General features: G+C 38.8%; 2 protein-coding genes across 2 annotated transcripts in view; both read right to left on the minus strand.

The window, feature by feature from the left end:
* Nucleotides 1-5,860: 5,860 nt before the first annotated feature.
* LOC102287302 (testis-expressed protein 10) lies at nucleotides 5,861-15,965 on the minus strand. Its single transcript, XM_070366948.1, has 6 exons — nucleotides 15,654-15,965; nucleotides 14,811-14,946; nucleotides 13,243-13,418; nucleotides 11,736-11,913; nucleotides 7,493-7,599; nucleotides 5,861-6,205 (listed from the first exon to the last, which is right to left on the minus strand). The coding sequence occupies exons 1-6, from the start codon at nucleotides 15,820-15,822 to the stop codon at nucleotides 5,970-5,972; spliced, it is 1,002 nt and encodes a 333-aa protein (XP_070223049.1). The 5' UTR covers nucleotides 15,823-15,965; the 3' UTR covers nucleotides 5,861-5,969.
* Nucleotides 15,966-71,092: 55,127 nt separating this feature from the next.
* The window catches only part of LOC102278111 (putative serine protease 47), an 11,498-nt gene continuing 10,501 nt past the window's right edge, over nucleotides 71,093-72,089 (minus strand). The window contains exon 6 of the mRNA XM_070366947.1: nucleotides 71,093-71,437. Within this exon, the coding sequence (XP_070223048.1) occupies nucleotides 71,093-71,437 (345 nt within the window). The remainder of the gene's footprint in view (nucleotides 71,438-72,089) is intronic.

Consider the following 72,089-nt stretch of genomic DNA (forward strand, 5'->3'; position numbering starts at 1 on the left):
TGCATTCACAACTTGGCTACCAGCAGAGAGGTCTAGTTTTCAGCCTATCTTTGCTATCAACATGCTTTCCTCACTAAGCTAATAATCATTTCTAGCTTTTGATTTAAAGTAAGAGATACCCAACTCTTCGCTTCACTTGAACACCTGGTGGCTCAGATGGTAAAGAATCTACCTGCAATGCAGTAGGCTGGGGTTTGATCCCTGGGTCAGGAGGATCCCCCAGGGAGGGAAATGGCAACCCACTCCAGTATTCTTACCTGGAGAATTCCATGGACAGAGGAGCCTGGTGAGCCACAGTCTATAGCATCGCAAAGAGTTGGATACAACTGAGCAACACACACACTCACAGAGGCCTCCTAATTTCAGAATTGTTGAGTCTCAGGGAATAGGGAGACCTGAGAAGGGGAGAGATAGGGAACGGCTGGCTGGCGGGGCAGTCAGAACACATATTTCACTAAGTTCACTGCACTATCTCATGTGGGCAAGGTTCATGAGGACAATTATTTACAAAGCCCGAAACAATTACAACAGTATTATCAAAGATCACCAATCACAGCTCACTGTAAGAAATAACAATGAAAAAGTGTGAAATATTCCAAGAATTACCGAACTGTGACACAGAGACACGAAGTGTACCAGTGCTATTGAGATGACAGACAGCCTCAATGCAGCGCTGCCACAAAACTTCAGTTTGTAAAAACTGAATCTGCAAGTACAATAAAACACGGCCTGCTTGTGCTAAAGTAGGGACTATGGGCATTTTGTCAAATAGTTTAAGAAAACAGAAGTTCTTTCTACTGCAGTTGTAATTTTTCTCTAGGTCTGAAATTGTTTCAAAATAAAAGTAAACAAAAATACAAACACAGAGACACACAAACACACACATACATAGGCAATCTTCACTTTTGCAACTACAGTGTTAACCGAAACTTGCATACCTCCGATTCCTGACCTCACAGTACACAATTCAGAACAGGCACGGCAATGTGCTAGTGTGGAAATTAAGAGTTTTAAAAAATACAAAACTTTACTTTTCTTAAAAAGATTTTGTATGTTTAATTTCTACATTGAAGTATTTTCTACCTAATTTTATACAGAAATGTCATACACATAAAACTGTTAATAAAATCAGAGGTTTCAAAAAACAAAATCAGAGGTTTCAAAAAAATAAAAATGTCTATTTCTTAAACTACAGTAATGTTTTCTTATTATTCTTCCAAATTTAGTTAAAAAGTAGTCTTTTCAAACCATTCAAAATTTTATAATGACAATGAAAATTAACCATAAAACCTTCCACTGGCTCTGGAAAAGACAATTCCATTTGGGAATGATATCTCTGTCCAAAGATTCCTTTTCCATTTGTGATCTTTCCCTTTTAACTACTATTTCCATCATTAATGGCAAGATCATACAATTCTTCCTTCAGTGTTTGGAAGAAATGATCACAAAGACACCAAGTGAAAACTGCAAGGTCCAAATCAGAGTATGTTATTTGTATAAAAGGAGAAGCCAAAAGAATACATATAATCATTGTGAAGACACAAAAAGAATACATTTAGAAACTAAGGAAGGGAAGTGGATGGCTGGGAGACAGGGAATGGAAGAACACTTTTACTATTATCCTTCAGTTCTTCTAAATTGTACTTTGTGGGACTTTCCTTGTGGTCCAGTGGTTAAGAATCTGCCATCAATGTAGGGGACACAGGTTCAATTCCTGGTCTGGGAAGATTCCACAGGGCAACTAAGCCTGTGTGCCAGAACTAATGAAGCCCTAGAGCCCATGCTCTGCGACAAGAGAAGCCACCACAGTGGAGTGTGAAGCCTGCACTCCACAACTAAAGAGGAGCCCCAGAGAGTAATCCCCACTTGCTGCAACTGGAGAAAGCCTGTACATGGCAACAAAGACCTCATACTGCCATATGTAAATAAATAAATTCTTAAATGTATTAAGTAGATAAATAAATTATACCTTGTGAAGAAAATCTACTCAGAAAATAAAGGTCTGATTTAAATAAAAAACCACTTCAGACTAAGCAGATAAAACAACTAAGCAAACCCACTCCATGGACTACTAACTTTTTCAAATGAAATAATAATAAAAAATCAATTTTTACACTAAGGCTGTCAAAAACTACATATATTTCAAATAATTTCATATGAAAAGGCCAATTTAAAGGCAAATTTTATCCAAAATAGAACTGGAATTTTAACTTCAAAAATGAACAATGTAAACTTTCAGATTTTTCCTAATTTATGTCTTAACATTTCAAAGACAGCATCCTTGAAGTTTAATACATGTCCTTGCCAATGTACACTCAGAAATATAACCAATCACATTTTCCTGACATGTGTCTTTACACAGATGATGTGATTCTGAAAAATTAAAATTGTCAAAGAAAGATTATTGGAGTTGTCCAAGTTATTAAACTAGACACTTAACAAGTCTATATCTGGAATCTAGGGCTCACTGATCAATCCCCACACCATGCTTTCCCCAATCCATAATGATGTAGTTTAAAAACATTAGAAACATCTTACAAAACAACTACTAATACTAAACCCAATCCTTCCAATCGAGTAGTGTGCAAGGCCTCAATCTCTTCATGTACTATGGATTAAGATAAAATGCCAGACATTAAATATGCAGGTTGGTTACCTAACTCATTAGTTTTCACTGTTTAAAATCCACTGTTTTTTGAAAGCCAATATATAAACATAGTTAGGCACCGGGTAATAAAGAGAAGAAAGTATCCCTGGCATGACCTAAGTATTGTGATCAGAGTCAAAAAAACCATGAGAGAAATGTGTTCAATGTCTACAAAAGGTGTAGCCCTAAGATACAGGAAGAACGTAAAGATTATTCTGGAAAAGAATGAAAGTAGTAGTAAATAGATCAGCTGAATAAAATCAACTGGTATAGCAATAAAACAGATTTAGGTTCTAGAGACTACCCTGTTGAGAACAATGACAAACGTTGTTTTTTGTTTGAAAAGGCTATGGCCTAGCAATTATGAGTTACAAGAAAAGAATATACAGTCAATGCCTAACCAAAAACCTTATGAATCATTAAAAAAAAAAAAAAAAGTTAGCTAGCACAGAATACAACCTCAGAATTTGCAAGAAAGGTTCCAACCAACATTATTTGGGATGACACAACTGCAATCCTACTGGGCATTGAAGTACCTTTCAATGGAAGGGAAGATGATGCTTTTACATATTTATATATTTGTAACATAAAACAATTCTGACCATTAGCATAAAAGATCAGCCCTATAATTCCAATTTAAAACACTATTAACAGCTAACCTAGACTTGTAGTTTTAATTTTAATTTCACTATAAACAGTACTGAAACTTAAGATATTAAGATTCACCATGCTTGTAAGTTTATTAAATGTTTTAAGATTTACCATAAAAATTGTGAAGGTCTGTCTGAAAACTGAACTATTTACCAAATAGTGAATGTATTTATTTAAACTGTTTTTTAAAGCTTAAAATATATTTGCAAAAGGGATAAAATGTAATTAAAGTCTCCTTTTAAAATGATTGCCTAAACTTACTATATTTATCTAAAAAGATTTGTTAGGTTGAACTTTAAAATTCAAGGGAAATTTGGGGTTTAAAATGTAACTTTGATAAACTATATACTAATTCTTTAAAACCAAAGGAACTTCCAAATAATTTTTTCTGTTTAGAAAAACCCACCTTCAAGGATACAAAATCCTACTTAACTCTTACTCATCCTTCAATATCTGTGCAAAATTCTTCCTTTTCCTTTAAGCCTTTCCTCTTTTCGTTTGTTTTTATTTTTTAACTTTACAATATTGTATTGGTTTTGCCATGTATCAACATGAATCCGCCACAGGTATACACTTGTTCCCCATCCTGAACCCTCCTTCCTCCTGCCTCCCCGTACCATCCCTCTGGGTCATCCCAGTGCACCAGCCCCAAGCATCCAGTATCGTGCATCGAACCTGGACTGGTGACTCGTTTCATATATGATATTATACATGTTTCAATGCCATTCTCCCAAATCATCCCACCCTCGCCCTCTCCCACAGAGTCCAAAAGACTGTTCTATACATCAGTGTCTCTTTTGCTGTCTCGTATACAGGGGTATTGTTACCATCTTTCTAAATTCCATATATATGCGTTAGTATACTGTATTGGTGTTTTTCTTTCTGGCTTACCTCACTTTGTATAATAGGCTCCAGTTTCATCCACCTCATTAGAACTGATTCAAATGTATTCTTTTTAATGGCTGAGTAATACTCCATTGTGTATATGTACCACCGCTTTCTTATCCACTCGTCTGCTGATGGACATCTAGGTTGCTTCCATGTCCTGGCTATTATAGATAGTGCTGCGATGAACATTGGGGTACACGTGTGTCTTTCCCTTCTGGTTTCTTCAGTGTGTATGCCCAGCAGTGGGATTGCTGGGTCATAAGGCAGTTCTATTTCCAGTTTAAGGAATCTCCACACTGTTCTCCATAGTGGCTGTACTAGTTTGCATTTCCACCAACAGTGTAAGAGGGTTCCCTTTTCTCCACACCCTCTCCAGCATTTACTGCTTGTAGACTTTTGGATCTCAGCCATTCTGACTGGCGTGAAATGGCACCTCATAGTGGTTTTGATTTGCATTTCTCTGATAATGAGTGATGTTGAGCATCTTTTCATGTGTTTGTTAGCCATCTGTATGTCTTCTTTGGAGAAATGTCTGTTTAGTTCTTTGGCCCATTTTTTGATTGGGTCGTTTATTTTTCTGGAATTGAGCCATAGGAGTTACTTGTATATTTTTGAGATTAGTTGTTTGTCAGTTGCTTCATTTGCTATTATTTTCTCCCATTCTGAAGGCTGTCTTTTCACCTTACTTATAGTTTCCTTTGTTGTGCAGAAGCTTTTAAGTGTAATTAATTAATAAATTAATTATGTTTATTTTTGCTTTTATTTCCAATATTCTGGGAGGTGGGTCATAGAGGATCCTGCTGTGATGTATGTCGGAGAGTGTTTTGCCTATGTTCTCCTCTAGGAGTTTTATAGTTTCTGGTCTTACGTTTAGATCTTTAATCCATTTTGAGTTTATTTTTGTGTATGGTATTAGAAAGTATTCTAGTTTCATTCTTTTACAAGTGGTTGACCAGTTTTCCCAGCACCACTTGTTAAAGAGATTGTCTTTCATCCATTGTATATTCTTGCCTCCTTTGTCAAAGATAAGGTGTCCGTATGTGTGTGGATTTATCTCTGGGCTTTCTATTTTGTTCCATTGATCTATATTTCTGTCTTTGTGCCAGTACCATACTGTCTTGATGACTGTGGCTTTGTAGTAGAGCCTGAAGTCAGGTAGTTCCATTCCTCCAGTTCCATTCTTCTTTCTCAAGATTGCTTTGGCTATTTGAGGTTTTTTGTATTTCCACACAAATTGTGAAATTATTTGTTCTAGCTCTGTGAAGAATACCGTTGGTAGCTTGACAGGGATTGCACTGAATCTATAAATTTATCCTTTTACCCTATGGCATGCCACTCCAGTACTCTTGCCTAGAAAATCCCATGGACGAAGGAGCTTGGTAGGCTGCAGACCTGGTAGGTTGCTAAGAGTCGGACATGACAGCGACTTCACTTTCACTTTTCCCTTTCATGCATTGAGAAGGAAATGGCAACCCAGTCCAGTGTTCTTGCCTGGAGAATCCCAGGGACTGGGGAGCCTGGTGGGCTGCCGTCTATGGAGTTGCACAGAGTCGGACACAACTGAAGCGACTTAGCTGCAGCAGCAAAAAGAAAATAAATGTGTCTCTATCATTCAAACAGCTGATTTATTTTATTCTAGTGGCATAACTTTTATGAACAGTCTTCTTTAGGAATCTACATCACATATCCAAGGATCACATGCACTTTCAGAATAGGGACTGTATTTTATACTACTCTGCTGCTGCTGCTGCTAAGTCGCTTCAGTTTATACTACTCTAAATCTCTAAAAATATCTTACACAAGGCAATGCTAACACATAGTAACTATTGGTGGCTGATGAACTGAATTCTAACAATCTTGCATGCCTTTTCAAATGGACCATTACCTCTGTTACGTCCCAATGGTGTAAAAACTGATCCAAGTCAGTGAGGTAAAGTAGCACAGGGGAAAGCTGCGTCTGGATGACATGAGGCACTCCTCGAAGGCTCTGAAGCCAAGTCAGTTCTTCTTTTGAAAACCCTAATTTGAGTAAGAAAGCCAATTTAAAATAAATCACAAAGCATGTAACATTCTCAAATAATTTTTAAAAAATAAACATGTATCTTCAAGTTAAATTCTTCAAGCTGTTTTCCCTGAATTTCTTCATGTATTATTTTAAAAAATGAAATGCCAGCAATGTAATAAAATTCATATAATTATGTACACAAAGATGTGACCTGAATCAAATGTGTAACACATCAAGAAACAATATTATACCCCTTATACTGAGGACTTTCCACCTTTATACTGAAATAAATGTGAAAGACATAATCATTCTAATTAAATGTCAGGTTTAAAAAGCAAATGAACAAGAGTAACAACATGCTCCTTCATACATATACCAAACTCGTATTCTTACATAATAGCCTTTCAAATGTTTTAAAACTATTCCATCCCTCCTAAGTCTATTTCTTCAACAATTACTCTGTACTTTCTTCTACCTATCCTATATAGTAAGATTTCTGATTCTCTTACCACCTCTATTATACCTAATCTGACCTATACAAACAACGTGCCAAAGCCCCTCCTGAAAGACAGCTCTTAGAATGATCAGAATACCAGCACAATGTGTTCTGACCCTAGCTACCTGCTTTGATGTTTTCAGATCACTGCACTTCCACCAACATGCCCTAAAGAGTCATCATCTGGTTTGGAAGCCATATCACACTCCTGACTGAGTCCTAATGAGTTTCCTAAAACCACTAAACCCTCTGACAGGTACTACTAATTAAAACATAAAGCCCTCACATCCATCTCAAATGCATACATCCAAAACTATCAAACACACACATACAAGTCTACTTGTTTCTCTTATATAATATTTATCTTGCGACATTCAGCTCTTTATCAGACCCTTTCAAGCTATTTTGGGATTCTGACTTAACATATTAAATAAGTCTCTTAAGTTTAAGTCTTCAGAAAATTTCAAACACTGTCATCTTTATCATCCATTTACAAAACATTGAAGACAGTACAATCATTTAAAACAACAGTAATAATACTTACCAATCTAACACATCAAGACTCATGTTACTAATTTTTCTTTGAAACCAATGGAAAGCAAAATATGGCTAATTAAAATCTGATGTTTTTCCTAACACACTGAACATTTTAAACATGTTTAAAATGAATATTCTGTTCACCATCTTATTAAACTATGCAGTGAGGTTCAAAACTTGGACCCAAACAGCTAAGACAGTAAATCCCAGGAGAATTTTCATCCTAGGTTCTTTTCCTTTCCTTAACTTGGCAGCTCAGTGTAGTTACCTGTAAGTGTTGAAAATAAGAAGCTGAAATAGTCTGCATTACTGATGTTTAACTGAACACTTCCATTCTGTTCTTTCACTGAAGACTTCCATCCAGAAAATGACGATCTATAATAAATGGAGACCCAGTACTAGAAGTGACCAACTTGAAGACTCAGGAATAAAGCACAGAATATATGACTATTTTTCTTTATTGAAAACAAGTCTAATTTAAGAGCTCAGACAAAAATCCATGGTATGTATCATCTTTACATATAAGGGTTCAAGTACCATAATATGGAAAACATTTTTAGCATATATTTATGTAAAGTTTCCTTGAAAAGCATAACCAGTCCACATATATGGTACAACTCAAACAATTTCTCACAGCACTCAAAACTCAGATTCCAGGCCAAGATGAAGTTCCTGCTTTTCAGTAGCAGGTTCAGCTGCTCTGTGTTTACTCCCTCATCTTTATAAAAAGTCTTACCTGCTTATATAAACGAGCTAAGTTTAAACAAGCTCCTGCTTCCTACCTGAGCAAAAGCATCTTAACTAGGTAAAGAATACCTCAATTTAAAGCCACTCTGTGATAACTATGCATTCCTATACTTTGCAAAGCTTTATAAAGTCTACTTCACAATACTGCAGCTAAAGTATTGGTAGGGGACTTAAGGGAATAGCTAAACATAAAGCAGCTTCTCATTAAATGAAGATCATCTGGTTCCTGCTATGAGATCAGTTTCCAGTGATATCTTTAAAAACTCTCTTCAAGGTAAGACTAAGAAGGAATACAGCAAATGTCAACCATGGATACAGCAAAAAAAAGAAAAAGGAAAACTTGAGAATAATCAGATCCAAAAGCTAAGACTACTATTTTTATCACAGAAATCTGAATAAATGTCAAAACAAAATTAGGAGTTTCTAATTCAATGAGAAGAACTTAAACTTTTTTTACCACTGAAATAACTATTTATTAACATTCTTAAAAGTTGTGGAGTTAAAAATAATGGAAACATTCTTCTGAATCATTCCCACTTAAAGGACTTCTCTTTGCTTAAAGGGCTATGGAGGGAATATCACAAGCCAAGAGGTTATAAAAAGTCAGAGATGCTCAATGGAAATGAGTACAAAATGGTGATTAGAAAACAAACCAATATCCTCTTGAACCAGTGAAAACTGTGCCATCCAGTGGCTAAAAGGGGTAGCAAATCCATTTAAAAATCTAGTTTGGACAAAAGACAAGCAATGTATCACACTGTCCTTAAAACTACCATGACCATATATCCTGGACGCACCAGAACACTTCTGAGAATAGAAGGGACGCTTTCATCAATTATGCTTGGACAACAGAAGTAAACCAGACCTGCTCCTGGCAGCCCAGCTCGCATATTCACTCTGCTTCAAAACCGGGCTGAATTTCTCAGTAACTCCTCCCTTCTCTGATATTTTTATCTAACAGTGTAGATTACGTTTCCACATCCATGTCTTATGTTCCCCAAACCAGCTGTAAATTAACTAGGGGCAGAGAGGATAAGGAAGAGTAAAGGTCAGCAGAACAACACAGGTAGATGGAGGGGGAGAAAAAACTCAAACTCAAAAAAGCTCTAAGTGGATGGTAAAAAGGTAGGAACAGCAATTCTAAGTACAGTTTTTAAAAGATAAACTAAACACCAACAGTTTTAAGTTGATGGGTTTTTCACACATTCAACAAACTGAGATGATCTGCTCTTAGATAAAACTCCCTCTGCTAGAGACAACAGTGTCAGAACTATAATACCCAAAATGAACTAGATCGTAGAGCCCAATTAATATAACAGATGAAAATCAGAAATTATTAAAGGAATATTTCAGGAAAATTAACTGGCAACAGTGCATGAAATACATGGAGCTGAGAAGCAAGACCACTTACAGGTGGGAGATAATGAAAAAGCTGGCTGGTTTACAGTCATGATCAAGGACAGAAAGGGATATTTTGAAGAAAAAACCAAAGATATGAAATAACCCAGGTGACTTCTAAGGAACCAAACATTATTCTTCAATTATAAATCTAGAAAAAGTGATGCAATAATAATACCACTGGCCTGGGAAAGCTGAAAAGCCCCATTTTGTTTTAATTTTTAAAGAGATTAGTTTGAATAGGGACAATACATCCACAGAAAGAGAAGTCTACTAAGACTCTGTGCACATGCTAAAAGGCAAAATTTAACTTAGTAGACTTTTAACTACATGACAATTTGCTTTTGATGATTATAAACTTCTATTACCATTACTTGTAAATTAATATTTTCTCAGTACGTGCCACAAATAAAAAGGTAAAAAAAGACTTGTGAAAAAATCCTTGACAAAAGTTATTGAGCATAAGTCAATCATAACTGATGCCAATAAATACTAAATACAAGTTTTAAAGAGAATTAATTTTAAGAGGTGTTCCAAAGTTGCTTTTAAATGAATGTTAAAACAGATCCTCCACTAGTTCTATCATGGGAAAAGCGTGCCCTCTACTGGAAGTTAACAGACATGAACCCACTTAAGTTAAATTGTATTTCTTAAAGACCTGGCATTAAGTACCGAACTAGACAAAGAGGGGTTTCACATATAGGCAACACATTGCAAACAGCTCTCTTTTGCTAAAAGGAAAAAGTTATTATCAGTTATGAAGCACACTTTGGGTGACAACATTCAAACTTACATCCTATCCTGGTATGAAGAGACTGGCAAACAAAGCTAAAGAAAAACTACTAATAAAGTGAGCTGCTGCTGCTGCTGCTAAGTTTTCAGTCGTGGGACAGATGGCAGCCCACCAGGCTCCCCAGTCCCTGGGATTCTCCAAGCAAGAACACTGGAGTGGGTTGCCATTGCCTTCTCCAACGCATGAAAGTGAAAAGTGAAAGTGAAGTCGCTCAGTCGTGTCCGACCCTTAGTGACCGCATGGACTGCAGCCTACCAGGCTCCTCCGTCCATGGGATTTTCCAGGCAAGAGTACTGGAGTGGGGTTTTTCTGTTTAATTGGGACAGAGGATCTGTACAAGAAGCCAGCTACAGCCTAGATTCAATTCCTGCCTAAACCTATCAGACCCTGGCCTTGAGCCACAATCAGTAACAAACGACTGAATACAAAAGTACTATGCCTGATACAAACATTAAATTTTATAGGATACTTTGAATACTCGCAACATTAAACACTATTAGTTTTAAGACCTTTGAGGGTAAAACGGTACAGTCACACTCTGGAAAGTAGTTCCTCGAAAAATTAAACAGAAAATTAACATATGATCCAGCAATTCTACTTCTGGGTATACAGCCAAAAGAAATTAAAAGGATTCAAACAGGCATCTGCACACCAATGTTTACAGTGGCATTATTCATAATAGCCAAAAGGCAGAACAACCAAGTATCCATTGACAGATGAATATATCAAAATCACGAAGACAAAATAGTGGTAAACAAGGGCTGGGAGAAGGGGAAATAATCAGTACAGAGTTTCAGTCTGGAATGATGACAAGTACTGGAGATGAAGAGTGGTAGTAGCAGCTGTACAACAGTGTGAATGTACTTAATGCCCCCAAACAGTTCTAACTGTATACCTAAAACTGGTTAAGATGGTAAGTTTTATGTTATGTGTATTTTACCACACACACACCCACCCAAAGATATTTCAATGATTCCTTGTCTGAGTCTGCAAGCTTTTATTTCACCACCTATATTAAACTGAGCCCCTTTCCAAAAAGGAAGATCTGTATTACAATTTCATAACACCAAAAGTTTTAAAAGCACAGCACTCTCATCTGCCACTGAATCCTTACTATGGCTTACTCTGATCATTTTAACCCTTGTTTCAATCCACCTACACAAATCACATATGTTTCTACCTGATGGCTCAGCAGTAAAGAATCCACCTGGGGTGCAGGAGAACAACAGTTCAATCCCTGGGTCAGGAAGATCCCCTGGAAAAAGAAATGGCAACCCATTCCAGTATTCTTGCCTGGAAAATCCCACGGACAGAGGAACCTGGTGGGCTACAGCCCATGAACTTAGTGACTGAAACCATGACAATGCAAACCACTGAACAAACAACCCGGAGCAGTCTTCCTCCAGAGAACTTCCTCTATCAGTAATAACCAACAATTTTAACTGCTGTTTTAAGAGCAAACGAAGGGTGGGGCGGTCTTATTTTTAAAAGTCAGTTCATAAACTGCCAGTGACAGGGGAAGGGTGAGGGAGAAGATTATACACTTGAAATACAGCTCACTTCAGCATGCTACCTCATGTGCAGTATCCCGATAAGCATGGCAGCCAAATCTGCACTGAGTCTTCCCATAATACAGCAGCGACTTAACTGTGAAAGCAAGTCAGCAGGCAGACTGGGTAGAAAATACACAAGCTGGACCAAAAGCTGCTGAGACTCTGCTGGGAGAACCACCACAGTGCCTTCTTGTGGATCTAGTGAGGTAGGAAGACAAATTAAATTTTAAAAGATATACAAACAAGAATTAATAAGGCAGACTGATTGTTTTCACTGTGCTATGTTGAATTCTAACATATCAATTAATGGAAAAAAGTTTTATCAAAAAGCATATATGTGTGGCTTAAGGTACTGCCTAGAGTAAAAGACTAAATACAATCATTATTTAAAGATAACATTTAACACTCAATTTCATAACATTCAAATGTGTTTTTTGAAATAAAAACTGATGGAGTTAAAGGAATCAGAAACAAAGCAAAACAGTAAAAAAAAAAAAAAAAAAACAAGCACTTTTGCCAAACAGGGACAATTATAATATCAACCTAATTTAAAACCAAAGACTTATTTGAGTATACACACACGCCCCTACATATAAACAATACTAAAAAATACAGATTTTATAATACCACACACAAAAGGTAGACACAAACCTATGTTCGTCACCTAATAAATGGATAAATATAAAGTGGTGTATCTTCAACAATGGAATGTTACTCAGCATTAAAAAGAAATACAGTACTCATATATGCTACAACATGAATGAATCCTAAAAACAGTATGCTAAGTCAAAGAAACCAGACTGAAAAGATCCACATTATACAATTTCATCTATAAGAAATGACCAAAACAGGCAAATACAAAGAGACAGAAATGGTGAGCAGTGGTTGCCAGGAGCTGAGGAAGGAAGAAGTGAGGAAATAGGGACGGACGACTAATGGGAGAGTTTCTTTCTGAGGTGATAAAAATATTCTGGAGTAAGATAATAGTGACTATTGCACAATCTTGGGAATATGGTAAAAATTAATGAATTGCACAGTGTAAAATGGCCAATTTTATGGTGTATGAATTGTGTCCTGATAATAAATACTAATTATACATATGTATATATGTCAGTATGTTTTTATTGATATTTTTGCTTAAAGAATGAAAAGGTTTCAGGGGTGAATAAAAAATTAATATATGAAAGCCATACAAGATATCAATAATGATTAAATAAGTAAAAAGTGCCATCAAAGTTCCAAAAGAATTCTGTAAAAATACCTGATTAGTTTTGAATTTGTGAGTTTTGTGGCTTAAAAGACAATTTAAGATTTGAAGAAATATCTACAACCTTTTATTTTCTAAAACTATTGTATTAAGTAATGCTATTGAAAATGAATTTACTGTTTGATATTTTGTTCATTTTACCATGGTATAATTAATGTATAATTTGAAGGAAAAGTAAAACCTAAAGATCCCCCTTTGAAACATCGTTCCTAAGTTGGGGTAGGCAGATTACTACTTACATAGGTAAACAAAACTCTTACCATAGATTTGGAGAGCAGTAACTTTTAAACTTTTGAGCAGCTCTTTATTTGCTCGGGCTGCAGCAGTATGGATAATGTCAATAAGCTGTGTTGAAAGTTCAGGGTTTCGGGAGCTGAGATGAGCAAGCTGCAGTGGTAAACCAGCCAACCAACGTGATAACACTTTACTACGGTATCTAAGGCCATCAAAGACAAGGGAAATACACCACATTTATTTAAACATTTGAAAGCCTATAAGATGGCTGGCATCATTTATTCAGCTTAGCATTCTCTAAGTTTTACCCCCTGTATTTTAAAAGTTTATGTAATTTGGGGCACTATGTAAATTGTAATTTTATCTTAAAGGACACAGACTCTACTTAACTTCTTGCGAACTATTTATACTAATTTGTAATAATTATTTTACTATATTAAGTCACTGATGCACTCAGTATAGGGTGCCCCACATTAAGTGGCTTCAAACTTGTGTTATTTCAGTTCTTTCATATACTTGCTAACTCTCTAATGTCTCATCTCGGACACAGCAATCACTTTTGCCATCCCCCAAGAGTGATTTACACATGACCTTTGGAGTCTAACAGACCTGAACTTAAGTCTCAGTCTGGCTGCCCTTCAGCAGCATGACACTCACCAACTTATTTAACCTAAGCTTCCTTCTATAAGGCAGAAACCAACATACCTACATCAAAGTATGAGAATTACTGAAAAATTAAGAAAAGCACCTGACTCACAGTAAAGACTCGAATATGTCCTAATAACTACCTATGTATGCTGAGGTATCCCGAATCTCTTATCTTTCACCCAAACATCTCTTCCAGACTATCCCAAATAAACCTCAAACTCACCGTATCTAAAAACTGATTGCTTAGTTCTACTCTTTGTTTGTCTATGTCACCAGACAGCACCCAACTAAACCAGGAACTTTTTCACTTTAAAATACTCCCATTTTTAAAAAATTTATTGAAACATTTTTGACACACAGTATTATGTTAGTTTCATGTATATATCACATAATAATCTGAAAACTGTACACATTGCAAATGGTCACAAGTCTAGTAACCACCTGTCCTAATAAAAGTTACTGTAGTATTACTGGTCATATTCTTTATGCTGTATATTATATCCCCATGGCTTATTTACTTTATAACTTTAATTTTGTACCTTTTAATCTCCTTCACCTATTGTACACCTCTCCTCTTCTACTGCCCTCATTCTTATACCATATGTCCCAATAGTCACTAAGGGCCAGAGGTTAAACCTCCATAATTTTAATGGGAAGCAAAAGAAAAAGCTGAGGCAGCTACAGGTGATTCCAATTGTCCTTTAGCTGTTAAGCAGACAAGTGGAAATACATGCTCAAAGAGACTTGTATCTTCTCAGTTATGTGTATAAAGGTTACTGGAACTATTATGTATGCCTCTTTATAAAAAAAAAATTTTTTTTTAATGAAACCAAAAGGATAAAGAGAGAGAATTTCTCCAAAGATTTAATCACTCTATCATCTTATTATACAGATTACAAAGTAATCTGGTAAGAAAAAGAAAAGCAAAATAACAAAGGGAATGTACCGGATTCTGTAAGCTCTCAGTTCTTCTTTTTGATAGATTTTACTGAAAACCTTCAGTAACAAAGTCCGAACTGGAATGAGAAGGCCTCTCTGCTGATACAATGTATAAACTGCCTTTATGAGAGACTCTGTAGCCTCTAAAAACAAGAGAAAACAACTGCATGTGAGTCAAAATGTTTCTTCACCAGCACCATAATTCTTTCTAAAAAGCACAGAAGCACCTTGTTCCTATGACAAAGCAGATTTTAGCCACAAACTGACGACTACCATCAAAATCCTCCATCAATGGCCTAATACAAAAGTCAAACCAGCCAGCGATTGCAGTACAAATTTTCCTAAGAGACAACAAACCTAGGAAAGGACAACAAAAAACAGAATACTAGAAAGGTAGATAAGCCAGGAACCAACCAGGAAAGTTCTGTTATGAATGAAAAGAATTAGTAAATCACACTAAAAATTGACTTAATGCAACATAACTTCAAGTTACAAGAAAGGTAGAGAGATAAGGATCAATTTCTAGTCAAATTAGATCAGAAAAGAGTATTTCTTCATCCTTAGGCTCAGTGTCACTTCCTCTTAATAAAACTTGCCTCCTTTCCTCCAACTATGTAATCTAGTAGAAAACCTATCCATCTGGTTCAAAGTGGACCTACCCACTTAAAAAGGGGTCTTCTCAGCCATCAGGGTTCAAGGAGATATTCCTTCATGATTATGCTAGCTACCTTTTATGGCTTGAACGTAAATGACTATGTGAAATGTTTGACAGTTATGAACTCAAAGTTAGACTCTAAATATTAATAGCATGCATTAAGAGCTCCTCTCTGGACAAAGCATTAACACCTACCTCTGTTTGGCTGTATCTGCATTAACCTCCAGGAGACTCCAAGCAATCTGTTCAGCTGCTTACTATTTAGCCTAGAGCCATCTTCAAGGGTTTCTGTTACAAATTTCCTTATCCTTTCTATCCAACTGGAATCCTTCTGCAAAGTTGAGGCATTTGCCAGGGAGACCATGATATCAGACAGCGTTAAATTCAGTAAAAGATGATCTACATTATTCGAGAGAATCGTGCAATGCTTGATGCTAAAAACAAAGACACATAACTGTTACGTGTTGTATCTACCATGCCTGCTTCACTTAAATACTTAACTATTCCTCCCAGATTCCCTGGTAGCTCAAAGGGTAAAGAGTCTGCCTGCAATGCGGGAGACCCGGGTTCAATCCCTAGGTTAGGAAGATCCCCTGGAGAAGGAAATGGCAACCCACTCCAGTATTCTTATCTGGAAAATCCCATGGATGGAGGAGCCTGGCAGGTTACATACAGTCCATGGGGTCACAAAGAGTCGGACACCACTAAGTGACTTCACTTTCACTTCATTCCTCCCAGAATGAATTGCCAAGAAGGTAGGTATATAAAAGCGACTGTAAGTAAACCATTCATTACAGAATCAGAGTTGTTAAGGCATAAATTAAGAATGCATACTGCTCAGTTCATTACCCAAGTTGCTATTCACACAAAAAATACAGGCCCTTGAATTGGTAATCCTGTATGTAATATGGGGATAAGAACACTTGAAAACTTCAACACACTTGAAGATTTTAAGCAGATATTTATATTAGGATGAAACTCACAATAGACCTTGATTCTGCTTCTAACTAATTTTGACTTAACAGAATCACTAAATTTCTCCTGGCCACAATTTCCTTATGTGTGAAACAAGAGAATGGTTTAGATAAGCCCGATTCTGAAACAACTTAATTTTATGACTCGCATATTAAAATCACTTTTTCCTAGCCATATAAAACACATTTCTTTCAAAGCTTGAAAGAAATTTCAAAAAAAAGGTTCTAATAGATTATCTTAACAAAACAGAATTTGCAACTTAGGATATAAACCACTAGATACATAAACACTATATAAACACAGTGCAGATTCCAGGCTACACTGCATTCAACAGCAGAACCTATTTATTTCCATGTTCAGAAACACAAAAGTTGATTAAACTAAAAAAATATCTGAAACTAACTTATTTTAAAAGAAAAAGTTAACCCTGGATTAGGTATGAGAAAGGACACAGTAGTAACGCACCACAAATACAAGGGAAGGGACCTTTTTAATATTTGGTGTTATTGGGGTATCAAATGTAGGGTTGAGAATGACAAATGGAACCAGATCACAAAGAGTTGAAAGCTAAGGACACTAAAATCAATTCTGCAAGCACAGGAGTAACATGGTTGAGAAGTTCTTTCATTTCTGCTGATGAAAAAGAAAAAATCAGTTATGAGACTCTAAACAAAGAAGTAGTTGTATGTCTATTTGAGCAACACAGGCCAAGACGTGACAAGCGCAAGAAACAATGCTGGTACAGACTAGGAGAAAAGGGGATATATAGGAAGAATAAAATTAGCTGGATCTGAAGTCTGCTTAAACACATACATGTATGTGAGCTTTTAGCTCAGCTGGTAAAGAATCCGCCTGCAATGCAAGAGACCCCAGTTCGATTCCTGGGTTGGGAAGATCCCCTGGAGAAGGTATAGGCCACCCACTCCAGTATTCTTGGGTTTCCCTGGGACCTCAGTTGGTAAAGAATACACCTGCAATGTGGGAAACCTGGGTTCCATCCCTGGGTTGCAAAGATCCCCTGGAGAAGGGCATGGCAACTCACTCCAGTATTGCCTGGAGAATCCTCATGGACAGAGGAGCCTGGCAAACTACAGTCCATGGGGTCGCAAAGAGTCGGCAAATGAGTGAGTAAGCATAGCACAGCAAAGCAAATGCCCAGCAAAAAACTGGGAATTCTATCACAAAGAGAAAGAATGAATGAAAACTGGGACAGATGACTAGCAATCTATATACTACAAACCCAAAACTACTGGTAGGTTCTTTGCCCAACTGTTCAGTGTCCAAAACCAAGGCACATTTTATACGAACCACACAAAAACTCAACTGCAACATTTCTTCACCACAGGTAGAGCTTTTAAAGATCTACTTAAGTTTATCTTAAGCAGTATAACCTATTACTGTCTGGAAGGTGTCAACAGACATCCCAAAGTTGGGAGAATTCATCCTGCTCCTCCAAGAATTTACACAAAATTTTAAAGTCTAAATACACTGACCACCAATTCTATGAGGGAGGCAGAAAACTGGGGAAAATCATTTTCATCAATGATAGAGGAGGAAATTAGAACTGATTCCCTTCCTGAAAATAACTTTAAAAGCTGGATGAAATAGTTTTTAACAACTCAAAAGCATTCAAGAGATAACAAGATGATGAACAATTGCTGGGTCCCCAAAATAAAGCAAGACCATAACACTCAAGTTCCAAGGGCTGCTGCCAATTCCAACAAAAAGGCTGGAAAACTGAAGTAACCTTTCAGAAGCCTCACAGGGAAAAATCAAACCCCAGAGCCGGACAAACACAGGGACTCTGGTATATTATCCCCACTTCAAGCTGGACCCTTAAGGGCTTTCCCTTCCAGAGTAAGGTGAACTGGAAGTAAAAAGAGCTCTTAAATAAAACAGTCCCAGTTATGCATCATCTCCCAGTAGTTAACACAACCGTTTTTCCCAACTAGATCTATAGATTCAACACAATTCTAATCAAAACCCCAGCTTTATAGTTATCAACAAACTGATTTCTGAAGTTTATACACAAAGGCAAACACTAGACTGCCCCATATGAGACTGAAGCGGAACAAGTGTTGGGGACTCACACCACTCCATTTCAAGACTGACTGTACTACAGTACTCAAGACAGTATGGTACTGGTGAACGGACAGACAAACATAGGTTAATGCAAGAACCCCAAGACAGGCCTGCAAGTACAGTCAACTGATGATTTTAGACAAAGGAGCAGAAGCAATCCAAAATAGAATCAATAGTCTTTTCCACAAACAGTGCTGAATAACTGGACAGAAACTCTAGAACTGAAAAATAAAAACAAAACAAATTCAACAAATGTATGTTTGAATGAGATAAAGAGAAACAGAAAAATCAGTAAGTGGGTCTTATACACATTCAATTAGACTCTAAAAGGAAGGAGAAAAACGGCACTAATTTTTTTTTAAAAATGAGATTTTTTCAGATGTGTTTAGACACTTCATTCAAGATCTCAGATTTAAGCAGCTCACTGAATTCCAAGGAAAATCAATAAAAAGCAAAACCACACCTGGATACATCATTGTCAAACTGCAGAAAATAAAAGACATGGAGAAAAGTCTTATGGGGGGAGGGAGTAACTTTTATAAATTAGCAATAGTTCAGACTCATAGCTGACTTCCTAACAGCAGTGGAAATCAAGAGAGCGAAGTGTTACTATCAGTATGTTCAAACAAGAAAACTGCCAAACCCAAATACTGTGCTCTGTTAAAACAGTCCTTGGAAATAAAGGAGAATACATATATTTTCCTTCATTATATATATATATATATTTTTGTGTGTGTGTAAACCCTCTGCAGCTTCTAAATAAGCCTAATGAAGAGAGATAGAAAAAATCACCAGGCAAAAAATCCCTGGGATCTACAGATAAAACACAGATGGTGGCTGCCATTTTCTCCAAAAAGCTTCTAATTAATTTGTAATGAAGAGAGATGAAAAAAATGAAGAGCAAAAAAGTAGGATATACAGATAAAACTCAGATGGTGGATACAAGTTCTCCCAAAATATTAATTTTTCTTGAAAGTTCAAATTTTATCTCTAGCACAGATACTATTTTCCTGGAACTAATAGGCTTACTTTATTCATTTCTGAGAAAATATCTGCAAATACCCAAGTCTGAATTGTCCATCACAGAAAATACAAACAGAATGACAAGTGCATTTCCTTGAGACAACCATCATTCTTTGGTATGCAGACAAAACACTTCAGGCACACTTCCCATTTCACCACACAGAACATTAAAAATATGTGTTTTCAAGGATTGTGACTTAATAAGATCAGTAACTTTTACTACTTCATTAAGAAGAATTTTAAGTGAAACTGGCATGTTCTTTTAAACTGTGAATGCATGGTGGTGAAGAATACTGTTAGCCCTCCAGACCGTTCTGCATCCACGTATTCAACCAACTGCAGATGGTGTATCATGTTTATGAATTGTGGTTTTCTGAATCCATAGATGCAGAGCTTGCATATTTGAGGGCAACTTGCTTCTAGGACAGTGAAAATACCACGTATGACACCATTGTCTTACACAAAACTCAGACTGTACAATGCCAAGACTGAACCCTAACATAAACCAAAGACTCTGAGTATAAATGATGTGTCAAGTTCGTATTTTACAACAAATATACAGCTCTGGTGTGGGATGCTGACAGTGAGGGAGGCTATGCGTCCACAGGGGAAGGAGTAGAGTATATGAGGACCCATACTTTCTGTTCAATTTTACTATGAATCTAAAATTGCTCTAAAAAATAAACTCCATTAAAAAAAAGGAATGAAATGCTAGTAGTGCCACAACATGAATAAACATTAAAGATACCACGCTAAGTGAAGGTAAGCCAGACACAAAACAATATTTAAGTTTCTACTGAAATGTGGTACCTAAAACAGTCAAATTAATAAAGGAAGAAAAATGCAACAGCAGTTCCCAGTACCTGGGGGAGAAGAGGAAGGAAAGTGTTATTTAATGTGTACTGAGTTTCAGTTTGGTAACGTGAAAAATGTGAATGTACTTAACTGTTGAGTGAAAAAATATGACAAAGCTCTGCACTGGAATACTATTTGATAATACAAAGGTATGAAGTATTGTTCTGATATGTGCTGTAACATGGATGAACCTCAAAAACATGCTAAGTGAAAGACCAGTAACAACAGACCACATTTCATGATTCCATTTATATGAAGAGCCCAGAATAAGCAAATCTTTACTGATAGCTTAGTGGCTGTCTAGTAGGGGGAAGAAATGGGGAGCAACTTCTAATAGGTGGAAGGGTTCTTTCTAAAGTGACAAAAATGTTTTAAAACTAGATTACTGTGATAGCAGCCTAACAATGTAAATATATTAAAAACCACTGAATTGTCCACTTTAAATAATAAATTTTATTATGTGCAAATGCCAGTCATTTCAATAATGCTGATGCTTGGGGCTGGTGCACTTTTTAAGCAACCCAGAGGGACTGGGGAGGGAGGAGGGTTCAGGATGGGAACTTACTAATTTAAATAATTTTCACATTTACTATGAAAAAAAATGAAAAAAAAAGAAAAAAATAATAAATTTTATTAGGTTCAAAAATGGGTAAGACAGGGTCCTATCTTAATGAGCTATAAAAACAGCTGAAGACCTGTCACATCATTTAAAACATTTACACATCTGGAAAAAGATATAAAGGTTCAAAAATGGGTAAGACAGATGACAAATTATTAAAAATGAATACATCAAAAGGGAGAAATCACATATTGACTTATCAAATGCTACAAGGAAGAAATCTTTCTGGAGGAAGTCTTTCTGGAGGAAGTGGGAAAGTTGTAGTGGCAGCATCACCTCTGAAAAATAGATAAACTCCAATCTTCAGCCATTAATAAACCCTAAGAGTTAAAACAACTTTCCATAAAAGTACACCATTCTAGATGACTTCAAGGATAATCCTATCTTATCAAAAAATGTTTATGATTTACCTTTATGTTGTTTTCTATTGTTTGTTGGAAGTGTTACATCCTCTTTCAGCTGCTCAGGCAGATGTATAGTCTTCGTTTTAAAGTTTGTAAGAGTAGCATTTTCTGACCTGGGCTCTTCTTACCAACTTTTAGTTTTACTTTCTGAAAATCATCTTGGCGTTTTCTTTTTTTGGTCATTCTTGAGTACTGTGATAAAAGAATTAATTTAAAAACAATGAATACAGACCAAAGATAAATTATAAAATAAACAAGGTATTTTCTAACCTTTAAATTACTCTAACATTGTCAAGATCAACAATAACCATGCCAATGCATCAAGATATTAAATGGAAAATATCTTTAAAAAAAAAAAAAAGCCTCAGTTTACTTAAGATATTTCTGGCTACGGAACCTTTTGTCAAGCAATGTTCTAAATAGGAATCTTGGGTTGAGCGATGTGCTAAGTAGAAAACTTGTGTATACTTCAATTAATACATTTATACTTCAATAAAAAAGGAAAAAAACTTCTGAAAATTTTTTGTTTTCATAGGACAAGAGGGAGGTATCACAGAGTTGCTAAAAGTATACCTTGCACCTACTGGGAAGCTCCTGGCCCCCAGAAACCCCCAAGAAACTCTAGCAAAACAAAGTCTAAACCAATGTTATTACTGAATGCAGCCTGTAATAGCTAGGAAAAGTTTCATGAACCTAAGCTGGGTGCCTGAAAATGGGGACAATTCAGATATGCAGCAAGGACAGTCACTGGGCATTTCATGAGCAAGGAAAACAGTAAAGATGAAGAATAGGGGATACGCTTGGTAATAGGCAAAAATCAAAGTACTAGCATTCTGAACACCAGGAAAAGTTCAGACTAGATATAAACCGGAAACAAAAAAAGGAGGGAAAAAAAATATAAAAGGAAATACAGTATAACAGAGGGCTAAGGAACAAAGACCAGCTAGGCCACTATTATAATAAATAACTCAGGTATAACCCTGTCGAACTGCACTTCTCTTTCTCCATCACATTCTTTCAATTTACACACAGATTATCCCACTTACACACAAAATCTTTGATCTGTGCATTATACCCATTCCCAGCCCCTGCTTAAATCCTTTATTTCAACCCAAGACTGTTCAAGTTTCCCCACTAGTATTCCTGCCTTGTCACCAGTGTCCACCTCATGGTCCATTTGGTAATCACCAGAGGGCTCTTTCTAAACACAGATCTGATCAAGGCTCTCAAGCTTTCCAGCTGCTCCTTTTACTTGCTTACAGTAAAAACACCTGGGTTTGACAGATCAGCCATCCTTCCTAACTTCCTCTACAGCTTTATCTTCCCATCAACTAACCTCTATTTTAAAAAATAGCCTTCTATACCTGGAACTAGCTCAGCCCTTCTTGAAGCCTTTTCCACACAAAAATAATGAACCCTACCTTGCACTGTATACCCACCAGAGTAGGTGTCTCTGGAATAAATAAAACTTCTCCTGATCTATCATAATTATCCTATGCCTAGCTACTTTTTTTTAAGTCACAATGCTACATGTGGGAGTTCAAGAAATTTGAGCAAAATGAAGGTTTGCATTAAAATTAATAAAATGGCTGGTGCAAGACCAGAAACTTGAAGTTTCAGGAATCCAGAAGCCAATCACCTATGACATTACATTCAAATTCACATGGTTACAAGGTTTTAACACATTAGAGCCCTATCATCTAGGGTTTGGCTACATAGGTTAAGAGCAGATGCAAGAGAGCAACTAGCTCTTATCCAGACTCTTGCACTTTATAGCCATAGTTAAATCACTGTATCTCAGTTTTTATTTACAAAATGGGGCTAATAATAATGCTTACCTCATACAGTTGTTACTAGGTAAGATGAATGAGGAGCAAATGAGCTCATGTGTAAAATACTCAGAACTGTGCCTGGCACGGTAAACAGATATGCTATAAGCACAAACATGTATATTTTCTTAGTCTTATGACCAGTACATACCAAGCATAATAGCAGATATACAAAAGCCTTCAGTTCTCACAAGATCATGCAAGGAAGGTGATGTTAAAACCATTTTAAAGATGTATCAGCCTTTACTAATGACTTGAAGAGGGTTTCATAAATAAGACTGAACTCCTTAAAACCAACTTTATGTTATATATACTGCAGTCCTAGTGAGAACTGGGGAGAGGTGGCAAAATGGCTTGCCTTATTTCATTTATCCCAATATCAAATTTTCAGACCACCCACACCTCCAGTTATTCTGGTCTAAAATATGAGTAAATAAAAACTACAAAGAAGGCCCTAATACTCACTTGGCCTCTCTGAAATATGCAAGCACAGTTTGTGAGCTTTCCTACAATTATCATCTAGTACCAGAGATGAAAACAAGTAGAACAAGATATTCAGAAAAATCGAATCAATTCACCTCCACCCCTTAATTCTCTGTGCTATCTTTAGCCACTAACTAGCTGATCAGGGTCCAACACACATGTACAACCATTACCCACCACTTAGTATCTGTTCTCCCTCTGTTAGGAAAGCTAACAGGACTAACCGCCCCTCCTTGACTTTTCAAGCTATTAAGATTATTATTATGGTACACAGGGAACATTTTTATACTAGGAACTCAAAGTTCTACAGCAACTGTTATTTTCGCTTAAAATCAAGATTTTCAGAATACAGCAAACCAAAAGGCCTCCCTGGTGGCTTAGAGAGTAAATCTGCCTGCAATGCAGGAGACCCGGTTCGATCCCTGGGTGAGCAAGATCCCTGCAGAAGGAAATGGCAACCCACTCCACTATTCTTGCCTGGAAAATCCCTTGGAGAGCGTATGCAAGAGTCCATGGGGTCACAAAGAGTCGGATACGACTGAGAAACTAACACAAGCCACTTTCACAGTAGCTGGTATCGAATAGATGGTAGGAACACCAACCACAGGGACTGAGCTCTCACATCACTTGAAGCAGGTGAGCCTCAAAAGTTTTCAAGATGAATTTCATATGCTCCAACTACAGGCTTTCTAATTTCAACAAAAGAGAGAGTCTAGTCTATCAGGATTTCGACCGAACCGAATCTCAGCTAGTTTGTCTGCCACCTCACTACCCTCCCCTAATTTCCAACTTCTTTCCACCCGCCAAAAAAAAAAAAAAAGGAAGTCAAGAAGTCACATTGTACTCGGCCTTTGGTAATTTCCTCTCCAACCCTTTAGGCTCACGAGTTCCTCCAAACTCTACCTAGGGGCCAATCGGAGACACCTGACTTTCCAAAGAACAAATATCCCAGACCAGGACCACTCCGAGATGCCCGATGGTCCGAACCTGCTCAGTTGCTTACTCCACACCCGAACTGAGAGGGCCGATTAAGAGATGACCTGACATCCTCAAAAGAAGACTTTGGTCCCGCATCCAGGACCAGTGAAGACGTCCGATGGTCCGAACTGACTCGATGGACGTTGAGTCTGACCTGAACTGCGAGGCCGATTGGTGATGGACAGGGAGGCCTGGCGTGCTGCGATTCATGGGGTCGCAAAGAGTCAGACACGACTGAGCGACTGAACTGATCGTTCCTTCTCCCACCGGGGACGGCGGTCCGGACCACAGTCCAGGAAGCGGGGCCCAATCAACGCACACCGGCCTAAAAGTCTCCTAGACCCGAAACCGCGCGAACCCGCCCAGTCACTTGAAACGCTTCAAATGCCCGCGGGCCGCCCCGCCCCCGCGCTGCCCCTCTCCGCACCCAGGCCCTGCTCTGCCGGAGCGCCACGACCCTGCCCCCGGGGGACGCAGACTGACCCCAGCCCGCCCTACCCTCCTGGCCGCGGACCGAGGGGCAACGGTCCCGCGCGCCGTCCCGCGCCCCGGGAGGGCCCGGCCCGACCGGCGGCGGCCGCTCACCTGCGGGCCCGGCCGGGACCCGGGCGCGGAGGCAGAGGGGAAGAACGTGCGTGGAAGAGCCCAGTGGGCAACGGCGTACGCCACCGGACTCATCCTCTTGCTCCCGAATGGTGTTTTCAAATCGCCTCTTCCTCACGCGGCCCGTCTCCTTCCGCCGCCCGGAAATCAGGGCCCCTCCTCCGCCGCGCGGAGCTCACGTGATCACGGCCCGCAGCCGCGCTCAGCCGGGAAGCGGGGGAGCGGGAGCGGGAGCGGGAGCGGGAGCGGGAGCGGGAGCGGGAGCGGGAGCGGGAGGCCCCGCCCCCAGGAGGAGGGGGCCCGCGCCGAAACCTCCCCGCGCTCCCGGAATCCGAGATCGCAGAGCGCAGGATCCAAGGACAAAGCTTGGCCCTCCCTGAAGTTCTTTGGCGTGCATTTACAGATGGGTGTCGCCCTGGTCACAGCTAGTTGAAGGCTGGCGTCTTCTCTCCCTGCTAGAACACTGTTCTTCAGACCTGGAGCCACATTCAAATAAGAGTATAAGTTGAACTGAATTGAAAAAGAGGAAAAGTTTGGGACTGCAAGAACCCTAGTATTCCTGGAACTTTAACCTGGATGGAGCAATTAAGAATTAGTTGACAAGAGGGCAAAATACTGACCTAGCACCTGGAGTCCGAAAGTCTTAGTTGAGGATTTTCTCTAATATTTAGTTTCTCAGCCCTAGGTAGGGTTCCTGCTGCTGAAATCAAGTGGGCCCAGAGAATTTGAGAAAGTTGAATGCCTAGAAAGGAAGTGGGAAAGCAAAGACAATGCGTCTTTGAAAGATAGCCTTGCCAAAGATTTGCAGGAGGCGTGGGGCCCCAGATATGAATTTTAGAACTTGATTTAAATTTGTTTCTACAGTTTACCAGGTTATAAGACTTAGTAAAGCGAATAAGGAGTGAGCCTCAGTTTGCTGGATAGGGATTAAGAGCAGTGATGTCTGGGAGCTCAGTGGAAGAATCTGGTCCATGCCTCTCTCCAAGTTTAAACTTTACATGTTTCTTCACTTGTAAATGACATTCTCTCTGTCTTCACAATATCTTCCTTTCTTGTGTGTCTGTGCCAAAATTTCCTATTTATAAGGACACACGTCATTTAGGGCGTACCCTAATGACCTCATTTTAACTTGATTACCTCTGTGAAGACTGTTATTTCCAAATAAAGTTACCTGAGGTAGTAGGGGTTAGGACTTCAACATGTCTTTTCAAAGGGACACAATTCAACCTGGTTTTTTAACACTCAGATCAAAAAATCTGATTGTCCAGAAATGAAAAACATCTATTTTCTTTGAACATCTTTGATCACAATAAACTGTTTATGAAAGAGATTGACTATGCTCTTGAGAAACCATCTCAAGAAAAATTGGAACTGGACATAACCAGACTGGTTCCAAATAGGAAAACATCTACCTAAACTTTGCATCTTCTTTGTTCTGTATACTGGGCTTCCAGTTAATATTTGTCAAGATTGGGAGAAATATCAATAAAATAGTGTACCATTGAAAGTGAAAAAAAAATTTTAAAAGCTCTATTAATCTAATAAACTTGATTTTATAAAATAGATGGGGAAACAGTTACTTTATTTTTTTGTTCAAAAGTTGTGTCCAACTAATTGTGATCCCATGGACAACCTGGAATGTAGCCTATTGAAAAGCAGGCTACCTCTGTCCAGGCAGATTTTCCAGGCAAGAATGGACTGGAATGGGTGATGCTTTTGAACTGTGGTGTTCCATTCTGGACTGCAGGGATCTTCCCAACCCAGGGATTGTACCCAGGTCTCTTGCATTGCAGGCAGATTCTTTATGATCTGAGCCACCAGGGAAGCTTTTATAATGTCAAAACAAATAATAAAAGCGTAAGCATGTTAACCTGCCTCTTACATTTCAGGTCTACTGCTAACACAAAACCAGAGACTCTCTGAAGAAATGTGAAAAGGATGAGTTCAAATTTGCTACAGTGATCAGGGACTGGAAAAGTGCATTCTCTAGGAATTGATCAATACAGTATATGCAAATGACTTGATACACTGCCTGGCACACAGCAAGGCTTCAATAAATGGCAACAGATTTTCCTGTTGATGATGTGTCATTGGACAGTGTTTGTGCAAAATGAAAACTTTTAGTCAAGTTTCTTGGATAAAGGAACCAGTTCTGACTTTAAATTAAAAGGAATTTATTCAGAGGATATTGACTAACACAGAAAGGTGAGAAAGGCTGCTGATCCAAGCTTGGATAAAAGGAAGGAGGGAAAATACTGGAGCCAGGAGTACAACCACTGTTACACTACAAAATCTGTCCAAGACACAAGAATTGAAAATGAAGATGTAAAATCATCTACATTTCTAGATATAATTGTATGCCTAAAAAATATCAACTGAAAGGCTACTAAAAACAATAAGAGAATTTTAAAAGGGTGCTGCTGCTGCTGCTGCTAAGTCGCTTCAGTCGTGTCCGACTCTCTGCTATCCCATAGACGGCAGCCCACCAGGCTCCCCTGTCCCTGGGATTCTCCAGGCAAGAACACTGGAGTGGGTTGCCATTTCCTTCTCCGTGAGTCAGTATAAAATTAACACTCAGAAATCAATAGACTTCACATACACTAACAATAACCAGTTAGATAACAGGATAGAAAAGGAGGCATCTTTTGCAATAGCAATCAAAACCTATAAAATTCCTAGAACTGAATAAAAAATTTGATTAGAATTTTAACTTCCTAAATATACCTGTTGTCCCTAAATTAATTGGTAAATTGAATGAGATCCCAATAAATATGTCACCAGGGTTTTTTTATAGACCTACACAAACTGATTAAAATTTTTATATGAAAAATTAAACAAGTAAGGATAGCCAACAAATTTTTTTAATAGGAAAGCAATGAGGAGGACCAACTTTATTGGATATGGAAATATAAAACCTCAGTGATTCAAACATAGTTTTGGCATACGAATAGACAAACCAGTGGGCCAAAATACAAAATCTAAAAATAGAACCAAATAAACATGAGAGTTTATAAATTAAAAAAAAATTTATCTTTGGAGCCAGCCACTTAATAAAACATAACGTTGGGCTCATATTTCATGTATTACATTCAAAGATGTAAATTTAAAAAACAAATCCATAAAAGTCCCAGCAAACAAAATGAGTGTATCATTTACAACTTTGGATTTCTTCTAGAACTTAAATACCAGGGAAAGCTTTTAAAATTTGATTACAGGCTTTTCCCAAAACCTTTATAAATCTTCTTTATGACCGAAAAAAAAAAAAAAAAAGAGAGAGAGGAGAAAGAAATCAAAAGTTAAGACAAATACTGAAAAAAAAATTGCAACTCATATCACAGGTAAATGATTAATTTTCTTAATATATAAAGAATTCCTAGAAATGGGGGGGGGGAAATCAAGTACCTGACAGAAAATTATTTATTTTCAGCCAGTTTACAGGAAAAGAAAAAATATCATCATTACATAAAAGATATCAGCCTAATTCACAAAAAGAGAAATATAAATTAAAAAAAGATTTTTTCCCCTCACTTTTAAGCTTATAAAAATCCAAACTTCTTTTAAAATTTTTTTTTAAAGAACAATTTTGGCTGTGCTGGGTCTTCGTTGCTGTGTGGGCTTTTCTTTAGTTGTGGTGAGCAGAGGTTACTCTCTAGTTGCAGTGTGTGGGCTTCTCGTTGCAGTGGCTTCTCTTGCTGGTTTAAAACTCAACATTCAGAAAACTAAAATCATGGTATCCAGTCCCATCACTTCATTGCAAATAGATGGGAAACAGTGGAAACAGTGGCAGACTTTATTTTGGGGGCTTCAAAATCATTGCAGATGGTGACTGCAGCCATGAAATTAAAAGATTCTTACTCCTTGGAAGAAAAGCTATGACCAACCTAGACAGCATATTAAAAAGCAGAGGCATTACTTTGCCAACAAAGATCTGTCTAGTCAAAGCTATGCTTTTTCCAGTAGTCATGTATGAATGTGTGAGTTGGACCATAAAGAAAGCTGAGCACCAAAGAATTGATGCTTTTGAACTGTGGTGTTGGAAAAGACTCTTGAGAGTCCCTTGGACTGCAAGGAGATCAAACCAGTCAATCTTAAAGGAAATCAGTCCTGAATATTCATTGGAAGGACTGATGCTAAAGCTGAGCTCCACCTGATTCGAAGAACTGATTCATTTGAAAAGACCCTGATGCTGGGAAAGATTGAAGGCAGGAGGAGAAGGGGATGACAGAGGATGAGATGGTTGGATGGCATCACCAACTTGATGGACATGAGTTTGAGCAAGCTCTGGGAGTTGGTGATGGAGAGGGAAGCCTGGCGTGCTGCAGTCCATGGGGTCACAGAGTTGGGACATGACTAAGCAACTGAACTTTTAGAACTTAGTCTCTTGTTGCAGAACACAGGCTCTAGGGCACATGGGCTCAGTAGTTGCTGTTCCCAGGCTCTGAGCACAGGCTCAATAGTTGTGGTGCACAGAACTTGTTGCTTCATGGCATGTGGGATCTTCCCAGGTCTGGGATTGAACACATGTCTTCTGCACTGGCAGCCGGATTCTTTACCATTGAGCCACCAGGGAAGTCCCAAAATCCAGATTTTGACACAACATCTATTGTTGACACTGTAGAGAAGCAGCACTCTCATATATTGTTGGTGGAAACATAAATTGGCATAAACTCTACAGAAGATCTATTTGTGAAAATTAAGTTTGATGGAAGTAACAGTAAAACACAAGATGATGATTTACTTTTTCACATTAAAGTATAATTGCTAATTCCTGGCATTAAAGTCAAGATGTAGGCAGTCCAGTCTTCAGGTGGCTCTGTACCAGCAATCCCTCAAACACTCAGGCCACTTGTCTGTTGTTTCATCAGACTCAAGGTCACCTTATGGTTCAAGATGGCTGTTTAAAAGGCAGAAAGAGAATCTGAGATATCCTAGGAGAATAACAAGAAGGACATGGTCCCTCCACCAAGGGACTTCTTGGAAGAAAATAGTAGGGAGATAGTGGGGATTATTGAAATTTACAAGAGTGGACATGGAGCCCAGTGAACTGGAGGTCAGACTCCACAAACATGGTTTTGTGATATAATTTTTGTGCCAATTTTACCTGGTATCTCTGTGGTGGTCATTGACAGGGCTCATTTTTCTGGTTTATTGGGAAAACTGCAGATTGGGATGCTATTCAGAAGAAAAATCACTAGTATTTTTTCTTGCCACTGGGTGAAAGACCAAATACATAAAAGCAGTGATGTTGACAAAAATGCATTGACAAGTTGGAATAAAAATGGCAAGTCTCTCTTCAAAAATATTTTCAAAATTTTAGAAAAAGATGGGTTAGATCTTGTCACTGAGAGGACAGCTGATGAGCTCTTTGACAAAGCAGAAATGGGGTTTCCAGAGTCCTAACATCAAGAGGTCATAAAAAAGCAAAGAAAAAATTTCCAAAAAAACATCTATTTTGCTTCCATTGACTATGAAACAAAAAACATTTGATTTTGTGTGGATTTAATATAAAAACGGGAAAATTCTGAAAGAGATTAAAATAGAAAGAGAATCTGATGCCTCTTGAGAAATAATGCAGGTCAGAAAGAGTTAGCAGTTAGAACTGGACATGGAACAACAGACTGGTTCCAGTGGGGAAATTGAAATTTACAAGGATGGATATTGTCAGCCCACTTAACTTATATGTCAGAGTACATCAGAGAAATGCTGGGCTGGATAAATCTCTGTGCTGGAATCAAGATTTGTTTTTGGGAGAAATATCAGTAACTGCAGATATGCAGATGACACCCTGCTAGTTGGCACTGGGTGAAGAGACCAAAAAAGAGTGATGTTGATCAAAGCAGGACAAAGAGGATAAGAAAGTCTCTTCCTTCTGTATCTTTCCAAAGCTTCAACATTCAGAAAATTAAGATCATGGCGGATCTGGTCCCATCAAGTCCATATCAAATAGATCAAAAAACAGAAAGTTCCAGAAAAACAGATTTTATTTATTGGGCTTCAAAATCACTGCAGATGGTGATTGCAGCCAAAATTAAAAAAATTCTTACAGGGATTGGAAGAAAAGACCACCTGACCAACCTTAGACACCATATTAAAAACAGAGACATTAGAACTTTGCCAACAAAGGTCTGTCTAGTCAAGGCTATCAAGGCTGTTTTCTAGTAGTCATATATATAATGCAGGATGTGAGAGTTGGACTGGATGAAAGAAAGCTGAATCAAGATTGCTAGGAGTCACTAACAGTCAGATATGCAGTCCAACTCTGTGAGACCCCATAGACAGAACTAACCAGGCTCCCCATGAAAGGATTCTCCAGGCAAGAACAATGGAGTGGCATCCGGTTGCATCATTTCCTTCTCTAATGCATGAATTTAAAAAGTGAAAGTGCAGATGGTGACTCAGTCATGTCCAACTCTTAGTGACCCCATGGACTGCATATTAAAAACAGAAACATTCCATCCATGGGATTTTCCAGTCAAGATCGTTTTGGAGTAGTCATGTTATGGATTGCCTTGGACCAATAAAGAAAGCTGAGCGCCAAAGAATTGATGCTTTTGAACTGTGGTGTTGGAGAAGACTCTTGAGAGTCCCTAAGACTGCAAGGAGATCCAACCAGTCCATCCTAAAGGAAATCAGTCCTGAATATTTATTGGAAGGACTGATGTTGAAGCTGAAACTTCAACATCAGTTGGCCACCTGATGCAAGGAACTGACTCATTTAAAAAGACCCTGATGCTGGGAAAGATTGAAGGCAGGAGAAGGGGACGATAGAGAATAAGATGGTTGGATGGCATCACTGACTCAATGGACATGAGTTTGAGTAAATTCTGGGAGTTGATGATGGACAGGGAGGCCTGGTATGCTGCAGTCCCTGGGGTGGCAAAGAGTCGGACACAACTGAGCAACTGAACTTAACTGAACAGTGTATCTGGAGGTACAAAGCAGAGAAGAGAGGGATGGGTTTGAAGCCAAGGGAAGGTAACTTAGTAATCAAGCACTTCAACCCCATGACAACTGTAAATCATTAAACAAAATAACAAAAGTATAAGAAAAATATTTATACAAGTATAATTTAGGGATTGGGGACATTTTCATTAAGAAGATAGGAGACAGAAGTCACTGAAGAAAAATATAAATCTATTTCACAACATTAGAAAATATTAAATGTAGTATGGCAAATGATGCCATAAATACAAACCAAAGTAAAAAAGTAGCTTAGGATAAAGATTTTCTATATATGTATGAAAGGTAAATTATTAATATCTGCAAGATACAAGGAGCTCTGACAAATTATCAAGAAAATGACAAAAAGAATTCAATTGAAAACAAGGCAAAAACTATTAACAATTCACTCACCAAAAATCCAAATGATCAATAAACTTTGCAAGCCTGCTCAATCTTATTGTCAGAGAAAGGTAAAATTAATATAACAGTGGAATATAACACCTCATTTATCAAATTTACAAAATTATAAGATAAAATATTGCCAACTGCTGGTAGGAATGAAGGGAGAAGTGCATTCTCATGCCCTGCTTTGTTTTTCATACTTTGTTGGAAATATATAATACTGCAACCATTTTGGGAAGGAGTCTAGAAATATCTTTTTAAAAGGTTTTAAATTCATACTCTTTCAACCTAGTAATTATATTCCCTGAGAATTTATCCCATAGATACAAAAGCACCAGTCTGAAGTATATACTTACGAGATATTTATTACAACAAAATTTGAGTAACAAACCACTAGGAAAAAATGAACATGCAATCAAAAGGGGAATAATTGAATGAACTGTGATAACTGATCTTTTTGGCACCATTGAAAAGGTTCCGTTCCATCGAGGGATTTCTCTGGTAGTCCAGGGGCTAAGACTCTGAGGTCCCAGTGCAGGGGCCCTGGGTTCCATGTCTGGTCAGGAACTAGATCCCACATGCCTCAACTAAAGATCCCTTGTATGGCAACTAAGACCAGCACAGGCAAATAAGTAAATAAATATTTTTTAAAAGATTCAGTTCCATCTATACTAGTTAATTTGAAGAGTTTTTTTCATAATGTATTTTCAAGTAAGAAAATATATATAATCTAATCACATTGTTATGAAATAAACCAAAAATATAAACATCAATGTATTCTGTATTTGTATATGACCACATAAACATGGAGAAAAATATGAAAAAATAAGTCAGAATATTATTAATTACCTGGGAGAACCAGAGGGAAAGAGTGATATGGAAATAGCATAAAGAGATGATTGAAAGGATCAAAAAGGTTATCAAAAAGTTAAATAAAGTAATATTTAACACCATAATGTCAAGCACTGTTCTGTTTTTTATTTTAACATAGTATATTGTCAAAACCAGGAAATTGGTATAATACTATCAACTCAGGTACAGCTTTTATTTGGACCTCAGCAGTTTTTACTACAAGTATTGATTTTTTTTTTAGTTTTGTTAAGGTATTGGGCTTCCCTGATAGCTCAGCTGGTAAAGAATCCGCCTGCAATGCAGGAGACCCTGGTTCAATTCCTGGGTGGGGAAGATCCACAGGAGAAGGGATAGGCTACCTACTCCAGTATTCTGGCCTGGAGAATTTCATGGACTGTATAGTCCATGGGGTTGCAAAGAGTCAGACATGACTGAGTGACTTTTACTTTCACTTTCTCTTAAGGTATAATTGATACACAAAAACTACAGATATTTAATGTATGCAATACAATGTGTTTGGATATATGCATGTGCCCAGGGTACAAACATAACAATCAAGGTTATAAACATATTCATCACTTTCAAAAGTTTCCTTGTTTCCCTTTACTTTTTTTTCAAGTTAAGAAAATATTATGATGAGGACATTTAACATGAGATCTACCCTCTCAGCAACTTTTTAAATACACAACAGCAAATTGCTAACTATAGGCATTATGTTGTACAGTAGATCTGTAAGACTCATCTTGCACAACTGTAACTTTATACTCACTGATATCACTGCCCATTTCCTACTCTCCCCATCCCCTGACAACCAGCATTCAGTTTTCTGCTTTTCTAAGTTTGACTGTTTTGAAGACCTCATGTATGTAGAATCATGCATTATTTGTCCAAGCATTGATTTTTAAATGCTTACTTAACCATATCCCCAAACTTGAGACATTAGCATGCCCTGTAATAACATGTCTGTAATTCCCATTACAAAGTTCTGAAGAAGATTCACCTTAATCAAAATTTTGTCTCTTAAAATGCCTGGAGAAGGAAATGTCAACCCACTCCACTGTTCTTGCCTGGAAAATCCCATGGACAGAGAGGAACCTGGTGGGCTGCAGTCCATGGGCTTACGAAGAGTTGGACACGACTTAGTGACTAAACCACCGCAACTAAGACTTGATGCAGCCAAATAAGTAAATTAATAATAATAATAATAAAGCTAGAAAGCAAACAGACCGCTTAAGTAAGAAAGTACATTCTTTAACAAAACTTTTTGAAAAAGTCATGGAATCATCATAGAGGTTAAAGTGTTACCTTACAGGTCTTACACACCTTCATAGTCTCTGTAAATATTTTTCCACATCTGGATGTCACTTTTGACTCTCTCACTACTTCTGCTAAACAGGAAAAGTTTGCAGTTTCCACAGCTAGAGAGTGAATAAAGAGCTCTGTGAGAGAGTCTTACAGGGAGAATCCCATGGCCTGAGGAGCCTGGCGGGCTACGGTCCATGAGCTTGCACAGATTTAGACACAAATGAGCAACTAACACACACCCACAGAGCTAGAGAGTGAATAAAGGGCTCTGCAGGTATCCTTGATTCCATGTGGAAAGTCAGAAGGTACAAGCACCAGGGTAACGTTCTTATTCCCAAGGATGATCGATGGTAGCTCAAAAGTTTTAACAAGTGATACAGCTCAACACCAAACAATCCACACAGAGGCCCAGCTTCAAAATACCAAAACAGCCAGCCTAGAGCCTCCCAAGTGAACATCAACCCTGAGGAAACTAAGATACAAGGATGTGCGTGTAACTATAAACTATAAACTGAATCTGGATATCAAAGCCCCTAAATTTACAGGGAAAGAAATGAGACAGTCTTCCTTTTTATTTAACTCAACTAAAGAAAATGTTAAAATTAACAAATGGCTGTTACAGAGCCTAGGGCATTATTTCCAAAATATTATCCCTTAAAACAGCATTTTGCAATTAACATACTACAGTCAGAAGTTTACTTTTTTAAAACTTTATTTCCATAACTTTAGAATGATTACAAACACACACACAGCTATTCTATATTTGCCATTAGTTTCTGAAAACAATAGGTGAATAATCATGAGTGTCACCAGCAATATTTCAACATTTCTCCATGGTTTTGAAACTGTACAGGTTAATTTTTATTTTTTCTAATGTAAGCAATTGTTTTTTTCTTATTTCTCTGCATTCTATAAAATAAAATAACAAGCCTTGATTGTTCCTACTGTGCTTATAGTAAATGTGTGTGAGAATGGTTAGGATAGAGAGGAAAACCAGCCCTCTCATCTGTGGAGACAATAAGCTGGTGCTTTTCACTATGCAGTAAGAAAGTACAAAACTTTTAGCTCTAAGTCTTCCACTGCTAAGACTCCATTCTAAAAGAAAAACCAGACACATAAATAAAGGTTTATGTATAAGATATATATAAGAATGTTGGTCCCACCAGTGTTTACAGAGTGGAAAACCAGAAACAGTCTAAATGAGCAGCAGTTAGGGAATGGTTATAGAAAGTATGGTAAATTCTTAGGAAGGAATACACTGAAGCCTTTTTTTGAAGTATTTTTGGGACTTCCCAGGTGTTCCAGTGGCTAAAACTCCACCTTCCGAATGCAGGAGAGCACATTCAACCCCATGTGGTGCAATTAAGATCTGGCACAGCCAAATAAATAATAAATAAAAATTAAAAATACTTTTAAGAATATTTAGGGATGTGGGGAAATCTTCAGTGGAAGGATCGGATCAAAAAGTTGATCAGAGAACATTTTTTTGGTAGAAATATTCCAGCTAATAAATGAAGAAGGAATGAAAGGATTAAAACATCACCATTTTCAAAAGCCCTTAGTAAACAAATGGCAATGATCATAAACAGCTTCTTAAATCACAGAGGGTGAAACAAACATTACATACCTTATTAAAGAAGGCAATGCTATCTTCTAAAAAGACTTACCAAAAAATTCAAAGTTGAATACGATCAAGCCCAGATCTATGGAATTTATGTAAATTAAAGGCAGAAACAACACCATGGCAGTGTAATCAGCACCTCCTGGATGTAGGAAACAAGACAAACCACCTGGTTTCTTCTGGGGAAAAGCTGATTTGAAGAAATAAAAAGAGACTGAGTAACTCTTGGTAATTGTCACATTGCACTTGAAATTATGTGGTTATTTTTAAATATCTTTTCAAATGATTGGTTTTATTTTTAAATATTCTTTTCATGAAATTTTCTTTCATATTGGATTTCCAGTTTCTCCTAGTTTAATTGGGAACCACAGTGTCTTAATAAAAATGGAGAAGGCAGAGAACAGAAAACCCTGTGATGATTCCTGCACCTTTAATACGGACATGACATTTTTCACTTTCATTTTTCACCTTGTTTTATGTCCCTGGATAAGTTCCAGTGTCTCCTAGTTTACAGTATATGGGAACTTGAATAGAATTTGTGTCTTACTGTTGTGTAAAAATTGTATAAATCTTAATTATATTGAACTGGTTCATAGTATTTTTCAGGTCTAGTATATCCTTCTATTTCTCTATATATTCATTCTATTAATTTTTGAGGTTTGATACTAAAACTCAAACTAAAAATCTTAATTTATCTTCTTTAAAAATAATTGTAATATACAGTGTAGCTATATGTAATCTTATTCTATATTTTCCAAGTCTCCTGTAAATGTGTTATCGTACTTTCATAATTTAAAAAATTAAAATAAAAAAACTATGTATAAAATAAATAAGCCCCAAGGATATATTGTACAGCACAGAGAATATAGTCATTATTTCATAATAACTTTAAATGGAGTATAATCTATAAAAATATTGATTCACTATATTGTATAACTGAAACAAATATAATATTCTAAATCAACTATGTGTTCACGCATGCTCAGTCTCTTCAGTTGTGTCTGACTCTTTGCTACCTAATGGACTATAGAACACCAGGCTTGTTCTGTCCATGGGATTCTCCAGGCAAGAATACTGGAGTAGGTTGCCCTGCCCTCCTCCAGGGGATCTTCCCAATCCAGGATTGAACACAAGTCTCCTGTGTCTCCTGCATTGCAGGCGAATTCTTTACCGCTGAGCCACCAGGGAAGTAAATCAACTATATTTCAATATAAATATCCTCCTCAAAAAAGAGATTGAGTAGGAAGCTAATGGAGAAGGAAATAGCACCCCACTCCAGTACTCTTGCCTGGAAAATCCCATGGACGGAGGGGCCTGGTGGGCTGCAGTCCATGGGGTTGCAAAAAGTCGGACACGACTGAGCAACTTCACTTTCACTTTTCACTTTCATGCATTGGAGAAGGAAATGACAACCAACTCCAGTAATCTTGCCTGGAGAATCCCAAGGACAGGGGAGCCTGGTGGGCTGCCGTCTATGGGATCGCACAGAGTCGGACACGACTGAAGCGACTTAGCAGCAGCAACAGCAGCAGCAGGAAGCTAAAGATCAGAGATCTTAAGTGATACATCAACCAAGAACCCTGATTTAAACAAAGAAACTAAATTATATATTATGGCAATCAAGGAAATATGAACACTAGATCTTTGATAATATTAAGGAATCATGGATAATGATAAAGGAATTTTAATTATTTTTTTAAAAGACTTACTGCCTTTAAGAAAACATGCTGAAACATTTATGGATGAAATGATGATATAAGATTATTTGCTTTGGCTTTGGTTTAGGATTTGCTTCAACCATCTCTATGAGGGGTTGGGGGGTGAGGTGGGTCGAGCAGAAATAGAAAAAGTTTGTTCATGAGCTGAAACCTGTTGAAGCTGGAGGATAAGAGAATATGGAGATTTATGTTCTATTTTTTGTGTGTGAAAATTTCTATACTATAATCTAAAAAAAAAAAAAAACAGAAAAAAACTAGTAGACCCATTGGTTTTTAAAAAAAAGCAAGTAGGTCATAAGAGAGAAAGAAGATTTCCAATAATGAATAAACAACCTGCAAACAGCTATATATAATGGTTATCCTACTGGAAATTTTAATATAAATAAACTCACTTATTTGGGAGAGTTTCTTTCAGGTTATATGTTGTATTTGGAAAATATAACAGTCATACCCAGGGGCAAGTGACAAGACTCATCTGTGCACCTGGGTTTTCGCTGCCAATGCCTGTGACACTTAACTACTTTGCCATCGCCACGCTACCATCCTCAGAACATAAGGCCAATCTCGCCTAAGTCACTGTCACTGACCCCAGAGGGTCCTCGTCCAGAGCCTTCAAGAAGGTCTTCCTCCAGAAATTAGACATGGTCCTTGTGTAGTTCTGGCCTCTAGCATCTTTCTCCCAAATAACAAAAGAACAAGAAGAGAAAGGCAGAGAAGTTCTGGATTTTTTAAGAATCATCTGGGTGGATCAAGTTGTTTCTTTCTTTCTTCAGTGCACATTTACAAAGTCCCTCACCTGTGACAAGCTTCAGTGTTAGGTCTTGGTAACACAGTCCCAAGTGACTCAGAGACTGTCTCCTGGGGGAGATGGAGAAGTAAGGAGACAGGTAGTAGTAAACAGCTTCTTAATCTGAATAAGATCCATTTAATTTGAAAGACGAAGTAGGTTTACAGCAATCCCTTTTCTCATCATTGCCAGATTACGTCATTGCTTTAAAAGAAAATGAGCTCTTCCTCCTCAAGTGTTTGGCAAATAATAGTCAGCAGATTTGTGTAAAAAAAAAAAAGTATACATAGTCAATTAGGGATGGGTTACAAATTCCTATTTGGGGAGTCTCCAAATTGGGAAGCTGGGAGTAGGGTGGAAAGGAGATTTTCCCCTTTGAATACTTTATGCCTTAAAAATTTTGAGCCACGTGAATGTACTGCTTTATGTAATTAATTAGTTAACTTGTTAAAAATAAAGATTAAATAAATAAATAAATAAAAATAAAGATTAAAATGGAGATCATAATGCCTAAAAAAGGACAAAGTAGATTAACATCACAGGGCCATTTGCTCCTAATGTAAAAACTAATACAAATCACTCTATTTAGAATCAAAAGGTTATTATAATTAAATGACACATAATATCAGATTTTCTTTTGCAAAATAGGCCCTTATGGGCAAAGTTGGTGAATTCTGAATAAAATCTCTGAGTTAAATAACACTATTGTATCAATATTAACTTCCTGACTTTAATAATAGTACTGTAGTTATAAAAGTCTTTTTTAAGAAACACACATCAAAACATTAGGAATAAAGAGCTGTCATATCCACAACTTTCTCTGAAAGAGTGGGGATGAGGTATATAGAGAAAGACAGAGAGACAATAATAGTAACAAAATAGACTCAATAAAATGTTAATATTTACTGACAAAGAGGAGGAGCACCTGGAACTCTCATATGCTAATGGTACAAGTAAAAAAATTATGACTGTTTTTTTTGAATGTTCAGCAATTACACTACCAGGTATTTACCCAAGGCTGGAGAATCCCATGGACAGAGGAGCCTGGTGGGCTGCAACGTTAAACATAGACTTACTTTCACTTTTCACTTTCATGCATGAAATGGCAACCCACTCCAGTGTTCTTGCCTGGAGAATCACACGGGTGGGCTGCTGTCTATGGGTATTCGGACCGACAAGCAGCAATTAAAACATAGAGATCCAAAACGTGTGTATAAGAATGTTCATATCAACTTTGTTCATAATAGCCCAAAGTGCAAACAGTCTCCATGTTCATCAATAGGAGAGTGAATCATGTTCATCAATGGGAGATGAATAAACAAATGTTTATCAATAGGAGAGTGAATAAACAAATGTATTCCCACACAAATGTTTCACAAACATTACTTTCACAAACAGATGTATCCACCTGCAAAGCGGGAGACCTGGGTTCCATCCGATCCCTGGGTTGGGAAGATCCCCTGGAGAAGGGAAAGGCTGCCCACTCCAGTATTCTGGCCTGGAGAATTCCATGGACTCTATAGACCATGAGGTGACAAAGGGTCAGACACGGAGTCACTTTCACTTTACTTCATTCACACACTAGACAGTGGGAGATGATTCCCCATGGGTCCCTTGTGTTTCCACACGTCTTATTAACAGAGGCATTGACGGTTTTGCTCCAGACAATCTTCTTTAAAAAACACTTACATAGCAGATACCCTTGGAAAATATAGTTTCTCCATCTGGAACAGAGGGCAAGTTTTTCTGGAGTCCAGTATGATGAAGATAATGTCTCCTTCTGGGAACAAAGGTTGGGCAGATTTTCTTGCAGCCTCTTATTAAAGACTGAGGTTTTTTAAGCTTAGGGTTCCTCAGCTATGACTCAAGATTTACTATGTGTGGACATTTAGGTTGTTTTTACCTATAAGTTTATTGAGGCATAATTTACATGCAACAAAATCACATTTGATCTGGTACAAGCATGAATCCAAGGCAGCCTAACTTGTTAGCTTGCAAATAGGATAAAATCTCAGTCTTCACAGTCCTTGACAGTGGAATGCTGCTCAGCAATAAAAAGGAATGAATCACTGAGACACACAGCAGTACAAAGAATCTTGAAAACATTATGCTGAGTGAAAAAGCCGAGCCCAACTCAAATATGATACTGTCTGACTTCATTTACTGAAAGTTCTCCATCAAGCAAAATAAATCTGTATTAATAGAAATTACATCAGCAGTTGCCTGAGACAGGGACTTTGAGGCATGTTGACTACAGAGATAAAGGATGAAGGATTTTCCTAATAGTCCAGTGGTTAAGAATTCTCCTTGCAATGCATGGGACACAGGTTCAGGGAACTAAGATTCTACGTGCTGTGGTACAACTAAGCCCATGCCCTGCAAATGCTGGGTGAGGAAGAGCCCACGTGATGCAACTAAGACCCAATGCAGGCAAATAACTAAGTGTTAAAGAAAGAGGTGAGGAGGAAATTTTCTAGCATGGTTTGTATCTTTGTTGTGTTTGCATGGATGTACACATTTTTCAAAGTGTATCAAACAGTATGCCCTAAAATGTATAATTTTGTTACATGTGAATTATGCCTCAGTAGACTCGATGGACATGAGTCTGGGTGAACTCCAGGAATTTGTGATGGACAGGGAGGCCTGGCATGCTGCGAATCATGGGGTCGCAAAGAGTCAGACACGACTGAGCGACTGAACTGAACTGAACTGAACTGAAAGTTGCATAGATAGAACAGTCTAAATATCTATCAACATATGAACAGATAGGTAAAATATGGTATAGACATAAAATGGAATATTATTCAGCCTTGAAAAGGAATGAAATTCTGAAACATGCTACAACATGAGTGATCCTCAAAATCATTACACTAAGTGAGAGAAGTCAGACATGAGAAGACAATTACTGTATGATTCCACTTCTCTGAGGTACCTGGAATAGACAAATTCATAGAAAGTAGAACAGTGGTTATCCAGGGCTGGGGAGTTGTGGTCTAGTGGGTACAAGGTTTCAGTTTGGAAGGATGAAATAATTCTGGAGATGGAGGTGATGGTGTTGTACAACAGTGTGAACATACTCAGTGCCACTTAACTGTACACTTAAAATGTTTAAAATGATAAATGTTATATCTATTTATATGTATTACAGTAGTGGTGTGAAAAAAAAATCTCTCTCTCCAGCGGTGTACTGCAAAATGTATAACAACCAGCTATGAGAGAGAGGCATATTGGTAGTACTCACTTTGATAGAAACACTCCCACAATGATCCAGTTCAAGCAACAGTGTGATATCACTGAATGTAGAGTTTGGAAAAGATGCTAACAACTGATTTTACAAAGTCGATAAGAGCTGGCTCAAGGACATTACTGTCTCTATCCAACCAACCAATTGTTAGTATACAGCAAGTCTGATAAAGAAAACACAACATGAAAGTTATAAAGAAAAAGGGAAAAAATCACCCCACCACTATTTATATGCAGTTGTCTGTATGCCAGCCAGGGAGGTTGATTGTTATTTGTGGGCTGATAACATTCAGGAACAAGAAGGTGCCAGTTCACTGATCCTGCAAGCTGGAAGGCATCGATTCTGGTTGGTTGGTGCCCATTGCCGTATCAGTTATTAAATCTTGTGGCTCTTATTCCTGGTGGCAACATCCAGAAAAGGAAAACTGTGGGACCTTCCTGAATCATGTAAGTTTAGCTACCAGTAGGTAACCCTTTAACATTTTTATAGATCTTCACTGTCATTATATTCCCTTTGTTTTGGCACAAAATGGCTCCAAAAGTAGAGGAGATACAAAATGTTGAAGCCATCTCCAGAAGATTTAGGCTGATTCTCAGTGCCAGTGACTCTCAGATAGGGTGTGCATGTAATTACTTGGAGTAATCTTCATTTTGAAAGAGAACTACAGGTGATTCTAAGGCAGTTGGTTCATAGACCACATTTGGCAACATTGTTTGATGATGTAGCTATTTCCCTTCTCCCCTTTCATAATTTCACACCAGAGCCACATTGTTCTAAGATGCAAATTAGGGTAACTGATGTTATAAGACATGTCCCAATGTGTGTATAACAATGTCTGAAATGATTTTAAGATAATTCAGTATAGACAAGGTGACATAAAAGTATGCAAATTGATTTTACTGTCATTGGTGAAACAAGTGTTATTCAAGCCTTTTGATGTGGCAGAAATATTTTAAGACAATCCCTTCTAGTCTTTGAACAGGAAATAAAATCTAGCAAACTGTGTAGCCAGTAACCCTCGGGATGGTCCTGAGGCTTGATCTGTAAAAGATCTTGAGTCCAAAAGTTGAACTTAACTCTGCCTGTATTGTTCTGCCTTGAGTGAATCTTTCATGCAGGCTGTGATCAGTGCATTTAAAAGAGCAGAGATCTGAACTTTATTGAGATTTACCTTATGCTTTATTATTGTGGGCTTCCCAGGTGGCACTAGTGGTAAAGAACCCACCCGCCAATGCAGGAGACATAAGAGATGCTGATTGGATTCCTGGGTCAAGAAGATTGAGGAGGGCATGGCAACCCCTCCAGTATTCTTGCCTGGAGAATCCTATAAACAGAGGAACCTGGTGGGCTACAGTTCATAGAGTCGCAAAGAGTCAGACACAACTGAAGCAACTTAGCACGCATGCATGTTTTATTAATAATGAATTTCTGTTTAGTAAATGTTTCATAATTATGTGCCAGACTTGCTTTCCTTATAACCTGGTGGCAAGGTTAAGGAGGCATAGTTAGTCTTCATCCACTCTAACTGATAAATGCTACATGAATCTACCAAAAAGAACCTTATAACTGTGCTTGAAAAATTGGCTTAGGGCAGCTCTTAATAGGGTGTTTGGCGGAACACTAAACCCCAAGATGCTCATTTGAAGAAAGAAGACTTGCATGATTAAATAAACATAGGAAATGCTGCATAGTTCAATATTTTATTTTTTCATTTAGTTAACCATTTACCAAAATTATTGATTAAACATTTTAAAATTTCATGAGAATAACATTTTGTGGAATACATATTTAGAAAAGAATTCTCCAGTGCTCTGGTGAAAATCTTAGCTGTGAAGGGGAACACAGGGATAGAGAGGCAAATTAATTTGGCATGACTTCAAACTTATTCTAACCACATTTATTTGTACTATTAAATGTAAAGATTTGAATGGATTTACCAACAGTCATCAAGGATAGGCAGAAGGTAACTTCCCTGGTGGTCCAGTGCAGCCAAAAATTTTTACAAAAGGATAGTCAGAAGGTATTCAAGTTCCTTCCTGAAATTGTATCTGCACTTGACAGCTCAGTGAACAATTCTTTACCTAGACTTCTCTTACATAACACAAACAAAACCCACATTCAAAAGGCCGCATTTTCAAGTAAGCATCAATTCTCTGGGACATACTGTACTGATGGTGAGACGAAGCTCTGGAGTTAAGCTCTGTAGGTGAGAATCCTGGTCCACCACTTTTTAGCATTATGGGCAGCTTAACCTTTCCAGGTGCTTGGTGTCTCACAGGTCAGTAAGGACTGTTGGAAAGACCAAACTTTTGAGACAAATAAGGAAAGGGAACATTATTATTATTTTTTTTTTACTCTTTAAACTTTTTATTTTGTATTGAGATATAGCCAATGAAAAAGCAATGCTGTGACAATTCCAGGTGAACAGTGAAGATACTCAGCCATACGTATCCATTCTCCCAAACTCCCCTCCCATCCAGGCTGCCACATAATATTGAGCAGAGCTCCCTGTGCTATACAGTAGGTTCTTATTGGCTATCCAGGTGTGCATGTCCATTGAAAGCGTGCATTAATTTTAAATGTTAATTCACATCATTACTACTTCTTTCATTTTACCATTATGGTAAAATAGTAAAATTACCATTGCAGTTCCACATAACTTCTGACAAATTTACTTTTTATCCAATGAACACACCTATTATTCTCATGCAGAGCACAATTTATTATAAAAGATTCAGATTTTAATATTAGCCATTGGGATACATATAGAATATATTTAAAATAATCTTAAATTTCTATATAGCAACTGCAAAATAATTTGATTCTGCTATTGCTCATCTGTTTGTTTCAAAACACTTAAATGCTTTTCAAAACCTTACCTCCCAAATAATTGATTTCTCTGTGGGATTTCCATCGTTCTCACAAATTTGAATATTTCATCAATTTATCTTCATCTAATTTTTAAAACCATTTAAGGCATATGGCTTCTCTTTCCATCTTAGAGGTCACTTCATCTGCAGGACAGAAAGATATTGTAAAAGAGCAGAAGAAAATTATTTGAGTTCCTATTATTTTGATTCTGTGAAGTAATAAATGGAGACCTTAAGAGAAAAAGCTTTCCATAAATATCACTGTACTATATTTCAGTGGATTCATGAGATGAGCAACAACTGCACTGATGTTTTGAAAGGAAACTATGATGCAGGGTTCTTTGGAGGGAAACATACAGGTAATTTGTGCCATTACCTTGATAAATTTACTAAGGTGCCTGCAGGGTCTGATTCATACCCCATGAACGCTTAAAGGTTAGCTTAGGCAGGCTTAGAGTAAGCTTTCACTAACCATGCTCAAAGGAGCTAATGCCCAAAGACTGAGTGTCAATGTTTGGATTGCTAAAAAAAAAAAAAAAAAAAAATAGACCTGCTGCAGAGTCCAGAACACTCAAGGCAATAAACCTAGCACAGTCTTATCCAATAGGCACAATTCCATGGGAAGAAAGAAAAACTATGACCACAAGGCTGAATAGGGACATGGAAATAAAATAAAAGGAATAAGTGAACTTGAGCAATTACTGGTAAGTCACTTTCAAAATTGGGTCAGATTTGTCTCTAGGAAAGTGATTTCTAAAATTTTCTAAGTGAGTTTCTTCCCCTGAGCAGTGTTAAATGAGCAGACCAAATTTTTCTTTAGGAGTTTCCTTTTCTTTTGTTTAAAAGGCCCATCAATTCCTCTTCTGATTGACACATTCTTTAGCTATAAAATAAATTCAGTTTAGCTTCAGTCTTGCAATCCAGAAGCCTGTCTTTCTTTATAAGTGACACATCCCTAACTCAAAACTCATAGATATTGTGATTGTACATTAATTCTAAAAAATGAAACTTTATTTCCTTTATTTATAATTTCTATTTGGGCTTCCCCATCACCACCACCTCCCCCACACATATAAATCTGCCCTTCTAATATGATCATCATCATTAATTATACAATTGTACAAAATCAGAATTAAGAATTAAAAAGTCTCCTTTTGAATACTCAAGAAAAAGAAATGAATTTTATTGTGAGACACATGATATGCTTAGAAAAGTTGAGACCTTGTAAAAATATCATCTTTTGATTTTACTATCATTAAATCTAAATTCTAATTTTGATCCTGTTTTCAGTGTGGAACTCAGATAATGGAAAACACAAAGGCTGTTACTTGTCTTTATGGAGTACAGGAAAGGAAAAAGAAAATCTTCAAACAAAATATAAATTTTTAGGTTAAAAAATAGATAAATATATTCATATACTCACAAATTATGCATATTTCAATTTAAAATTAGAAAAATATTTCAAATTAAAATTTTTCCTTTTCTGTACCACTTAGTCTTTTTTTGTGAAATATGGTTACAGGGACTAATAATCACAAAATAAGAAAGCTAGCTTGTCTTTAATATCAACCAAAACAAAACAAAATGCAGAAGCCTACAAATAAGAAAAGAGTTTATGGCTCAATAGGGAAGGGATATAAATACACATTATGCCTGATTCCAGTTGTAAAGCAGAAACCAACACAACATTGTAAAGCAATTATCCTCCAATTAAAAAAAAAAATAGGAGAGAGTTTATTTGGGGTCTTAAGAAATGCAGTTTGGGAGACAAAGATTCAGGTAAAATCAAGAGTGTTTTAGGGTAGAGAAAGAGTCAGGAGCTTATGTAAGCAAAAGGCATGAGGCTGGACTCTGACACAAGAAAGGATATATTTGTCCTTAGGGGGTGGCTGTCACCAGTCACCAGTCTTCCCAGCAGTCTTTTTAGGGTAAAGGTCCAGTAAGTAGGTAGGCTGTCACAAGGTATTCTAGGGTGAAGGCACCATAAGTGTGCTGAGATTCTGATGGATGTTCTGGATGCCTTCGTTAGGACAGTAAGTAGTCAAAAGGTCAGATTCCATCCAGGTTGAGACTTGCATAAGTTACGCTATCTCAGTGGCTTCCTGATTCCATTTTAGCAAGGTCTCTTAGCGATACCAACTCCATTTAAATTTTTCTCCCACATTAGCAAATGGTTCACAGATATTTCCTATTTGTACACCAGTCAGTTTCTTTATAAAGCAGTGAATCAGATGTTTGGAGTTAGAAAGGATCTGAGAGTGTTGTCATTTTACCCTAACACAACAGCTCTTCTTCAGTTCTTCCTTAATTCACATGTGCTATACTTAGTTGCTCAGTTGTGTCCGACTCTGCGATCCCATCAACTGTAGCCCACCAGGTTCCTCTGTCCATGGGGATTCTCCAGCAAGAATACTGGAGTGGGTTGCCATGCCCTCTTCCAGGGGATCTTCCCAACCCAGGGATTGAACCCAGGTGTCCCTGCATTGCAGATGGATTCTTTACTGTCTGAGCCACCAGGGAAGCCCTTATAAAACACCTAAGCATCTAAAACTTTGAAAAATTATCAAGAAGTTTAGGAACAGCAAAGGGAACACATGCCAAATTCACAAGATCATCTCTTGAGGCTTATTCTTTCCATTTTTAATCAAGAGTGAAGTACTAGATTATATAAAATATACGTGTGTACACTATGATATAATGTATGGTAAGGATATTTACTGTATTTCTTCTATATATAAGCTATACCTGGAGAAGGCAGTATGTAGTGAGTGAGCCCAGTGCTGACAGCAGGCTACCAGATAAAATTTGCACTGCATCATCTGAAAATTGTACAGCTTTGAACAAGCTGTTTTACGTTTAAGTCCTGTAGTTTCCTCATCTATAAAATGTGGGTTATATTTGTACCTATTTTATTACATCATTGTGAGGACAAAATGGGTATATATAGACAGAAAGAGAAAGAGGGAGAATTGGACATAGTCCCTGTTGTAAAAGAGGCAGAACCTGACACATCCTAGTTTTCAACTGGGACTCTTAACAAAAAGACAGATTAACAAGAGAAAACCAGTTTACTAACACTGACAAGCACACATCACACACCATGTGTTAGAAATCTAAACAAAAAGTAACTCAAAATGACAGCTTAGAATTCCTGCTTACAGAGCATCATCAGCAAAGAACAATAAATTTGTAGAGAGATGACAGGATAAAGGAAAGCAGCATAGGCTTCCAAGGTCAGCCAACTGTGGGAAGTATTGCATGTACAGGACGAAACAAATGGAGCGAGGTTTGCGGTTTCCTCTGGGCTGATAAGAATGGTTTCTTTCCTCCTGGTACAGGGAGGGACCCTTTCACGTGGGAGTTTTGTCTACTTCTTGCACAAAGTAAAAGGAGGGTCAGAGCATCCTACTTGCATCTGCTGTTTCTTAAGCGCCTTTAATCAACATGACAAAGGGGTATATTTTGGGGTGACTATTCCGGTTTCCTCTCCTGTTGTGTAACAGGACAATGCCAAATGGCAGTAGGAAGTAGAGTAACAGAAATTCTCATATTTTGCTGGGAGCTCTATAAAATGTATATCCACTTTTGAAAACCATTCTTCATTTTTTAAAAATTGAGCTTAATATATTCTTACTGTATGATGATGTAATTCCACTTCTAGGTATTTCCAATTCTAGGTATTTACAAGAGAAATGAAAACTTACATTCATGAGAAATTTTGCTCAGGAATGCTCATCATAGCTTTATTCATAACTGGAAATAACCCAAATGTCCATCAACAAAAGATCAAATAAACAAATTATGGTATGTTCATACACAGCAATAAAAAGGAACAGCTGAAACACACAATAACATGGATAAACCTCACACATTATTTTGATCAAAAGAAGCTACATAATACATATTGTACAGTTCAATTTTTATGAATTTCAATAATGGACAAAACTAATTAGTAAACTAATTTTTAAAGATTGAGTAGTGGCTACCTCTTACAGGGTTAGAAGGAGTGACCTGAAAGATACACAAGGGGACTTCTGAGGTGACAGAAAATCTATACTTTGTTAGGGATGAGAGTTGACGTTCATTTGTCAAAGCTCATCAAACTATATTCTTAAGATATGTGCATGTCACTGTTTTAATAGCTAAGAATTCTATCTTTATGGAACAAGCAGCTAATTCATCTCTTTTATTTTAAAAAAATATTTACTTAACATTTATTGATCATTTACTGTATGCTAAACAGTTCTTTGCTATACTATACACTGTATATATACTATACACTGTATATATCCTATACACTATATATACACTATACACTGTATATACACTATACACTGTATATACACTGTACACTATATATACACTATACACTGTATATACTATACACTGTATATACACTATACACTGTATATACACTATACACTATATATACACTATACACTGTATATATACTATACACTGTATATACACTTACATTTGTCAATACTCATCAAACTTTATATATTCTTAAGATGTGTATATACATGTCACTATACATTTTAATAGCTAAGAATTCTATCTTTATGGAACAATATACACTATACACTGTATATGTACTATACACTAATTCATACACTTTTATTTTAAAAAAATATTTATTTACATTTATTGTATATACACTATACACTGTATATACACTATACACTGTATATACACTATACACTATATATACACTATACACTGTATATACACTATATATACTGTATATACACTATACACTGTATATACACTATACACTGTATAGTACTATACACTGACTATACACTGTATATACACTATACAGTATATACACTATACTGTATATATACTATACTATTTTACACTACACTGTATATATACTATACACTGTATATATAACACACACACACTATGCTGTCTTGTGCTGTGCTTAGTTGCTCAGTCGTGTCCGATTCTTTGTGACCCCATGGACTGTAGCATGCCAGGCTCCTCTGTCCATGGGGATTCTCCAGGTAAGAACACTGGACAGGTTGTCATGCCCTCCTCCAGGGGATTTTCCCAACCCAGGAACTGAACCCAGGTCTCCTGCATTGCAGGTGGATTCTTACCAACTGAGCCACCAGGGAAGCCCATATATATATATATACACTATACACTTTGTATATACATTTCAGATATGCAGATGACACCACCCTTATGGCAGAAAGTGAAGAAGAACTAAAAAGCTTGATGAAACTAAAAGAGGAGAGTGAAAAAGTTGGCTTAAAACTCAACATTCAGAAAACTAAGATCATGGCATTTGGTCCCATTTCTTCATGGCAAATAGATAGGGAAACAATGGAAACAGTGACAGACTTTATTTTTGGGGCTCCAAAATCACTGCAGATGGTGACTGCAGCCATCAAATTAAAAGACACTTGCTCTTTGGAAGGAAAGTTATGACCAACCCAGACAGCATATTAAAAAAAGCAGAGACATTACTTTGCCAACAAAGGTCCATATAGTCAAAGCTATGGTTTTTCCAGTAGTCATGTATGGATGTGAGAGTTGAACTATAATGAAAGCTGAATGCTGAAGAACTGATGCTTTTGAACTGTGGTGTTGGAGAAGACTCTTGAGAGTCCCTTGGACAGCAAGGAGATCCAACCAGCCTATCCTAAAGGAAATCAGTCCTGAATATTCATTGGAAGGACTGATGCTGAAGCTGAAACTCCAATACTTTGGCCACCTGATGCGAAGAACTGACTTATTTGAAAAAACCCTGCTGCTGGGAAAGATTGAGGGCAGGAGGAGAAGGGGACGGCAGAGGACTAGATGGTTGGATGGCATCACCGACTTAATGGACATGAGTTTGAGTAAGATCTCAAACTCATCATCCCTGATGGACAGGGAAGCCTGGCATGCTGCAGTCCATGAGATTGCAAAGAGTCAGATACAACTGAGCAACTGAACTGAACGGAACTGATACATTTTGTTATAAGCACTCTCATGTAATTTATAAGTAGTCAATGGTTTAGGTGTTCTTATTATCATTATTATATAGCAATGTGTAATAAGATAAATTAATAAAAATGAATTATTATAATAATATATTGGTTTATAACAAGTTAAATAACTTAACCAAGTCCACACTACTAGTGAGAGAAATTACTGGGGTCAGAAGTCTTATTGCTTGATATGCTATCCTGTCTTCCTTACTTCAAACTGAGTTTCTGATGTAATCTTATAACTAGACCAAATTATGTTAACTGTAGTTCAGTTACATGTATTTTTAAAATTAGAGACACATGTACTGCAATGTTCATCTCAGCACTCTTTACAATAGCTAGGGCATGGAAGCAACCTAAATGTCCATCAGCAGATGAATGGATAAGAAAGCTGTGGCACATATACACAATGGAATATTACTCAGCTATTAAAAAGAATGCATTTGAATCAGTGCTAATGAGGTGGATGAAACTGGAGCCTATTATACAGAGTGAAGTAAGTCAGAAAGAAAAATACCAATACAGTATATTAACCCATATATATGGAATTTAGAAAGATGGTAATGATGACCCTATATGTGAGATAGCAAAAGAGACACAGATGTAACTTTTGGACTCTGGGAGAAGGCAGGGTGGGTTGATTTGAGAGAATAGCATTGAAACATATGTATTACCATATGTGAAATAGATCGCCAGTCTAGGTTCAATGCATGAGACAGGGCACTCAGGGCTGTTGCACTGGAATGACCCTGAGGGATGGGATGGGGAGGGAGGTGGGAGGAGGGTTCAGGACAGGGGACACATGTATACCCATGGCTGATTCATGTCAATGTATTGCAAAAACCACTACAATATTGTAAGGCAATTAGCTTCCAATTAAAATAAACTAATTTACAAAAAAATTATTGTTTGAACAATAGGTGAGACGTGGAAAAAACCTAAGTGTCCACTGATGGATGAATGGATAAAGAAGTTATGGCATATATGTCAAACAAAATATTATTCAGCCATAAAAAATGAGGAAAGCCTACTATTTGTGACAGCATGGATAGAACTTGAGGATATTATGCTAAGTGAAATAAATCAGATAGAGAAGGCAAATACTATACAATCCCACCTTTTTGTGAGATCTAAAAGAAATATGAACAAAAACACCCAAACTCATAGAAAAAGAGATCTGACTTGTGGTTAGCAGAGGTGGAGTTTCAAGGGGCAAGGAGTTGTAGAAAGTTAGGGAAAAGGTACAAGCTTTCAGTTATAAGATGAACAAGTACTAGAGATGTAACATGAGAAGGCAATGACTATAGCTCAACTGCAGTATCCTGCCTAAGAAAATCTTATGGATGGTAGAGCCTGGAAGAATTCTCCACCACAAGGTCAGACATGACTCTTTTTCCCAATTTTTTTCTTTTTATTGTATGTGAAAATGGAAGTCAGTTGAACCAATTCCAGTGTTCATTGCACAAGAATGTATGGAAATCAAATCATCATTCTGTATGCTTTAAATATATACAGTGATGTATGTTAATTATTTTTCAATAAAACAAGAAATTTAAAAAAATTGATATAACTGCAGACATCTGAAATTTATAGATCCTAAGAATTTACAAATGGATATTTTCCCAAGCCTTTTAATTGTTGTGAGAATGGAAGTCAGTTGGACCACTCGTGGTAATCATTTACAACATATGTAAATCAAAAAATCATTCTGTATGCTTTAAACATATACAGTGATGTATGTTAATTATTTTTCAATAAAACAGGAAATTTTTAAAAATTTGACATATTTGCAGACTCTGACTTATAGAACCGAGATTACAAATGGATATTTTTATAAGCCACTATGCTGTTCTTGAGAGGGCAATGGCCACCCACACCAGTGTTCTTGCCTGGAGAATCCCAGGGACGGGGAGCCTGATGGGCTGCCGTCTATGGGGTCACACAGAGTCGGACACGACTGAAGCAACTTAGCAGCAGCAGCAGCATGCTGTTCTCAGTCACTAAGTTGTGTCAGACTCTTTGCAACCCTATGGACTGTAGCCTACCAGGCTCCTCCATCCATGGGATTTTCCAGGCAAGAATACTGGAGTGGGTTGCCATTTCCTCCTCCAGAGGATCTTCCCAACTCAGGGACTGAACCCATGTCTCCTGCATTGGCAGGCAGATTCTTTACCACTGAGCTACCTGGGAAGCCATAAGCCCCTATATATTTGTGATAATTCATTACAACAGCAATAGAAAAATAATAGAGGTCTTGCTTTTCTTTAGACTGGGCACCAGCCATCCCCAAAGAACTTTCCAAGCAAGATGATATGATAACACTCAAACGTTTAATATCATGGCATACCCACATTAGATGTTAAGTATACTTTCAAAAAATAAAAAAACAATTTACTGACGGATCTTTTGATGACCATGAGCAGGAAGCTAGTCAATCTACTCAAATGAAAGGGAGTTTGTTGTAACAATATGAGAGGAAATTCTGGACCACCAGCACAGCTAATGAACCTAGTCATTCCACAAAAGAAAAAGAGCCCAATAAGTACTCCTGGAGAAGGTTTCCTTCACATCTTCAAGCCAGAGCACAGTCAGAATAAACACAAAAATAGATCATTGTCAACAAATTAGTTAAAATTAAGTGCTCCATCTCCATGCACAGTCTGCACATTTATGGTTCATTTGATAAAGCCCTCTATGTGTTGTGTGCTGTGCTAAGTTGCTTCAATCATGTAGCCCACCAGGTTCCTCTGTCCATGGGATTTTCCTGGCAAGAATACTGGAGTGGTTACTAGGCCCTCCTTCAGGGAGGGATTGACCCGTGTCTCTTATATCTCCTGCATTGGCCGGTGAGATCTTTACCACTAGCGCCACCTGGGAGTCCTAAAGCCCTCTCTGTACCTGACTATATAGGAGCTGTGTTGTAACTTAGGATTTAAACAAGTATCTACAGCAGTGGCAATGGTGGGAAACAGAGGAGGTGGGGTGCAGAGAGTTCGTGAGTAGTAGAATTCATGGGTCTCCATGATGGATTGGGTGTAGAGGGACAGAGAAGGAAGAACTGCATGATTCTCAGGATTTTAGCTCCTCTGTAAACTCCAGGAGGACTGCCAAAGTCCAGTCTCCTTCCTTCCTCAGCCTACAACCAGACTACATTTCCCAGCCTCTGCTGGGTTTGGTATGGCCATTTGAGGATGTTCTACTCTGTCATGTGATTCCACTTATATGAGGTACCTAGAGCAGTCAAACACTCTAGTACTCTTGCCTGGAAAATCCCATGGACGGAGGAGCCTGGTAGGCTGCAGTCCATGGGGTCGCAGTCAAATCACTTTTCCATTGAGAAGGAAAGCAAGACAGAGAATCACACAGAGTTGGACACAATGGTGACTTAGTTGCAGTCAAATCCATAGAGACAGAGAATAGAATGGTGGTTGCTGGGGGTCGGGGGTTGTGTGGAGAGGAGGGACTGAGGAGTTATTTCATGGGTATAGAGTTTCAGTTTTGCAAGATGAAAATCATTCTGGAGATTGATTGCACAACAATGTAAATGTATTTAGCACTACTGAACTGTGCACTTTAAAATGATTAAGATGCTTTGTATATTTTACCAAATTAAAAAATTAATTGAAAATAAACACAAACGCAGGAGTTCTTTAAAGGAGAGCGCGTGTAGGAGAAAATGACTCACAGCTAACATTTCAGGAAATTTTCCTGACCAAGCCAGCTCAGCTGTGATTGTTCTTTTCTGTACCTTATCTATTTATTTTGTATTTAATCACTTTGATCTTTTGGATAAATAACTGATTTTTGTCATGCTTTTGCATGAATTTAGATTATATGCTATGTGTTCAGTCAGTCCTGTCCAACTCTTTGTGGCCCTGTGGAATGTAGCCTGCCAGGCTACTCTGCCCATGGAATTTTCCAGGCAAGAATACTGGAATGGAGTGCCATTTCCTCCTTCAGAGGACTCTTCCCAACCCAGTGATTGAACTCTCGTCTCTTGCATTTCGTGCATTAGCAGATGCTTTACCACTAGAACCACCTAGAAACCCCCATTAATTAATAGATTATAAGCCCTTTCAGAATAGACATTCTTTTCCACTTCTTTGTAAATAGTAAATGTTTACTTTAGAACTACACAGATTTAGGAAATTTCAAGCTTTCATTGTGAATTACTAGTAAGAATGATTAAAACCAAAACTAGTGGATGCACCGACTGCATGTTCTGTATTTTACAATGTCTAGTCCAAGACGTCCTTTCAAGTCTTCTCAGCTGTTACCCAGGATCACGGTAAACAGAACAAAAGACATAATTCACACACACAAAATCTTAGCTCTCCCTCACACAATCAACTAGTCTGATTAATAAAATTACTTTAAGATGGTCTTGGAGAACAGGTTTATTTTCTCTGGCTGCAGCACACAGCATGTGGGATCTTAGTTCTCTGACCAGGGATCAAACCTGCATCCCCTGCTTTGAAAGTGCAGAGTCTTAACCACTGGACTGCCAGGGAAGTCCCTGGAGGATAGGCTTACATTCTCTGACTTTTGCCTGCAACTTGCCTGAGGCTTGGTTGAAACAAGTGCCTGCCCTTCTACAGTTCACTTCCCCTCCTTTTTCAAACATCAAATTGTGTTCCCTTCAACTCAGGTCATCGAGGAGTGTTCAAAGGCTGGTAATACTCATATGGGTGCTCAATGCTGGCTGGAATTTTATTTCCTTAAATAAACCAAAACAATACCATATTTAATAAGAAAAATTCAACACAATATAGAAAAGAAGGGAGGAAGGAAATTGACATTTGCTGAATGTGTACTTTGTGCCAAATTTCATGTAAGAGTCTACTTCAATATCAAGTTATTGTTCTATAACTTTTAACCTTAAGATTAGAATGCCTGTTTTTTTTTTGTTTGTTTGATGTAGGAAATTTTATTTGCTCATTCTATATGTATGAAGGGAAATTAAATTTATTCATAAAATTTGTATTATTTAACTAGCTACTATGACTTCACAGATCCTGGTTATAATTAACATAATTAATATAAGACTATTTAGACTATCTCTCATTGAAGAAAAAGGCACTTACATTTCTTTTAGAATCAATTATGGTTCACATAAAAATAAATGATGATTACAAGAGAAATATTTTTAAAACAGATTTTAGAACTAGACTTCTGAGACTGTTTCCTGAACCCCAACCCTCCCTAAGGCAATAAACTTATCTATTAACCCTTATTTGAAATTTGTTTAATTATTTCATCACAGAATTCTTGTAGCAAGTATTTTAATGAAGTAGGAATATTGCCTTTCAGTGAAATTTATGTGCCAATTAGGTGTTATGGGGTATGCTAATGCAAATGCAATGTATTTTTTGTTACAATTAAATTTTCACCATAATGGAAATTTAAAATGTAACTTGGAAAAAAAAAAACTCCTAAATGGAAACTATTTGTGCAACAATTTTCTAGAACTTCTGTCCTCAGACTAATAATAAACACATTAGTGCACATCTAGAACAGCAGCATCCCAAGTTCTTTCTGGTGCCTTCTGGGAATCACACAGCTGCATTTTTCACTTAGAAATCCCATTAACCCAACTATACTACAGGATTTTTACATTGTTCCATTTCAAGTCCCTTGCACATTATAGAAACATTCACAAAATGAACAGAGTATATGTGTCAGACTTTATTTTTCTGGGCTCCAAAATCACTGCAGATGGTGACTACAGCCATGAAATTAAAAGATGCTTACTCCTTGGAAGGAAAGTTATGACCAACCTAGATAGCATATTCAAAAGCAGAGACATTACTTTGCCAACAAAGGTTCGTCTAGTCAAGGGTATGGTTTTTCCTGTGATCATGTATGGATGTGAGAGTTGGACTGTGAAGAAGGCTGAGTGCCAAAGAATTGATGCTTTTGAACTGTGGTGTATGAGAAGACTCTTGAGAGTCCCTGGGACTGCAAGGAGATCCAACCAGTCCATTCTGAAGGAGATCAGCCCTGGGATTTCTTTGGAAGGAATGATGCTAAAGCTGAAACTCCAGTACTTTGGCCACCACATATGAAGAGTTGACTCATTGGAAAAGACTCTGATGCTGGGAGGGATTTGGGGCAAGAGGAGAGGGGGACGACAGAGGATGAGATGGCTGGATGGCATCACTGACTCGATGGACGTGAGTCTGGGTGAACTCGGGAGTTGGTGATGGACAGGGAGGCCTGGCGTGCTGCATTCATGAGGTTGCAAAGAGTTGGACACAACTGAGCAACTGATCTGATCTGATCTGATCTGATATGTGTCTTAAATCTCATGCATTTGGTCTTCACAAAGCAATCATATGTGGTATATTTACTAATACCTGATAAAGCATTAAATTTTTTTTTGAAATATTTATTTATTTGGCTGCACCAGGTCTTAGTTGCAGCACGCAGAGTCTTTAGTTGGAGCATGTGGGATCTTTTAGTTGTGAAATGTGGGCTTTTAGTTGTGGCATGTGGCATCTAGTTCCCCATCCAGGGATCGAACCCAGGTACCCTGCACTGGGAGGATGGAGTCTCAGCCACTGGACCACCAGTATTTTTTAATTATTAGATATTATAGAGAATCACTCGTGGAACACATTTATAGACCAGGCTTGCATGAGGTGTACATTAATTCTGAACACCTATAGGTAAATACAAATCTAAAATATTTAAAAATTAATTTAATTAAAATTCCCCTTGTGCCCAAAGGGAAAAAGAAAATTTCCCATTTTCCTTCATTTTCACATTTCGTTTTAGAAAACTTGAAGCTGTAATTGCTTTCTCTGTCTCCTGGAGATGTATGTAAATCTTTTTTACAACTAAGTGAGCTTTTCCCAGTTCAGCATCTCAAGAATCTCTTTTTTGGAGCCACCTTTTTGAAACTGAACTCCAGAAGCACGGTTTCCTAGCTACCTGGACTGACTGGGGATGCTTGGCTACAAGATGGGACTTCTCGCTTGTTGAAAAGATATGAGAAAAGAAAAGAAAATTTTCCCCATTGGTAAAGATAGTTAACATATGTTTATAAAAGGGTGAGATTTGTTTTTGATTTTACATCTTTTTAGTCATTAACTGTGATAGGCATGGTGTAATGTTTACCATCAATAATAAAACTTTTTTCTTTTTTGAGTACCTTTGTGGAAATGTTTCCGGGTTGTCAGTAAATTTATTTAAAATTATTTCCTCAACACTCATGTTCCATTGACTAGTGCTCAGTTACAGGGCCACAGCTACAGAGGGAATAGAGAGAAAATAGCTAAACTGTGTGTCCATGTAAACAAGGGAAGAAAAACTTCATGACTGAGGTCAAACTGATCACTGGCAGGCGGGTGGGGTGGGGGGGTGGGTGAAGGGGGTGGGGGGGTTGGGGGGGTGGGTGAAGGGGGTGGGGAGTGGGGGGGTGGGGAAGCTGCAGATTAACTAACAATAGACAGATTAACAAAGAATAATTTATTATGCTCAAAAGAGTACTCAGTAGTTAGTAATTCCTTGAATCAGTTCAGTTCAGTCGCTGTCGTGTCCAACTCTTTGCGACCCCATCAATTGCAGCACACCAGGCCTCCCTGTCCATCACCAATTCCCGGAATTCACTCAGACTCACGTCCATCGAGTTGGTGATGCCATCCAGCCATCTCATCCTGTCGTCCCCTTCTCCTGCCCCCAATCCCTCCCAGCATCAGTCTTTTCCAATGAGTCAACTCTTGGTATGAGGTGGCCAAAGTATTGGAGTTTCAGCTTTAGCATTAGTCCTTCCAAAGAACACCCAGGACTGATCTCCTTTAGAGTGGACTGGTTGGATCTCCTTGCAGTCCAAGGGACTCTCAAGGGACTCTCCAACACCACAGTTCAAAAGCATCAATTCTTCAGCGCTCAGCTTTCTTCACAGTCCAACTCTCACATCCATACATGACCACAGGAAAAACCATAGCCTTGACTAGACTGACCTTTGTTGGTAATTTTAATTACTTTTAAATTTTGTAAATGCTTTTGAATATGCTATCTAGGTTGGTCATAACTTTCCTTCCAAGGAGTAAGCGTCTTTTAATTTCATGGCTGCAGTCACCATCTGCAGTGATTTTGGAGCCCCAAAAATAAAGTCTGACACTGTTTCCACTGTTTCCCCATCTATTTCCCATGAAGTGATGAGGCCAGATGCCATGATCTTCGTTTTCTGAATGTTGAGCTTTAAGCCAACTTTTTCACTCTCCACTTTCACTTTCATCAAGAGGCTTTTGAGTTCCTCTTCACTTTCTGCCATAAGGGTGGTGTCATCTGCATATCTGAAGTTATTGATATTTCTCCCAGCAATCTTGATTCCAGCTTGTGTTTCTTCCAGCCCAGTGTTTCTCATGATGTACTCTGCATAGAAGTTAAATAAGCAGGGTGACAGTATACAGCCTTGACATACTCCTTTTCCTATTTGGAACCAGTCTGTTGTTCCATGTCCAGTTCTAACTGTTGCTTCCTGACCTGCATATAGGTTTCTCAAGAGGCAGGTCAGGTGGTCTGGTATTCCCATCTCTTTCAGAATTTTCCACAGTCAAAGGCTTTGGCATAGTCAATAAAGCAGAAATAGATGTTTTTCTGGAACTCTCTTGCTTTTTTGATGATCCAGCGGCTGTTGGCAATTTCTTCTCTGGTTCCTCTACCTCTTCTAAAACCAGCTTGAACATCTGGAAGTTCACGGTTCACATGTTGCTGAAGCCTGGCTTGGAGAATTTTGAGCATTACTTTACTAGCGTGTGAGATGAGTACAATTGTGCAGTAGTTTGAGCATTCTTTGGCAAAATTCCCTGAATAGTTAGAGATAAATGTTTATATACCAGATTAAAAAAAGGAGGATGATTTAGGGCTTCAAAGGGAAAGTATGTTTCCCACTGAAAGGAAGGTTCTATTGAGTTTTTTATACTAATGTCAGCTGAGTTTGGGCTTCCCTGGTAGCTCAGACGGTAAAGAATCTGCCTGCAATGCAGGAGATCTGGGTTTGATCCCTGGATCGATAATATCTGCTGGAGATCAAAATAGCAACCCACCCCAGTATTCTTGCCTGGAGAATCCCATGGACAGAGAAGCCTGGTGGGCTACGATCCATGGGGTTGCAAAAAACTGGACATGACTAAGCAACTAACACACATAAACAGAGCAGAGTTTATACTTTCTTGTGCTGAGGGTCAGTCTTCTTTCAAGAAGGAAACTTTCTCGGAGGAGGGTAAATGGCAGCTGTATTTTCTTGAGGGTCTGCTTAAGTTTAGATAACAATTTTTTTCTGTGGCTGCTGATTGCTGAGATGTTTCCAGTTTAAAATTGTTTCCAGACCACTTTCATACCACTTCGGTGAGCTGTTAATGCCTTCAGTTTGATAACAACTAGCTAGCTTTTGCTTCTGCAGAAGATCAGATTCATATGTCTTCCCCAACACAGAACACATTCAACACTTACTCAATGAAAAAATCCTAATGTTCCATCCTGTCAGTGCATCCAGGAGGAGAGTGACTTAGTGCATAGCTTGTCACTTAGTGACTTAGTGCACAGAGAAGATCTTGTCTCCTCTCAGTGACAGAGAAACCAGCGCAGGGGTTGGATTTTTATTTACCCTTAGGTAATGTATGAAGTAATGTATGCCTCCTTCAGGCCTGGCCCATGAAAATGTTCCACGAGTGATTCTCTATATGCTTTCTCCATCTCATATTTTGAGATAGAGAAACTAGATGCCACATTTATATGGCTTTTCCAGTTGTTCATTGCTAACATATAGAACATATCCTGGTTCAAATAGGTTAATATGCAAGTGGATGCAATTTTTCCCACACTCGGATATCTAGGATGGAAGTAGTCATTTGAAAAGGGCCATCTGCTGGTCTTGGAGAGCCTCCCATAGATGAGGAAGGCAAATGGGACTCCACTGGGGACATAGACTCTGGAAGCAGCCGTTCTGGTGGGCTTGTTCCACCATGAGGATGCTGATGCTGTCAAAAGCCATTCTGGAATCCTCACTTTAGTTTATTAGTGCTGACATGGCCCTGCCCATCAGGCAGTTAGCACCAGTGCTGGGATCAGATCAGTCACTCAGTCATGTCCGACTCTTTGCGACCCCATGAATTGCAGCACGCCAGGCCTCCCTGTCCATCAACAACTCCCGGAGTTCACTCAGACTCACATCCATCGAGTCAGTGATGCCATCCAGCCATCTCATCCTGTCGTCCCCTTCTCCTCCTGTCCCCAATCCCTCCCAGCATCAGAGTCTTTTCCAATGAGTCAACTCTTCACATGAGGTGGCCAAAGTACTGGAGTTTCAGCTTTAGCATCAGTCCTTCCAAAGAAATCCCAGGGCTGATCTCCTTCAGAATGGACTGGTTGGATCTCCTTGCAGTCCAAGGGACTCTCAAGAGTCTTCTCCAACACCACAGTTCAAAAGCATCAATTCTTTGGTGCTCAGCCTTCTTCACAGTCCAATTCTCACATCCATACATGACCACAGGAAAAACCATAGCCTTGACTAGACGAAACTTTGTTGGCAAAGTGATGTCTCTGCTTTTGAATATGCTATCTAGGTTGGTCATAACTTTCCTTCCAAGGAGTAAGCGTCTTTCAATTTCATGGCTGCAGTCACCATCTGCAGTGATTTTGGAGCCCAAAAAAATAAAGTCTGACACTGTTTCCACTGTTTCCCCATCTATTTCCCATGAAGTGATGGGACCAGATGCCATGATCTTCGTTTTCTGAATGTTGAGCTTTAAGCCCACTTTTTCACTCTCCACTTTCACTTTCATCAAGAGGCTTTTGAGTTCCTCTTCACTGTCTGCCATAAGGGTGGTGTCATCTGCATATCTGAGGTTATTGATATTTCTCCCGGTAATCCTGATTCCAGCTTGTGTTTCTTCCAGTCCAGTGTTTCTCATGATGTACTCTGCATAGAAGTTAAATAAACAGGGTGACAATATACAGCCTTGACGAATTCCTTTTCCTATTTGGAACCAGTCTGTTGTTCCATGTCCTGGCATACCCCAGACCAAGCAGCTAGCCAGGCAGGGCTGTAGCATCACCTATCAGCAGACCAGTTGCCATAGGAACCCCTGAGTCCCCAACCAGTTGGGGACAAAATCCACCCACCAGTGGGCCAAAGCCCACTCCGGGAACCCTAGAACTCTGCAGCCAGAGACCCCAGTACCTAGCTCCACCCACCCCTGGGGAAACGCCAGCCCTAGGGCTACCCCAACCCCTTTAGCCAGCCAAGACCAGACCCCACCAGCTAGCAAGTGAACACCAGCCTCAGGACACCTTCAGCCCCTCACCTAAATGCCTCAGGGTCTAGCCTCTCCTACTAGTGGGCTGATACCAGCTTTTCCCTGGTGGCTCAGATGGTGAAAAATCTCCCTGCAATACAGGAGACCCTGGTTCCATCCCTGGGTTGGGAAGATCCCTGGAGAAGGGAATAGCTATCCTCCCAGTATTCTTGCCTGGAGAATTCTATGCACAGAGGAGCCTGGTGGGCTATAATCATGGGATTGCAAAGAGTCCTACATGACTGAGTGATTAACACACACTTGGAACACCTCAGAGTCCACAGCCTACTGTGTCAGAACCAACCTCAGCTACCAGCAGGCCGACACCAGCCCCAGGGACCCCATAGGCCAGGCCTTGCCCACCAGTGGGCTGACACTGGCTCTGAGACACCCTACCTTGCAGCCAGCCATCTGGCTTCACCCACCAGTGGACCAGCAATAGCCCAGAGCCCCAGCCGAGGGTAGGCTCTGCAGTCAGCTGCTTTGTGACCCAACCACCTCAACCACAGGCTAATATCTTATTAGTCTCAGGTGCATAACATAGTGCTGGGTGGGGTTGATACTGGTACATAGGTCAATGGAGCAGAACAGAGAGCCCCAAAGTGAACCCACACATACATGGGCAATTAATCTATGACAAAGGAGGCAAGACTATATACAGTGGGAAAAAGATAGCCTTTCAGTAAATGGGATTGGGGGGACTTTGCTTGTGGTCCGGTGGCTAAGTCTCCTTGCTACCAATGCAGGGGGCCTGGGTTTGACCCCTGCTCAGGGAACTAGATCCCACGTGCACACCACAATAAAGAGTTCACATGCTGCAACTAAAGATTCCACAGGATGCAATGAAGAGTGAAGATCCCATGTGCTGCAGCTAAGGCCTGTGCAGCCAAATAAATAAGCATTTCAATAAATAAAAATAAATGGTGTTGGGAAAACTGGACAGATACATGCCAAAGAAACAAACTGGACTACTTTCTCACACCACAGACAAAAACAAACTCAAAATGGATTAAAGACCTAAATGTTAAGAACTGACATCATAGAACTCCTAGAAGAAAACATAGGCAGTACACTCTTTGACATGTCTTAGCAACATTATTTTAGATCTATCTCCTCAGGGAAGGGGGAAAAAAGCAAAACAAGCAAATGAAACTACATCAAACTAAAAAGATTTTGTACAGCAAAGAAAACAATCAACAAAATGAAAAGGCTGCTACTGAATGGGAGAGGATATTTCTAAATGATATATCTAAGGGGTTAATATCCAAAATATACAAAGAACTCATACAACTCAACATCAAAAAAATAAAAAATAATCCAATCAAAAAATGAGTGAAGAAACTGAATAGACATATTTCTAAAGACATACAAATGGGCAATGGGCACATGAAAAGATGCTCAACATTACTAACCATCAGGGAAATGCAAATCAAAACCACAATGAAATATCACCTCAAGAACACTGGAGTGGGTAGCCATTCCCTTCTCCAGGGGATCTCCTTGACCCAGGGAATGCACCTGGGTCTCCTGCATTGTAGGCAGACTCTTTACTCTCTGAGCCGTCAGGGAAGCCCTTTTTAAAAAGAATAAACCCTAATCACAAGGCAAAAATATTTTTTCCTTTTTATTTTGTGTCTGTATGAGATAATGGATGTTCACTAAAATTACTGTGGTAATCATTAAAAAAAGAAGAACAAGCAAAGGAAACAAAAACTCAGGGAAAAAAAATCTAAGCAAAAGTGCAAGACCTCTATTTACAAAAGCTGTCAAAGCTGACCAATGGACATAATTTTTTTTCCTTCTAACTAAATGGAAAATCATTGTGCATGGACTGGTTTGGAAGACCCAAATATAGTGGTGTTTCTTTTGCCAAAATTAAATCTATAAATTTCAAGGCAAGTCCACTTAAAATCCCAGTTGGATTAAAAAAAAAGGACTTGACAAGATGATTCTAAAGTTCCTTTGATTCTCAGTAGCAGTCTTTGTTATAGCAAGGGACTGGGAGCTACTTAATGTGCATTGGGAAGGAACAAAAGGATGCTAAATAGTTATTAAAAAGAATGAAGCTGAACTATAAATATTGACACTGAAAGTTTTCCAAGATCTATTGTTAATGAAAAAGCAAGGTACAGAACAGAGTGCATTCTACACCACAACCAGGGCCAAGAAGGAAGGAACGTATGTGTGTATACATATGCACACATGTTTGTGTATATCTAGAATACTTCTGGAACAATAGAGAAAAATCTAATAAAGATAGTTTCCTTGGAGAAGGGAATTTCTGGAAGTGAGGGTTACAGATGGGAGGGGAAACTTATTTTTCACATAGCCTTTCATCATCATGTACATGCATGAATTAAAAAGAAAGAAAAACATTTATCAAACAAGTTCAGTTGGAAGCATATGCATAAGAATAGGCAGATTCTGACAAAGAAGACCATGTAGGGGATTTATTCAACTGAATTTCCAGATATACACAAAGTTGTAGTAATTAAAATTCTGTGATAGCAGACCTAGAATAGACAAATAGATTGATGAAACAAGGAGACCCAGGTATACTGTGTTAGTCTAGATCCTCTGAGAACCAAGTTACGAGATACTGCTGCACTGTTGGTGGGGATGTAAACTGGTACAGTCACTGTGAAGAACGGTATGGAAGTTCCTTAAAAAACTAACACTAGAACTACCATATGACCCAGAAATCCCACTACTGGGCATATACCCTGAGGAAACCATAATTCAAAAGGACACATGTACCCCAATATTCATAGCAGCACTATTTGCAATAGCTAGGACATGGAAGCAACCTAAATGTCCAACAGATGACTGGATAAAGAATATACACATATACAATGGAATATTACTCAGCCACTAAAAAGAATGAAACAGGGCCATTTGTAGAGATGTGGATAGACATGGAGTTTGAAATAGTCAGAAAGACAAAAACAAATACAGTATATTCAGATGTGAAACAAAATGAAAACAAATACAGTAGATTAACCCCATGAATTATATGTCCATGGAATCTCACCCAGACTCAAAATGATATCCAGCCATCTCATCCTCTGTCATCCCCTTCTCCTCCAGGTGAACCTATTTCTAGGGCAGGAATAGAGACACAAGTGTAGAGAATGGACGTGCAGATGCAGAGGGGGAAGGGGAAGGCAGGGCGGGTGGGGGTTAGGACTGACGTGTGTACACTGCTCTGTGTGAATTAGATAGCTAGCAGGAACCTCCTATGAAGCACAGAAAGCTCAACTTGGTGCTCTGTGATGACCTAGATGGGTGGGATGGAGGGGAGAAGGGTAGAGGGAGGCTGAAAAGGGAGTAGATATATATGTACACATATAAATGATTCACTTCATTGTACAGCAGAAACTAACACAACATTGTAAAGCAATTATACTCCAAGTTTAAAAAAAACAAGAGCTCATCTGCCACCACTAAAGATCTTGTATGCCCCAACGAAGATCAAAGATCCCAAGTGCTGCTGCAACTAAGACCCAGAGCAGCCACATAAATAAAAACAAAGATTAAAAAGGAGAATATTAAAGGAACATCAGGGGATGTAAGTGACTGTGATTATATACAATGTATTCCATATAGAGTAAATGGTTGTATTTATGTACAATATATTATGTTTTATGGAATATTGTGAATCCTTTAAAAAGAATATTATAGCTTTATATAAAACTAGTACATAAAGATCTCCAAGATCTCTTTCACTATTAAGTGAAAATCAATGTGTGGAACAATGTTATAATGACTTTTTTTGTGTTAACTTTTAAAACAAAAGAAAAATCTGTATGGTTAGTATATGTTAATAAATGTAATTTTTTTATAGGAAGAATCACATGCTATCATGTTTTTTTTTTTTCCTGAACAGTTTCTATTCTCTAGCCATGAATGATTATTGATTTTATTATTTAAAAATATCCATAGATGGAGTGTGAGATTATGGTCTCCTCTGTATTTTTTTCTGAATTTGAAAAAATAGCAAGCATTATTTTTAAATTTATTTTTAAAATTTAGGCTGCACTGCAAGGATGTGAAATCTTAGTTCCCTGATCAGGGATCAAACCTCTGCCTCCTGCAGTGGAAGCAGGGAGACTTTCCCAGACTGCCAGGGATGTTCCAGGAATATTATTTTTAAATAACATTAAAAAAAAAAAAGAAAAACTTTACAATAAAGAAGTTGAATCTGATGCCTATGGTTTATTGTGGCATGAAAAGAGAAAGTTGTACAGCAAATGTATTATAAGAGCCTCTTTATTAATTAAAAACAAACATATGGATCTATATAATATACTTGTATAAATATGGATAAATAGTATAATAGATGTTGATACACTATGGATATAGATGCACACCCAGACACTAAGCAGTTAACAGGGCTGATGGGTGGAGAGGGAAGTGATTTGAGGGTATAGATGAAAGAGGACTTCAACTGCACACACTTCTTACTTCTGTATTGTAGTCTTTACCGTTTTTCTTATTCCTTATACTTTTACAGAGTCACTAGACTGTATCTAAGACTTTCTTGAGAAGTTAGATTTTTTTTTTTAAGTTCTCGACAATTATCAGTTGCTGTCTCTTCACTAACACTTCACTAGCATCCTTTCTATTCTCTTCTGGAACTCCTATATATACAGATCTAGATCTATCTTTGAATTTATTTTTAGGCACCTTTACTGAGATATAATTCACATAACGCATAATCATTCACCCACTACTAAATATATATTCGAAATGTCTTAAGTGTTTTCCATGTTTCTCAACTGCTTTTTCACATTTTGGAAACAATCATTTTGACTGTGGGTACTCTGGATGAACTTATCCATACTATTTCCTAAGTCCATGGGAACATTGCTTCTTTCCTCATCCCTTGTCCTAATCATCTCTACCACCTAGCTGTTTCTAAGTTACATCTTTTTGCAGTAGACCAGTAATATATTCAGTTCAGTCCAGTTCAGTCTCTCAGTTGTGTCCAACTCTTTGTGACCAAAAACCACAGCACGCCAGGCCTCCCTGTCCATCACCAACTCCCAGAGTCCACCCAAACCCATATCCATTGAGTTGGTGATTGCCATCCGACCATCTCATCCTCTGTCATCCCCTTCTCCTCCTGCCTTCAATCTTTCCCAGCATCAGGGTCTTTTCAAATGACTCAGTTCTTCACATCAGGTGGCCAAAGTATTGGAGTTTCAGCTTCAACATCAGTCCTTCCAATGAACACCCAGGACTGATCTCCTTTAGGATGGACTGGTTGGATCTCCTTGCTGTCCAAGGGACTCTCAAGAGTCTTCTCCAACACCACAGTTCAAAATCATCCGTTCTTCAGAGCTCAGCTTTTTTTTATTTCCAACTCTCACATCCATATATGACTACTGGAAAAATCAGAGCCTTGACTAGACGGACCTCTGTTGACAAAGTGATGTCTCTGCTTTTTAATATGTTGTCTAGGTTGGTCATAACTTTCCTTCCAAGGAGTAAGCATCTTTTAATTTCATGGCTGCAATCACCATCTGCCATGATTTTGGAGCCCAGAAAAATAAAGTCTGACACTGTTTCCATTATTTTCACATCTATTTGCCATGAAGTAATGGGACCAGATGCCATGCATAAGAAGCAGTAAAACAAAACAAATGTCACTACACAAGTATCAACGAATGAAATAAATTTTTATCATATATGTCAGGATGAAGAAAACTGAAATAATCAATGAAAGAGACAATAACTTAGGGAAAAAGAATCAGTGTAAAACAAGAAAAAAGGGAATTCAAAATTAAGATCTCTAGAAAAGAAAGTGGGAGAGAAAGGTTTATGGACTCTAAAAACATTGATTAGTGCCCTGAGTGTCATGTCATTTCCGAACATGTGGACTCTGATCTATGCCACCTCAGTCTTCCCTGACAGCTCAGCAGGTAAAGAGTCTGCCTGCAATGCAGGTGACACAGGAGACTCAGGTCCAATCCCTGGGTTGGAAAGATCCCCTGGAGGAGGAAATGGCAGCCCACTCCAGTATTCTTCCTGGGAAATCCCATGCGCAGAGGAGCCTGGTGGGTTACAGTCCATGGGGTCACAGAGTCAGACATGACTGGATGCACTAGCACCTACACCATCTCATCGTGCAAACAGTTCCTTGCTGGATACCGCCTGCAGCAGAAAGCCTCTGTCCTTGCTACTTTAGCAAGGCTGTATGGTACCTAAACTTTAACCAGGCACTCAGGCCTGAGCACACCTTTCAGATCTTTTAATCTTTCAGATCCCTTGCCTAACTTGTCAGTTCTTTCAGTATGGCAAAGAAGTGAGAATCTAAGACTAAATAATTAACAGGTGACCAGATTTCTTTCCTCGACTCCCCTTCAGTAATCCCATAAACAAACTGTGTGAACAAGATAAGGACTAGAGGAAGATCACAGGAAGTCCTGGAGCCTGCATGCAATGACTCTGACTCCATCTCAAGGATTAACTGAGATTACTTCTCTCCTTTCCCTAGTAGTTCAGCCTGTAGAGAATTTGCCTGCAATGAAGGAGATCCCGGTTCTATTCCTGGGTCAGGAAGCTCTGCTGGAGAAGGGAACAGCTACACCCTTCAGTATTCTGGCCTGGAGAATTCCATGGACTGTATAGTCCATGGGGTCGCAAAGAGTCGGACACAACTGAGCAACTTTCACTTTTCCTTTAAAATTTTCATGATTGAGCAGAATTTCCAGAAGTAGTTTTCTGGGGGACACTGAGTTTACCATCTTCCCAGATTGCTGGCACTCTGATAAAAGACAACTTTCCTTTCTATCAGTGTTTGTAAATTTGATTCTGTAAGTGGTAAGCAGTGGGCTTTGATTCAACAATTCTGTAATCCCCCTTCTCTATCTCTCATCCTCATCTCTCAGTCATCCTCACCCTGACAGCCCACCCCCTGTCCCAACCAGGCAAGAAAGATTTTATTTCCTTTGTTGTAACTCAGTCCTGTCAGTTCATGGACTGCAGCCTACTGGGCTCCTTCCATGGGATTTTCCAGGCAACCTAAAAATGAGATTTTACTTTTGTTGGGAATGCACTTCTGTACCTAAAAATGCATGTTCTCTTGCATGTTGGGGGCCTGCATATGGTAGACACGAATGCATATTTCTTTTTAAAAAATATTTATTTGACTGCATTGCATCTTAGTTGCATAGTGCATGTCGCTCAGGATCTTTACCCCATGGACTGTAGTCTAATCTCTGTCCATGGGATTTTCTTAGAGTACTGTGGGTTGCATTTCCTTCTCCAGGGGATCTTCCTGACCCAGGATCAAACCCAGGTCTCCTGCATTGCAGACAGGCATCATGTAGGACCCATGGTAACTCTTAGTTGTGGCATGTGGGATATAGTTCCCTGCCCAGGCATCAAACCCAGGAAGCTGGGGCAGTGAGTTTAGGACCATGGGGATGGGTGAGGGGACATGGGGTGGGTGAAGGATCATTGGGGTGGGTGAGGGACCATGGGGGTGGTGAGGGGACATGGGGGAGGGGGAGGGACCATGGGGGTGGGTGAGGGACCATGGGGATGGGTGAGGAAGATTCTGGGAGTCTACTCTAGGTGTGAGGACTGCCAGACTGGACCTCAGCTCGCAGCCTGACAAGGCCCTCCTCGTTCTGTCTCCAGCTCAGTCTCCTAGATCCCCCCATTCAAGAGCCTTCTGTGCTGCAGGCTGGAACTCCCTTCTTCATGGCCTGGGTCATATACTCCAGTTCAACTCAATTGTCCTGGACTCTGGGAACTTCCCTCTACCTCCACAGGGAGGAGCTCCTCCCTCCTCCAAACCCTGGGAGTGATGCTTCAATACTTTGAGAAAGATCCTTACTCCCTTGCACTACAGACACCTGACAATATGTCTTACTTCCTCTTAGGGGCTGAATTGTGTACCCCAAATTCTTACGCATTCTTACATTCTACAACCTCCAGCACCTCAGAATGTGACTTTCTTTTGGCTGCGCAGTCCAGCAAGTGGGATCTTGGCTCTCCACCCAGGGACTGAACCCATGCCCCCTGCAGCGGAAGCCTGAAGTCTTAACCACTGGACAACCAGGGGTCCCCAGAATGTGACTTTATTTGGAGTAGAGCTTTTAAAGAGATAATTGAGTTAAAGTCACTAGGTTGGGTCCTAATCCAGTATGATTGGTGCCCTTATAAGAAGGGAAAATGTGGACCCAAACACACAGAGGGAAGGCAGTGTGAGGACAGGGTGAAGATGGCGTCTACAAGCCAAGGCGAGAGGCCTCAGGCTCTGGAGCCCGGAACGTGCGATGAGAAACTCCTGTTGTCTAGGCCACATTGCCTGTGATATTTGTTACAGCAGCTGGAGCTGACTGATGTTCCTCCCAAGTCTGTGGCCTGTGCATTCCCACGGTGGGAAGACTCCCTTCTCTTTCCCCAGCTGGACTCCTTCAGAGTCCCCACCCCTGCCTCCTCCTGCTGTAATGGCCCTGCCTGTTCTTGTTTGCTTGTCCGGGAATCAGCCGACAGACCTCAAGAGAAGGGGTGAGTGCTGAGGATCAGGAGGAGCAATGGGGCCCCAAGACAGAATCAGGATGAGTCTTTCATTTGTTTTTATTTGTTTTTTCAAGCTTGGATTGTGGGGGTTGCAGCTGGTGGACAGGAAAGCCAAGAAGGGACCACTGAGAGCTGATGGGGCTGGGGGTGGGGTAGGGGAAGGTTCCAGTGAGGAGGCTGGAGCCTGAGGCACAGAGCAGGAGCTGAGGGGCTTGGTGGATCACCACGTGGCTTGCCTCAGGGAACCAAGCAGGAACAGCAGCAGGGGCCAGGTCTGTGGATGCACAAAGGCTGTGCCCAGCACAGACGAGGGCAGCCCGCAGAGACTGGTGTGGAAACTGGGTCTGTGGAGGAATGGACGTGGGCTCGGGAGTGGTGTAAGAGCAGACGTGGGCTCAGGGTTGGGTGTGAGTCTCTGGATCTCTTCAATCCAGTCGGTGAAGTAGGTGATGTTGGTGAAGATGCTGGGGTAGATGGGGTGTCGGCAGTCAAAACCCCAGCTGGCCAGCCCCATCAGAACCCAGGAACTGGTGAAGTCACAGACGAGGGGGCCCCCGGAATCGCCCTAGGAAAGAAACGGGAGTTCAGGTGGGTGACTGAGCCAGTTCTGAGAAGACCAGGTAGCAGGGTGGCACTTGTGAGTCTCTGCCTCCAAACTCATTCTGTCAAAGTCCAAACACCAACTTCCCACTGCAGATCAGCCCAATTAAGCCATACAGGCAGGCACTGGAATCATGCTTCAGGAAGTCCTAATTGACCCTCAAAACAATCACAGATCTATATCCATCAATCTATGGATCCTATGCCCAGGGAGGGTGTGGTGGCCCGGGACAAAGCACTGTCCAAGGCCGAGAAGGGACAGACAGCTGCAGGATCTGAGCTCAAGAGGGCTGGTCTGAGAGTGGAACCTAGCCAGCTGAAGCTGCTGCAGACCTGGATCTTGCAAACTCTGAGCTGCAGCAGCACATCCCCACCCAGGTCCACCTCCTTTTTCACTTATAGTCAGTCCTTTAGTTTTCTCTCAAATTCTTGGTTGAATTTCTTCAGAAAGTGCCCTTACCCAGGCCTGGAGGAGGCAGCCTGTATTGGTCAGGGAGCAATGAATGCTGCTAGGGTCCCCTGAAAGCTGCTAGGAGTTACTGGAGTCTTGAAATGCTGTTCAGGGAAGGACCACCTGGGTGGAAATCTCTCACTTCATTACCCAAAGGGAACATGTT

Source organism: Bos mutus, unplaced genomic scaffold (assembly GCF_027580195.1).
Source record: "Bos mutus isolate GX-2022 unplaced genomic scaffold, NWIPB_WYAK_1.1 CTG333, whole genome shotgun sequence".
Taxonomy (NCBI): Eukaryota; Metazoa; Chordata; class Mammalia; order Artiodactyla; family Bovidae; genus Bos; species Bos mutus.

What these genes read in the sequence shown, in the direction of transcription:
- LOC102287302 (XM_070366948.1), bottom strand. Translation starts at nt 15,822, where the DNA reads ATGGTCTCCCTGGCAAATGCCTCAACTTTGCAGAAGGATTCCAGTTGG. An exon ending in TACTGCTCTCCAAATCTATG is followed by an intron (nt 11,914 to 13,242) that starts GTAAGAGTTTTG and finishes CTACCTCACTAG; the next exon opens with ATCCACAAGAAGGCACTGTG. An exon ending in ATCGGGATACTGCACATGAG is followed by an intron (nt 7,600 to 11,735) that starts GTAGCATGCTGA and finishes CATTTATTATAG; the next exon opens with ATCGTCATTTTCTGGATGGA.